At 34.1% G+C, this 72,089-nt stretch overlaps 1 protein-coding gene across 2 annotated transcripts; it reads left to right on the forward strand.

Annotated features, from left to right (window-relative positions):
• Positions 1 to 524: 524 nt before the first annotated feature.
• Positions 525 to 40,231, forward strand: LOC115452074 (LIM domain only protein 3). 2 transcript variants are annotated; one of them, XM_037441410.1, is made up of 7 exons: positions 525 to 911; positions 27,958 to 28,042; positions 35,870 to 36,110; positions 36,583 to 36,708; positions 36,919 to 37,060; positions 38,225 to 38,419; positions 38,729 to 40,231. In XM_037441410.1, exons 2-6 carry the CDS (start codon positions 27,997 to 27,999, stop codon positions 38,387 to 38,389), a joined length of 720 nt encoding a protein of 239 aa, XP_037297307.1. In that variant the 5' UTR covers positions 525 to 911; positions 27,958 to 27,996; the 3' UTR covers positions 38,390 to 38,419; positions 38,729 to 40,231. The 2 variants fall into 2 exon arrangements, with proteins under 2 accessions (XP_037297307.1, XP_037297308.1); XM_037441411.1 differs by having other exon boundaries at positions 526 to 911; positions 35,873 to 36,110.
• The last annotated feature ends 31,858 nt before the right edge of the window (positions 40,232 to 72,089 follow it).

Genomic DNA, 72,089 nt, shown 5'->3' on the forward strand with positions numbered 1-72,089 from the left:
GTAGTTTTTAGTAAATATTTTTATTTCATATTATGTAAACAATAATAAATTTTTATTTTATTCACTACGAAAGGGTTAAAGAAAACTCTTATTTTGATGCAGTTTAGCTTTAGGTAATACCTAGTTGCTTTTGTCAGAAATACTACACAATCTTCCTTTATAGGTGTAGATTAATTTTTATGGTCATTAATCTACAATAACTATTTTTTAATGCCAGATTCTATGTCATAACATCATAAAAGCTATGCATAATAAAGCTGGGATATTAAAATAAAAACTTTCATTATAATAAGCAAATATTTTCGCAAAAAAGTAATAATAATATGCAAATATCTAATACTGAAAGTTTTCCAACAATAAATCTTATTTTTAATCTCTCCTATTCGAAAGCGTAACCTTAATTACACTTAAAAGCTGTTAGAGTATACTTTTTCAATTAGAGTATTAAAGTGTTCCGACCCTGTCATTATATTAGAGTGTTGTTCCATTCGACCCCGGTTTCGGGCGCCCGCCCTCGTCGGCCCGAGTCGCGCCGGCCGCCCGTTGCTCTCATTCCGCTGTTCGTCGTTCGTCGACTCGGCTCACTTCGTCGCGAGCTCCGGCTTCTAACGTACGTGTTGCTTGGCCTCCTGCGAGTTTCAAACTTTACACGAACTGTGAAATGTTCATCGTAGATACGTGTTTCTTTGTCGTGTAATTAGGAACGTGCCGAACAGTAACTATTAATCGCGTTTGCATCAAAGAAGAGGCATCTTAGAATACCCTTTGAGTGACAATTGTTTATTGGAGTGGACAAGTAATAACAGTGCTCCATTATCTTGACTGTGCAATTGTTTGTGGATTTAAAAACAACTTTCTTGGAGATCCATAAATTGATACTACGGTGTCTACAGCTACAGAGAATATATAAGGTAGGTACCAACATATTTTATAATAAAAAAATATAATTAACATTTTTTATTTATCTATCATTAATTCTATTGATTTTTTGCATTGTTAGTAATATTGATAAAATGTATTGTTAAAAAATTTAATTAGAAAAAAATTCATGGTCGCTTTTTTAATTAACAATAATTTTAACATGTCTGACCTAGAACTCGCTACGATTGAAAAGTAATAGATTTGAGTATATAATAAAATATGAATAGCAAAATTTGTTATAGAGTCGAAGTTTTTGTTTGTTTATTTGAACGCGCTAATCTACAGAACCATTGCCTTGATTCTTAAATTTCTATAGACCACTGTTAAGAGGAGCCTGAGAGCTATAGACTATTCTTATCTCGGTAAGTATTTCCCAGCATGTCTAATTATATTTTTAAAAAGTCATATTTAATTCATGCTATAAAAGATGAATTACGAATCTTGGTATTTTAAATTAAGCTCCGATGCCTCTACCAATAAGCTTTAGCTACAATACGCATATTTTTTTATTTTGATATCGCATTGTACTCCAACTTCGTCACCTCATAGAGCTTTTTTAATTCCTATGCATCACAAACACATGTCTACTCGCTAAGACTGCAATAGTATCTGGTATTGGAATTTTCTTCAACATCACACTTAACTTCGATTAAATTGATTACGGCTTTATTTGTGCAATAAATTGTAGGTTTTTTTTAATAACTTATATAGCTAACCATTATAATATTATAGTCCGTTTTTATTTTTATTGTTCTATATATTCTACATTGTATTATATGTTACACATTGTATGTTTCACGTATCATTTATTAAGTGGTTTATGCATGATAAATGTACTCGTATACGCACGTTTTCTTGTACATCGTTATCTGTTTGCCTATTTCCCTTAATGACTGCGCATTATTTTTTATTGCTTTGTGAATTCAGTCCATTTAAAGTTTATCTGGAAGAAAATGCCGATAGCGATAAGACGTCTGACTATTATTAGATAAATTTTCATCTAGTACGCATGTGATTTATTTATTCTTTGATAAATAGCCCCCTATCATGCAGTTACAGACATGAAGTATGTATCTAAAAGGTTCCACAGCGACGCAAAAGTTGAATTGACATGTAAGTTATGATATTTTCATCGTGTAATTATTAGACGGACATATTATTATTTGTAATAGGTTACTACCAAGAATAACGAAAAGTCCACCCAACCATGAATAGTAGGTATAGAGTAAATAATGTTTAGCAATTTATGTAATAACTTAGACAGATGTTAAGACTCAATAAAATCTTAAAATCGAGGGCTATAGTTAGTGTTATCGAGTTTTCCTCAGTTTAAGACCTCGATACGTTGATACTAAAAACACACAAATTTTAATAGAATTCAATAAATTTTAAATATTGTTCTTGTTAGAAAGTAATTAATTTGTGTACAAACTTGCTACATAGAAGAAATATCAATACAATTTAACTAGTAAACATCAATAAAATAAATCATGTTTTCTTAACTGAGCAATGTTTAAGATGTACGTACGATATTCGAAGTTAATTATAAAACTATGAATAATCGAAAACAGCAATCTAAATCAGTGCCGAACACTTAAAAGTTTACAAATTGTTTGAAACAAACGAATCAAAGAGTAAGCGGTAGCTCAGACGAGACAGGAAGACGCCCTTCAGCATACTCGATGCAGGAAACTAGAACCGGGCGGACCCGCACGGATCTATTACCAGGATGTACGGGAATGATCTGTTGCTGTGTCAAGACCGTGCTTTTTGAACGAGTGACTCCCATAATCTGACTGATACCATTCCACCAACTAATCCCTGTATTTGCATTTCCTAACTAATCTAAATAAGACTGATTTATATAGATACATTAAAACGTAAATAAAAAAAAAAACAGTAACAAAAAGTTTTTTTACGTGCTAAATTTTTTATATTTACAATTTTTAATAGATCCTGTTGACCTAGAATCATGAAATTTAGCAAGAAGCTATATCTTACAGCACATGTAAAGAAAAAATATGCATCTACTTTTATATCAAAGTAAAAACGGATTTACTATCACAGTTGTTTCAATAACCGTGTCTAGGGATCAAACGGCAAGTTAAGTTTATACAACCTACAAGTTTGTACGGAACCCCTTGAGGCACGTGTCCAACTCGCATTTGCCCGCTTTTTAATCTCGTAAAACTATTACTTTTACCGTAACCGTGGTTAAATTATAAGGAAACATGGTAATTTTAATGAAGCAATTGAAATTGCGCTGTAATGTAATTTATTTTATGCATAAAATATGTTTCTTAACTGCATAATATACTTTATGCGAGCGGTTAAATTTCGTTTATTAATACCTTACATAATTTTATTAATGCGGATATGGTTATAAAGATCTTTGTATATTCAAATAAGTATTAGAATAAAGTGCTTATCTGCCTAATGGATTTGAGTGCAATAAGCATGCAGACAGACCAAGTCCTTTGTTAGTGTACAAGCTATAATTTATTACGGAGAATGTGAAGTAAGAGAAAGATTTTCAAGCGGGCGAACCCGCGAGCCTTAGTTGGGAATGAAATAAAAATACAATTCAAACTTCCTTTAAAATATGATATGAATTAGTTAACTCAGCATAAGGTCCCGGAATAGAGAACTTAACAGGTCAAATGTAAGGAAAAAAAACTCAAATAAATGTTTTTGGCAACTTGGTCTACAAAAAAATATTTTAATATTCTCATGTAGTTCACACGTAGAAAAGTTTTCGCCTTTACGATTTGTTAATATATGTCGATAACCAAACATATGAATATAGATATTTATTAGTTAGGTATATATAAACTTGATATAATATAGTTGTTTATTTAATGTATTTATACAATAAACAAGAAACAAAATATAGTCGATAACTAGACGTACCAGCTCCAACTGCTATAATTTTAATGGTCAATTATTAAGCATCTGATTTTATGTTAAAACATTCCTTCGCTTTAACAAAGCTCAGCAGCGATTGATATTACCCCATCCTTATGATTATGACGTGTTTTATGTTGAACAGAGCGTTACGTGGCCAGTAATGTTAGCGTGAAAGATGTATGCGGGTATGCGTCTCCACGAACTCGCATACTGATGCGGCTCCGCCCGTCGCTCGTTATTTTCATTATTGTGTCTTAATTAAAGTTGGCCAGGGTCTCTCCGCCATATTATTGCTGCCTCTCATCGACAGTTTCGAAAATAAATGTCTCTTTATTTCGGCGTTAAATGTTTCATTTCGGATTGATTCAATAATTTTTATGTGTCTTGATACGATCTACCTAAATGTTTAATAAAAAAATACGACTCCAAAGCATTCTTCTTTGTTGTTAAAACTCCAAATAGGTGATTATTCTGAGTAGCTCTACTTTTTGTTAATAATTATTATAGAGATATGATGGGAGATTTTAATCGTTACAAGCATGTTAAATTAAATTTTTGCTGATTGTTATTAATTAATTCTTAGTCGAGATGTAACTTTGCAATCGGAAATGAGTTGCTGATTACAAATTTACACAAAAATAATCGTTTATTAATTCATAAGCAACGTATCGTTAAGATAAAATTGTCTATGACTTGTTATTGTATAGGTAATCAGTAACAGGTAGCAGTGAACAAATGTTTTTTGTGATACAAGTACCATTAACTTTAAAGATAATAATATATTATCTACTAATTAGGTAAAATTACTGGTTAAAAATGGTTTGTAGGAATGTAACAATAAGTAGAGTTTATCAACTCGTTGATAACTTAGATAATGAAAAACGGAGCATCTTTATCAATGAAAATGCTTCAATGCGGTTGGTAAGTAGGCATTACATATCTTTCTAGCGCTGTTTCCGTGTCATTATCGGAGATTATTACTAATTAAAATATTAATGATTATAAATAATATTGTTTTAAGTACTTAGATAGCATTAGGATAAATAAAATACGTAAATGTTTTTTTATGTATGATAATAATCCGCACTACACATATAATATCCATTAGTAGAATACAAAAGAACACTTGATTGTACTCATTCATTAAAACGGTAACCGCAATAACAATAATTTTGCTGAATTAGATCTGGTATGAAATGAGAATAATTTAATTATTGATTGTAAATTGATTCTACGAATGCGAATGGTTTTACATTGCGCCCCAATTATAATTGATTTGATTAACAAAGCTGGGTCTATAATTGAAAGTAGGTAGACAGTTTCAGCAAAAGGGAGGGTAAGGTAATTACAAGATCCAATTTAGAATTGCCAAGTCTACACTTTGCTGTTAGTTTCAAACAAAAGCTTAATTAATTAAGTCGAGAACAATTAAGTTCAGTGTCGTAATATTCTCAGCAATTACATGGAATTCGACGTATTTTGTAGTCGACGAGAATTACTGACGAGCCTCGATTGTATCTAAAGCTAATATGATATACATGCCATTAATCATGTCTTTAATGCTAATTGGAATACCCCTTAATTAATTTATCAATTATTGTCTAACAGCATGGTATTTCTTTACTATTTTAAAGCATTATAAATATTGCACTATGCATCTTAAGTACCTTACCATGATGGTATTATATAAAACAATGCTAGAAACTTTCTTGAAACTCTTGGTAATGAGAGAGAGAGTTAATATCGACTATATTATGTTATAATAGCAATTTCCACTGTAATTAAAATAAAACTATCTAAGTTCTTTGCTATTGCATTAGGTGATGCATATCGTTACCACACGACGGTATGGCACCGTAGCGCATAGTTATGAGTCGGCGTTGCGTGCTTGGTGGCGACGTAATTACTTCATCATCACTAACTACACAGCGTCGGGTGACGTCGCGGTGCGACGATACGGCGCGCGGCTCGGCTCGTTTCGGTTGTCAATTTGAATGTATCTAATAAATCAGTGTTGTTGTTATGTGAGTATCGGCACCAGCAGGCAGGTAGGCGCCGCGTATAACGAGACATATTTCCGGACGTATCCTTCCAATTAGCGCGGCGGCGGAGCGGGCGCGGGCGCTGGTCACCTCCCGCCGCTCCGCTGCCGCTCCGCTGCCGCTCCGCTGCCGCTCCGCCGCCGCACCACTGCCGCGCCACCGTGCACCGGTCGTGCTCGTTACGCTCCCGCCTCGTTAGGAGAATTGTTTGTTCGAGTATGTAAAAATGTGTTTATTTGCACGTACGCTCCCGGGTAAAAAATATATGAAAAGACCCTTTTAAGACTTTTAATGATTTCCCGGCAAAGGGAAATTGGGTTAGTTATTTTCCCCGGGGTTACCCCTCGTTAAGTTTTAATAGGGTAGCTAGCTACGACGTAATCAAAAGTACTTATTTACGTTAACGACGTTTACTACACGAACATACTAAGTATGTATGATTTTGCTATCAATGGAATTTCTAGATGTAAGTCAAGGCTGGAAGGAAAATTTCACAGTCTAAAAGCTTAATAAATTATGTAAATTACAGGAAAGTATATACACTTCATGGTACTAAGCAGCTATCTAAATGTTTAATGTTGTAACATATTGAACTGATCGAGAAATCGCGTGATTAAATGTTATCAAATCACAGGTATGGAGTTAACAAGTCGTAGCACAAGCGGAACTTGTACGTTCCCAAGTTACCATATAGGTACATACAACCCCTAATTAATCTCTAATAAAATGACGACACCGCTTGTTTTTGCTACAAACTCTACTCATTAGACCGACGAGGCATGTTGATTACATTCTGCAGCGTTTATTAGCGCAAACCCTCATTAGAGGCTACCATTGTTGTAATTAAACAAGAAGCAACATTAGTACAGACTATTGAGTTCAGCCCGAGCCAAAATCGCCTTTGTGTTCATGCAGCGCAAAACCGTGCTACCGACAATTTGTAATTGGTGATTATATTGTGCGAATTTAATTAATAACTCAATAGATGCTTAGTTGATGAATGTTATAAACATGAGTGTCTGTGATGTGGCGGCATTGTTATTCGCGGCGCAAAAAAGAGGTTTGTTTTGAAGTGCCTTACGCAATTACGAGGTGTAACAGTGTTGGGAAGGTACGGCGCGGCGCGGCGTCGCGATGTCGTCGGTTCGTCGTCGACGAGTGAGTTTAATTGGACAACCCAGAGACGAACCTGAGGCCCGGGGTGCGCTTTGCCGGTACTTCACAATCTCGTACCACTTCTAATTGGCTCGCCTCAACTAACAGGAGCTTCCCTCTAAAATATATACTCATAGTCATTATTTATAATAAGCTCTGAATTTTACGCGTTATTAATTTCTTTACTTTGTATAATATGAACCGTTGTTAAAGTAATACTTGTAAATATTAATAAAAATAAAATGGATTGTTCATTAAATTTCCAGGAATCGTAACATTCATTGGTTCAGATATAAAAAATATATAATTTACCAATGTACTTCCGATTGTCTTTTATGTAACATTCTGATTCTCATATTAGGTGTTTTAATTTATTGATGAACAATAACAAGTCTTATCATTAAGTAAATGACCTAGTCATTAGTGAGTTGATCCAAATACTTAACAGTTTTACGGGTGACCAGTTTTGTTTATAGAGTTGGTATATGTTGACTATCAAGTAAAAAACAAAGTAATTAGGCGAAGTTATATACAAGACAGAATATCTACGCTATTAATTAAATTTATCGACGTCGTTACGTTATCTCATTTTATGTTTAATAAAGATTAAACTATAATTAAATAATAATTTATCAAAAACGGCGTTAATTGGATCAATAAAGAGGAAAAAACTGGTCAAGTGGGACTGGAACTTGCGTTCTCGAGACGACTTACTCGTTTATTTTTTTTTAACAATCTAAAACATAGATTTTTTTTTCTATTTTTATGACGAACTGTATTACTGCCGTACCTAGTTAGTTTATTGACCACTATTATTAACGTACACATCGTATCACAATAAAATATTAAAAAATAATACGAAAAAAGGAATTCTGAATTAATGATTTCCAAATTAATTCTCTCATCATCATCATCAGCTACATAAAGTCCAGCTGTACATAGCCCAAAGATTTCCAGACGGACCTGTCGAAAGCGGTCAATTTTTTATCTTGTGTAGTATATAATTTACACCCTTTAGTAATCCGAAAATGGGTAGGAAAACAAAAACCTTTCGTTTTCGTTTTCGTTTAATGTTTTTGTTATACCTAATAATAACGCTAAGGAGTTTAATGAAAACGCTTTTTCTAACGATTTGACCTTTGCTCTGTCGTTAATGAAGTAGGTAAATATATCAAAATATGTTAAACTTTTGAGACATTGAAGAAAATTTAACATTTTAAATTGTACCTATCTTTTCCCGTTGTGGTTTACAAAGAAACAGGGGCATGGTGAATATTATACTCTTTAGTTCAAATCATTTGAAATATATATTTTTTGGTTAACATATAAAAATCATCCCTAGACATGTATAGTTTCATAAATGCAAACTTAAAAGTAAGGAAAGTTGACGTTTCCTTTAAGCGAGTTGCGAGCTGTGTACTCTGTAGACGCGTGTCGCGGTGTTGGTGAGCGCTCGCTCTCGGCAGCAGAGTCGCAGCGCGGCGGACGCGAGAACACACTTCATCGTCCGGATATGAGCGGCTATTTAATTTCCGTGCTTTCAATGATCGTTTCATGTTCAACTATGTATCCACTTATTAGTGTTTGGGCATAAATTATATTTTACATCAACGTGCAATTTGCGACGGATGAGTTTTGCGGTTTTTCGCAAATTAACGATTAGTAAGCTTTTAGGAAGGCTAATGGCCTATCCAATTCAATATAACTTGCGTGTTAGTTAATTAAAAATATGAAATAATGTTATAAGTATGTGACACATTATTGTGGATTACGTAATAATATAAGCATGACTGTTGTTTTTGTTTTCTAATGATTTTGAATATTCGGTATTAATTAGTACACATTATATTATAGATAAGATTAGTCGTTACAGTACATATTGCAATATAAAATAAGACACGCTTGTGAACAAACATTTCTTTAATGAAATAAACAAATGTCATTGTGTACTTGTTTGATGTGAAAATAATTATTCATTGTCCCGCAAGTTGTACAACATTCAGCAACAATATACGGGATTCTTAAAGCGTGCAGTTAATAGGAAAATCACCACAGTCCATCTTTGCCGATAGCAATCAGCGCGTCACACACTAATACGACTCGCTGTTTGTATATTATTAATTTTGTGAGTGGTTTTCTAGTAGTTTGCATAAATATTTGCGTAGTAGAAAAAACAATGTTATGACGAGAAGTGATATTATAGAATGCTTTAATTAATTAATAAAGCGTATATAAAATACTCTCTTAAATGTAGCCAATTAAGATAGATTTAAGTTCATATATCACGTAATAAATTTACTTTAATAATATCATAAATATATTAAAAAGAATATGAGAACTTTTTTTTCTAAATATAGCTATGTAAAATATGCGTGCAAATAATTTCGGTAGAGCTGGTGAAGGGGAGCTCGTGCACGCTGCTTCGCGGTCTCTGCTCGCTAGCGATAGCACTATGTCATTATAGTTATCGGCCGATCAAGAGACGGGATCCCTCCGCATTGTGAGCAAACACCAGGCTCACCGAATACGGCCAGAATAACCCCTTGAAATGTCATTCACTATTGCCTTTACATTTTTTCTCTATGTAGTGGACACGCATGATTTATTAAATAAATGTAGTCATATAGATTGCCAGAGGCAGCGTTCTATATATTTATGGTAGTAATAACATTACGACTTGTTATTCTCTGTTTTTGCACAACGAAAATTGTAAACCTATAAAAGACTAAATTATACAAGCAAGATTGTTGCAAAATTATACGATAAAAGTAGATTCATATCAACTTAAGGTAGCCTTATGTTTTGAGTGACAAACCAATTTTATTCTCGAATGCCCGTCTCGGCCCGCGCTTCTCCCCTTGGCTTGCGGACCGATCAGACCTTATCCAAATTGGATCTTGAATAATAAAGAATCGGGGCGATTGGATTTTATTCCTTAAATTCAATTAGCACACAAGGGTCGTGTGTGTGACTGTAAACGAAAGATAGAGGCACGTATTCATATTATCCAAACCCTAGTGCTATATCTGTTGAAAGGGAGTATCTACACAAGCGGATTAGGGCATGCAATAAACAATTTTAATCTGATTAGGTTAATATTTTAATGTTACTAGATACACAAAGCCAGTCGTATGTATTCGCGATAGAGCGATGTAAAATCACGTTTTACTGTAGTACTAATAGGCTGGTTTGATTGAGGTGGTATCATTGTCGTAGAAACATGACGGGCTTGCAATGTTCTTACTTTTCGGAAGATGGTAAAAAATACGCAACACCTAATCGCAGTTGCTTTTGACACATCCACAATCAATTTATTTAATTTTCTTTACCATTGCATCTTTATGGACGGTGACTACTTGATATCTTGTGAGTTCACTGTTATTTTTAGGGCCTTCTATTATAAAAAATAGGGTAATTGTCACCTCAGAGTGTAGATATAGACACAATGATTAGCACCGAAGTGTGATATAGAGTTCAGTAACAATGTATACAATGTGTTGTATGTATATATGCATAATACTGGCAGGTTTAAAATTAAAGAGTGTATTTTTTTAAATGGCATATTTAATTTAGGATAAACAACCTCATTTATATTTATAAGCTATTTCTAACATTGTAGAGTAATTATATGTGTCAGATTATACATAAAATTAACACTAATCATTTATAATCTTATTATTATTTAAATACTTTTCAACTGATCAGCATTAAAATTATTATTGCCTTTTTGTAATATAATGGCATAGTTTGATGATAAAATACAATTTCAATATGTTAAAATGTATGTTTAAAGCAACTTTAATAGTAAATTTATGATAATTTGCTACTTAATTAAAACGGACCTAGCCTTGTTTTATTTATATAATACCTACGATATTTTAGTAACCATAATTTTATACAGAATTTTATGTTTTTGATCAATTAGTCCGGCTTAAGTTAAATAGACTCATGAAACTTTACAAAAACTTAAAAAGGTACTTCACCTATCTTTTTTATTAATTAAATTTATACATCCAATAATTCATATGGTCCCATATCAAGATGTGTCACGCGTTTTAGATGTTTTAGCATTACAGAACACACAGCTTGGATACAACTATTTGTCGATAACACATATTTTGTTTTGGTAAGAGAATCGATCTTTTTACATGATAGTAGGCGAATTGCTCATTTCGACTCGGGTCATAGGCAGTGTAAAAACCTAACACTGCCTATGAAAAATAAAGACAGGCTTAAAATTTTGAGCCATGCACTGCTTTAATTAAAGCTTTACGAAATCGCTATGTTAATGTTGTATGCGAACGTATAATTTTGTAAGTCATAAACAGCTATTATGTTATTATTCTGTCACGTTTTATTTAGATGGAGCAAATCTCTGTTCGACCTGAGCGCCGTTAGATTAAATGTGTTAATAAAATAAATTGCGATATTATCGCTGCCGCGTTTGACGTAAACATCGAATTCTACTTAAAGTAATGGAAACGATTTAATGCAGCGGAATCAGGCCAGCCGATAACGACGAGTTTTGTTAGATATTAATTTATTTACAAAATATCAAATTACGAAACTCTTGTATAATTGGATTCTAGATTAAACATAAAATATTCGAGTGACATCGACTAATTTGATAGTCACAATTAATGTATTCAAACATAATCTCACATTTTGTATTCTAAAAATATGGAGATATTAGATTATATTTTTTTCTAATGTAATTTTTTATTTAATGTTTAATACCTATTAAATAATTAGGTGTTTGAATAATACTTATACTTACCCAGATAATGACCACCGTACCTACAAAAGCAGTAAAATCAAATTATTATTCTGCGTTAAACCCCTCCCAGCCGTTTTCAATAAACGATCGCAATCGCATTTTCAATCCACCGCCAAAATGGATCAATCAGAACATTTTTTTTAATGTGTTTACGATTACTTATTTGGATTGATTTATTTCCGGGATCGGGTCGATTCGAAGATAAAGATTGGAATCGTTTATTGAAAACAACATATACTGACCAGGGTAAAAGATTTATCAATAAAATAACTTCCTCCCAAGTGGCTATCAGATTCCGGATATTTCAACGATGTTGCAAGTATTAACCACGAATTCTAATTAGTTAGTAAACATACACGTGCTTATAACAAGCTATGCATCTGCTCTAAACAAATCTTTCTGTAAACACTTATGGAGGTAAAGAGTTACTTAGAAAATACTGATATAAGAATCCTTTACTGCGTAATGGGAAACTATTAATCCTGATCGCGATACTAGTAATTTTTATGAACATCTGCGCAGTCTCATATTTTAAACGCAAATGTATAAAACAATATTTCGTTACGTTGTGTCGGACGTGACTAATAAACTTGAAATGATTTAATAACGTTTCTTAGCACTGGAACACTAATTGAATCCGCATGCCCCTTCAGTACATAATGGGAGGTGGAAACGTTTTATTATAATAATTGACGCCATAATAAAACATATGGCAATCGTTAACAGTGGGAAAATAATAAAAACATTCATCGCGTTGTATCCACTTTATATTTTAATACACATGTGTATGCTGGTTAGAGAAGGCACGACTATTTGCGCAGTATAGCACAGTTATTATGAAAACTTATTATTTTGTTTGCGATGCCTACATAATTGCTTTATGTTGTAATAATTGTTAGTATCGCAGGTACTGTAACGAGTTCTGTAGTTCTATATAAGGCGTGGATGAGTTTGTTCGACTTGGGTGGTATGAGAATACTTTTTACAGAATGCTACTAAACTTAATGTTTCACTTTGTATTTATATAATACTTAAATAGAAAAGAAATGGGCGTTGATGTTGCAATATGTGACCTCTGGAATATTGTTGGTATTTATAGGTATTGGTCATGAAGATGTAGACTGAGGACAAAGCTGCAGGCTGTGATACTTAAAAAGTAATGAAAAATATTAGATAGCTTACTGGGTACCTATATATTAACTATCGAGTGGCATCACGTGTACCGGTTACAGTACCTAATATTAAAAACATCATAATCAATGGTGATAATCATTTCACATGTCAAGAAGTCCGGATGCACAGAATTCATGCACCAAATACAACAGCCGTCAATTTAAATTAGTTACGAACATAATATCCCATTTGATGTATAAAACGAAAGTGTAAAATGCACTGTTTGTACGGCGTATAATAATAATTAATACAGCGCATGTGACACCGACGCGACGTTTTATTGTTTCCGTCATTAAGTTGCCAGTTGCCAGGAGTTCGCGTCGTCGCCACCTGCCGGCTGATATGAACACCCATATTAATGATTTCTCCGCAAAATTGTAATAATTCTTTTCAGTATACGTACATATTAAATCTATATTTCCGGGTTTTGGGTTTTTGGTTGATGCCAGTCAGTATAATATATTATTTTACAGACGTAAATAAGTTGAGGTAATAGTTACATAATATGAAACATCTGTAAATATAGATACAGAATTATCATGTACTATTATAATTATTTAGTGACTTTAATCTGAATCTGTCATTTGATATTCTATCCATTCATTAACGTATCCAGTCCACCGCGGTGCAAACTTGCAGCGGGCTGTACCCTCCGCCCCGACTCTAGTCGTTAGACATTCGTGTTAGTTAATTAAAGTTTACGCTTAAAGGAAAATTTAATTTCCGGACCGGCTTTAAGGGATTACTTGCATTGAAGTCATTGCCGTTAGCGCAACATTTCGATACTCCTTATTTTTTGTTATGAAATGAATAATGCATGTTTAATGTATATAACAATGCGTAGGTGTAGTGGCAAAGAGTAAAATTATCTTAAAATGATGCACATGCAAATTTGTGAAAGAAAATTGTAAGTGCCAATAATAGAGTCGGGTGCTGACGCGCTGGCGAGTGGTGAAGCGTATGCCATGGCGTATAATGTGAGTGTGTATTGCGGAGCGGTAGCGTGTGGCGCAACCTTAAAAGCAATATCCGGCGCCGCGCGCGCCGCCCGGAAATGAACCGGAAACGTCGGTGTATTAAGCCGCAGGTACTAGCCCTTCAATTTATAAATGCTTGCGGCCATATTCCAGCTTTCACGGATCTTATAGTCAAGTTAATCTCAGTTACCACTGTTACCAGACATCATATTAGTTTACTTGAAACGTGCTATATTTATGTGCAATTCAAATACAAAATAATGTAGACTTCATCTTGTCTGCATAATTTAATAAAGTATTGAAGTCTTCAAATATTGATATAACATACTTATTCAGAACATAGGTAAGAGGACAATATCTAAAATTACATTCTCTCGGCCTGAACTAACAGTAAAATGAAATAAAGTCCGCAAACAAAAGTTTGCAAATCCAATATGATTTGGCGCGTCGGTAAACATCGGCAGCATCCCGGTGATATCGCGAACGAATAACATTAAACTTTGTATGGATTGAATGTAGAAAACCAATTTCGGTGCTCGGCGAGTGCGAGCCGATGGGATGAGGGTGTCAGAACGCTTTGACAGCTCTCTGATTGAAAAATACGGAAGCCTGTTTATGGAGCAAGTGAGCTCCCAATTCGTGGGAGTCCCGCCCGGTTCCAACGCGAATTTGAGTTATGTGCTGGTGGCGAGCGGCGGGCGCGCTCCGCGACTCTCGGTCACAAACGCCGCTGATATTCATAACCTCTTAATGACACCAGTATTTCGACCATAAATATAAATTGCATATTAAAATTATATGGTCCACTACAGTTGAACGAGTTGATATAAATAGGTCGCCACTTATAGAACGAAGAGGGAGTTGCCCCTCCGATGTCGTACCTGTATTGGATAGTGTTAAATTGGATAGCTTAGTATAATCGCAGGGATTAGATTATCTGTAATCTGTCTCATACCTTGAATGCTAGTCCGTATATACGTCTACGTTGACGAATTTTATTATTTCGTCTTTTACAGGAATGGATACAATATTCGACGCAGAACAATCGATGATATATTTACATAAAAAATCTTATTAAGTGCTTGTACTTTAACCAATTTTCATATGACTGTCAAAAGCCTACTACGAGGTTATGCTTATTGCCGAAACTGTTTCATTAGCGACACCACAAAATTTTGTATGAACCATTAGCACTTAGTTAAGAAACATTTTCTTATTTGTGTTGGTGGATGCTATAACTGCTGCTGTACGGTGTTTATTTAATGTATACGGTTTATATGGGGTTTAATATAAATTACTTTGCAGACAACATTGACGTCTTCAACACTTATAGCTACATTATCAATAATGACATCAGAATCTTCGATATGAACGATATCGTCATAAGTTATTTGGATATTGTCATCAAAATTATCGATAATGACAATCGGAATTATGGATAAAAAAATCTATTCACGAGGACAGTGATTTTGTTTATCTTTAGCATTTTCTCACTGCTTTTACAACAAACGCAACAGCAAAGCAGTGGCTTCGGCTTTCTGTGAGCCATTTTAACGCACATCAGTCGATTCATATTACAGATAAATGTGACTATAGTGTTGCTCTACATTTCTTGCTTTCGAAATATGTGAGATATTTACTCGTGTGAATTTTCAATATGTTGGAATAACATTATTTATATTGTCAATTTCTACCCGGTTATTATTAAATGGTTCTCCTGTTTATTTGTCAGGTACAAACGGTGTATTTGGAATTCTTATTTTTAAGTTTAAAATAATAGATAGTTTATGATGTGGGATATATATACGTCCTTTAAACAGTTTCATATTCAGACGGATATATCATATATGTAATTTGTCATTAGTTAGATATGGTCAATCAGTATCGAGATAGCTGAATGTCAGTCAAGCCAGAGTGAATGTAAAGTATACTGATGTTTCCGACGGGAAATCGTGACAAAATGTATCGTCGCATATAGCTTATCGGATCCCACTGAGGTGAATTATTCTAGTGTAGGTGTGTAGATATATCCACACACGCGTGTGATACGCGTTGGACACTTTTATCGGCTGATGCATTTACTCATTCATTAATGGGACCGACTTAATGTGAACGTGACCTTAGCTGGACAAAATAGTGAATACATTAAATTCTAATGATGAGAATATTGTAGTAAATTAAGTCTAGATAAGAACGTTTTTCTGATATAAGTTATATCCATAGACTATTAATGTTTATTTTATTTTATTTGTTTACAATAAGACAACATGTATCAACACTTCGAATAATTTTAATAGCGGATATAAGCATGCATGTTTTTATTAAATAAAAATTAATCAAGATGAATACATAAATACTCAATTCTTTTGTGGGCGAATGAATGTGACCTTTGTAATAATATTTTAATTTGCTATAACATGTCGAAAAACTCCAATATACTGCAACTTTGTGCAAGTCATAAAGGTATTTATAATAAATTACAGTATTGTGTGTCGCGTCGTACACGAGTAATGTGTATGCATTTAAATTACGCTCAAATGCGGCATATGTGGCACGGGGAGTGGGTCCGCGACACGGAGAGGGCGCGGCGCGGTGAGTGCGGCGTGAGCCGTGCGCCGGATTACATTTTACATGTTAAACGATATAATTTGAGAAGTACTCAGACGGCATTGTTCCTTTATGCTCTTTATAATAACACCCCGACATATAAATAAACTAGCAAACATATCTATACAAACATTTAACACAAAACCAATGGTGCCAATGAACGTCCATTTTTATTTATTTTCGTTTATGAAAACCAATGTATAATAAAACCCATTCGTGCTTCCAGTTATTACATAACTTAATATGTAAAAATTTAATTAACAAGTAAAAAACATGCAATGATTGAAAATGTTATGCTGTCTCTGATTTCTTTCGAAAGCGATTCACGAACTCCATTTTGCTCAATTGAATCGTGTCTTAATTACAAAACGGGTGAATATTTAATTAAAAACTTTCCGCACGCGAGTAATTCCTTATTCCATGTATACGAAATTGAGTCAGCGTCGATTCCTCTTTTCTGCAAAGCCGCCGACATTCGACAAGGGTTTTTAATTGAACGTTCGACCTATTGTGCTCGTTAAAGCGATTCTGAGTTAATCACCGACTTTTTCGTTCGAAGTAATGGAAGAAAGTAATTATCAATTAACTGTTCGATAATGGATTGCGGCCGCATATCCGCTAGCTTATCTCGACGCGTAACGACCGGATCCCTTGTTTTATCTTTTTCATTATTAATTTTAATTCATCAATCACTCATGTGGTTTCAATCATAGCGTAAAATATTCTGCTCTCCTGGGTACATATTTAACAAATTAGTGATTGAATTGATTATTTTCCTTGAAGTCAAATAGAGTAACTGATTAGGTAATTAGGTAGGTATTAATTTCCATATTTATGTCAATGAATTAAAAATGATGTAGTGTGTGTGAGTGTGTTAGGTAAGATATTATGGGCGTGTGTTGACATGATGGCGGGCCACAATAATTGTGAAAACGAGAAGCACGACGCCCGCCTTCGTGATATTGTGCCGTGAATTAGCATTGTAAATGCAATCACAGGTGTCAACCCGCCACTCGCTCGTCGAATTTATGCGCCTTCCGTTCCGACCATTATGAATGTAACAATTTATTGTCTATAAATAACGATTAACATCCACCTCTTCATGTCTAATGAAGTTATTAAATTATACGGTTATATTGGTGCTTCAGCTGCGAAACAATCCAACATAATTGTCAGAGCGAGACAATAATATTTATTCACCGACACCTGTAACATTTATTGTACTCATGACTGCATTTGCTTATCTACAAAGTACAGCGATTAATTTCCTAACCGACCAGACTTAGCAACGTATCTGTTATTACGTCGTTTGATAAATGATGTATAAAGCGGATTAAACATGTACGTACCTAATTATGGGATTAAAAGCTAACAGTGTCTTACACCGAGGGTCGTTTGTTCGAGCCGACTCGAGCCTGCAGCACCGTATTAAATTTCACTAAAATACTCGCCGCCGACAATCACGAACCTTTATTTATAACACAAAACCTATTTTAGTTAAGTACGACCATAATCGGACTTGTTTGCTTGAGCATTAATGGCAGCAACATGCAAGAACAAACTAAGTCGTACCGACAATATTGTAAAGATAATATAGCACAAACACACTTACGCCTTTCATCCTTAAAGGGGTAGACAGAGGCGCAACTGCTGCACCTACCATGCACCATGGGGCGAGACTATTGCCTCGGCCTCAAATTCCGGACTCCGGGCTGGTCTTGAGCAGAAAAATCCAATATTACTTTGCTCGACCCGGTTATCGAACCCGAGACTTCAGCAAAGCAGTCGTACAGTAATACACAGTCGTACAGTCGAGGTATCGTTAATATTTTGAATATTATGTTGGCTTGTCTAGTACTGAATCTTGTCTTTTAACTTCGACTACAATAGAAAATTTACTAATAAATGATGATTATAATATACAATGTTATTATAATGGATACTCTAAGAACTTATAATTTCAGGGGTCTCCGAAAAATATGTTTACATAATTTAGATTTTGCTAATTGAAGTGAAACAATATAAAAAAAATAATAACAAAAAAGGACAAGTGCGATTTGTGCGATTCTTTTACAGAGGATTAAGTACCAACTAGCATTTTCATTATTAAAATACCATATTTACGATTTTCAGATTTTTTCTAAGGCCAATGTGCAGTACCCTATAGATTTTGATTTCTTTGTGAAATTGCAAAATATGCGATATGAACGCAATTTTTTTTAGAACGCGTTGTCTTACAAGTTTGATCTTTACAGAGCTGAAAGATATCGTACGTTCGAGTTTTCCGTTTGTAAGTTTCAATTTAATATCTCCACGCGAACCTGAGAAAAGACGGAGAAATAGATCGACAGAAAGTCATTTAAAGATGGTCTTTGAGATACGGAACCCTAAAAACCGGCCAAGTGAGAGCTGGTCTCGTACCATTCCGTGTTGGCATGTTACGGAACCCTTCTACCCGAGTCTCACTTGCTTTTAGCCGGTTTTTAAATATTCGGTAGCTTTAAATTAAAAACAGATATTATGTTAGCTTGAGCAAGGTAATATTCCCAATTCAATAAAAACGAGCATGTTGTTGACATTTTTATTCTATCCATTTAATTAATACATTAGCATACGTTACTAAACATTTACGTGTATTGCACCAACAATAGACCTTTCGGTCAACAATAGTGTCATAACTCATACATAGCGTTGTACTACAGCAAATCTGGCTTGCCAGGTTATCTCATGAAATCAATACATTAATGTTTTAAGTAAGGTTCTTGTTGTGGGACACACCATTGCGTACTCGCATAATACCTGTTATTAATTAGAATTCTTATCTGTTCTAAAACTTAATCTATTTATATCCCAGAGCAGTTTAATTGACTTAAACGTTTACAAGTTTACTGAGTCACGAAGAAACTAATTTATCTCATGGTTTTGAGATACTCCTTAGTACTTACCTATTCCTAATATCACGTTAAATAATTCAAATACTTAAGACACGCTACCCACTGTGTGACGTGGGTGTAGCGACTATCGCAATCATAGTGCTGGCCTTACACCACGAATTATTCTGTCATAGATAATAGATATTACAAAAGCTTTTTAGACCCGTAATTTTCAGACCCAATGTAAATATTAAGGTATTTACATTGCACACAAATTTATCTTGGGATGAAATCGAACCCCGGCCACTCGCCCAATATGTCACAGATACGGAGACTCCCAATATTCTAGGTTCCTAAAATTATTACAGTTTTAAACGACTATCGCTTACATTTGTTTATTCTTTGTTTAATCTTAAACGTCTCATTAATAAACACTAGGTTTTGCTCGCGACTTTTTCCGCGTAAAAGTTCTTTCCCAGTATAGATGTCCAATTTTGTAATTAGTTTGCCTTTCATCAAAACATAATTTACAACAGTTTCTGCAATAATTTAAATTTAAGCAACATTCAAACATATTGGGAATACTATCGCATTTATAATATTAATTTATCTCTGCGTCGAACTCGCTTCAAATGAAACATAGAATAATAAGCGAATAATCGCAGATACGATGAAATCGGGCACGCAATGTCGCGAGGCAATAAAGGTAATGTAAGCAAGGTATTTGCCAATATCCTTGTGGAGTGGCCCTCCCAAATATCTTGAGATTGTATTCCCCTACATAAAAATTGTTCCGGAATAGAGATACTACCCGGATAAATATTCAATTTCACTACGGACGAAAAAGATTTGATACCTTTGGTGGGTACCAGGTTTATTGGATGATGGCCTTTGGAATCGTGTGGATAATCATATTCATAGTTTTCCGGCGACATATAGATGAGTTTTTAGATGAAAATAGTTTTGGGCCAACAAAATTGACCTCGACTCAGCGTGTTATAATACAAATTCGATCCGAGAGTTTATTACAATTTTATTCTTTTTTGATGTATTCATATTGTATTTCGAGGAATTATTTACAATGTCGCGGAATGCTTACTAAGTAGAATAACATGGATTCTTGGAGATACCATAATATGACGCCTAATATTCGTTGTGCGTTGCAAAATATGGAATAAGTAATGTTAGAAACGGTACTGCGTGGTAATCATTTTTAATTTATACATTTAATTAAATTATCTTTACATGTATCATATTTTCTTTACATTAATGAAATTCATGCATTGTAAAGTAATGTGTAAAGTATGGAGCGATCAGTCACACGTGATTTGTAGTCGTATCCACTAGCGGCGACCCTCTCGAGGCGAGGATAGCGACATGTAGATGAAAAGGGCAGCTGAATCTAATACAATCGGGGAAAGAGATACTGTCTTCGTCAGGGCTGTCGGAATAGAATATTCGTACTCGTTGCATTTTTTATATCTTAGTACTTATGTTAGTCCTTGTTATAAGAAGTATTGCAGTATTTATTATTTTCTCTTTTTGTAAGATATCTTCCTATCTTTATATTTTTTGTTTCGTGTTTCGTGATGTAGATATTTAAATATTCTTTCATATTTCTGTTTAATAGTGTTTATTGTTGACCAAAAGTTGTAAATTGTATGATGAATTAATAAACAACATGTTATTATATCCAAAGCAAATATTGAATTATGATTCTTATATCTATAATTTACTATTAAAACAAATAGAATATCATTTAAAAAGCTGTTTTAAAAGCTGGAAATATGCCAACGGAATATCTTTCTGACACGCTTCTTTTTCTCATTCTACTGTCACGGGCACCATTCGAAAGTGAATGTATTTTCGAGGCCTCCGACATCGACCCTCTAAATAAAATTAATTTGCAACATTTTATTTTTCAAATATTGTTACACATTTTGACATTAAATCGAAATTAAAGAACATAATACAACAACACGATTAGTGCATGTCAGTTTATTAGCAAGTTGCGGAAGGATTATTTAAAGTCGACACTGCCTACTTATACTAATCGTTAGCAAAAAATCGATGAAAATTTACACTTCGATTTAGTTTATTAATGCAACCTGTAACTGCAATTTTGCAATAAAACCAAAACTGAAGATTCTATTAGTTACTAGAAATTTTCCAACAGTTACATACAAAACTTATATAAATTCAAACAACGAGCAGTTTTATATTTATAACCCATTTCGTATCACACGCTGATAACTACGAGAAAGTAGTTAAAGAGGAATGTAAAGTTTTATTGCGTTCCGTGATACGGCGCTCACAAAGTATCGCATTGTTAGCAACCCTAGGTGTACCGGCGGCGGGACGCGCGGAACGGGGCGGCTGGGTATTGAATGAGATTGCTTCTTACTTCGGCAAATGGATCACGTAGTGGATGAGATGTCACAGTGTTTTAAGATCCCAATTCGATTCACTCGTTACATGTATTATAGTTATCGCTTTTAACTTTAATATTGGTAATGGTCTTGGAAACTTTTTAATTATAGTAGGTATTCTTATTACAAACAAATAGTATTTGGTTATTTTGTTTAGAGTCATTTCATTAGTTATAAATTTTTTTGTGTCAATAATATCAACCCCATGGCCCCGTACCCAGAGATGGTATCACGGTCTCACAGAAAACCATTATGATGTGGCAAAACTGCAGTGGCGTTTCGTACGATTAATGAGATTGGTAAAAGACCCCCATCACCCCCATAATCTCGCGGGCATTTTGCTTCTTCGTGGGTGGGGGCAATTACTTACCATGATCAGATGACTTATTTGCTCGTTTGGCGCATTTTTGCAATAAAAAAAAACAAACGCAATGTATTACTCCCTTAATAAAGCTTACCCGCGGACCCAGTCTTAATGTATCCATTACATAATCAAGTAGAGACATTCGCACTCGGTAATTGGGAAATTCCCGAGCCGGGACACCGCCATAGCCCCTTTGTCAGCAAGCGGGTGCTGAAAAACAATTTCACGCCAAATCTTAGCCAGTGTTTTCCTATTTCCTTTTTATTTATCTTTTAGTCTTTCGTTTTCTCGAGAATCAATTTCACGGATGAGCGTCGCGATGATCTCAGTTCAAAAAGCGCGAAGGTTCAGGCCGGGGACAGTGCGCGGTGCACGCGGCCGCGACCCGCCGGTCCGGCCGGTCCAGTCGCTGTCCGGCGGAGGATCGCTCCGATCTCCCTCGCTCTCTTTACTGTAGCGGCCTACACGAGTGACGCAACGCCGCGTCCCGATAATAAACTTTCTGCTTGGTGCTCCTTGTGATTGGATGGGTTATGCGTGTGCTATCTGCCGCTGCTGCTTGTGATATATCTAACCCAATTTTCTTTTACATCATCTCTTAAACGTTTTAGCTCATTTACAATATTGATACGCCAAAATGTAATCGATAATCAGCAACCTATTGTTGCCGAATTAGAACAAACGCAACAGTATAATAACACACACTGAAACTATAATAGTGCATTTAATAAACTAATCGTAATATTCGATCATTATTAGCTATACATAATGGTTCTTTAGGCTTAAAAATCAATTATCGAGAATTATTCTGTTTGTGTTCTCAAACAATACTTCGTAGTAATATATGGCAAATGTAAATAGTGAACAGCAGTGATTGTTTTGGCGCTCACCCAGAAAGCAAAGTATGTTTTCCTAATATGTAGAGTATGGGTTAACTTCGAATAAATTCAAGCACACTTTTAGTATAATGACACGTCGATACTTATGTAGATTTGTACGATTATGTAACTGTAATTAGCAAAAGTTGTGATCGTATGCTTTTTCATGTTAATGGAGTTCAAGCAAAGCTTAACGGGTTGGTCAAAGTCACGCTCTTCAAAATTGTCAGCCCAGTCACCAGCGTTCTCTCGGAATTGACAATTTTACGGGTGGTTTATTTCCGGACACCCAACTTCCTTGGTCAGGCCCACGCTCCGCTCCCTCGCCGACCTCCTCCCGCGACACCCACACCCACTTCGCTTAGCGCTATTTGTTCACGCAAATATTCTCTTACAATCGAGACAGTTACTACATAAACACAAAGGATTAATTTTTCAAATATTTTTCTAATATGTCTAATTTTTTTTTGTTTATTCAACATATTCTTATACCACTTATTTGTAGCCGATTCACCAAGACACACTTACAAGATAGTATTGATCTACATAAAATTTACATTGTATGTAAGTATCTTAAGCGAAAGCTTCCCACTTAAAAGCTCTACAAATGCACTGAAAGCTCTTTCGCGCACTAATCCCAAACCTTTTAGCTGCAATCAAAAGCCCCGAGCGCTCGACGCGGGCCGGGTCGACGTGATGCTTGTGGAAGCGCCTAGGAATTTAATTTACATTTTTAATTAAGTTAAATTTTGTTCGAAAAGCTTTCACGGAATAAGAGTTTTCTTGATTAGAGTTCAGATCAGCCTGAAGTTTGAGATTGATTAGTGGAGCTTTAATTGCTCTCCGCTGGTGAATAATGAATTCGATCAGCGCTAAGTCGAGGAAAGGGTTTTAATAGATCCTGTTGATGTAACCACTACTTTTCTAATTCGTGCTGCGATTACAAGTTTATATAAACACTTTATTTGTTTATTTTGAACCTTATTTATTTATTAAGGAAAGTAGAGATGTTATTGTTGAGAGCAGTAACTTTATAATCTATCATACTAGATCATAAAGCTTAACTACTAGCGCTTCTGTAGTCTTATGTTGTATAAACTGAAAAATAATAGACATATAGATCTGTATTTTTTGAGAAAATTCTATTAATATAATCTATAGTATCAATTAAAATATTTTTTTAATTAATCGACTTTTTTTACAAACTAATCTTTATGTATTTTATTTCGTGTAAAGTTGAATATGATAACGCATATAATAATGATATTGTATATGTATAATAGGTTTCCTATTATCTATAACTGATTTTTTATTCTATCAAAAATTTACCGAAAATAACAATATTTCGATACAATAATTTAAAATATCATTAATTTCCAATACTATGAAGAAAAAAAAAAGAATTATAAAATAGAAAAATAACAAAATATATTTACATATTTGATGGTAAATATTATAATTACTTAATACAATAATTTGTGCGCGAAGAAGACCAAAATATATTGAAAATGAAAGAGTATGTCCATACTATTCCAATCGTCTGTTTAAACGGACGGCTGGCTGCCACATACCTAATTGATGGCTGAGGTGAATTTACGTAAATGTTACTTAATTGATCGCGTTGATAACCATTCATAATGACAATGTCCCTGATTACCATCATACTTTATCTCGGAGAGTGTTCAAGGAATTTAAAATTAATTTGTATCACAGGTAGGAGAGCCAAACCCACATATTTTTTCACTCTTTCACTTATTACACATTATGAAACTTCGAGATATATGAATGATAAAAAACCGTAATGACCTACAAGCTTTGTATTTAACAGGCTGTTTGCTGGTGGTAAAATATTTATACTTATCCGCTCAGGTATCGACCACAGTACACAAGGTGTAAAATCGCTATATTGGCCCACGTAACTTTGTCACGTTTTGAAATCAGCCTGTATATACAATCAGTTTTAAATAGGCCGGCATAATTGTGTCAACTGGTAACAACAATAGTGATGTATGGTAAAGCAAAGTTATTAAAAACTTAAAAGTTTTATGTAACTGTAACTATAATATTTATAATGAAAAAGTGGTATCTTGCTTTTATTCCAGATAATCCCTTTCAATAAAGTAAATTAGTATCACACAGTGTGACCTTCGGTTACATTGGTGTTATAAAACAGTATTACGGCGGTTGTAAATCGGAAAGGGCACAAAGAAACGGCACTATAGCTGACGTAATAGCGAATAAATAAGAGACTTCCGCAAGGAGTCCTGGCGACTCGCGAGTACAATTTGAGAGCCGGTGACGTACGGTGTGACGGGGAATATTTTATTTGGGATCGCCAAAATCGCCATCTTTTACACTTATCCCACTAGTCTGTTGAATTTTTGACATGCTTAGGGAGGTACTCCATTTTTACGTGGCAGGTTTAGTATAGCTATGCCCTTTAAATCGAATTATAGGGGGTCACTTGTCAGCTTAACCATGCCTGCGGCAATGGCGCTTTTCCCTATGCCTCATGCTTTATAGTTGCTTTATACATAATTGTTTCAAAATATAATATAGAGAGCAAATCAATTATGTAGTGATGCTATCCATATTTTAAAGTGATTTTTCACGGCATGAGTGGTGTTAGTCCCGGGGTGAGAATGCACACGGCAGCCTGTCCGCCCCCACCGATCGGACCGAAACTGGCGCCCAGCAATTCATATTAGATTTGCCCGCTCTCTCATATCCATTCTGAGATGTTCATATTTTATTGAGGCCAATAAAACGGATTCATGAATATGAGAAATGCATAACGAATACCGTATTTATGGATGAAGGCGCGCTCGCTCCGCCGCGGATATGTCGCGGGTAATTTGATAGCCGCCTTTGTAACAGGTGCTGATGGGAATTTCGGTATGGTTAGAAATTTTTTCTCTTGAATTTGATAGTGTAATTGAGTTTTATTATGCATCATGTCGTGCTTAATACGATTACCTGCCTATTTTTTGGGCGATTTATTTAAATCATGTAATGGCAGAGTGGTTTTATCCATTCCTGTTTTATTTCATCCAATTATTAAAAAAAGAACCGGAAACAGGATGGCAATACTTTAGGAAGCAACAAATGACTGAAAATGGACATTGCTCAAATGGGACGCGGTTAGTCCCATGTGACACAACGTCCAATGTGTGCTGCATTAAGTCGCCGAACCCACAAGAAGGGCAACCCGAGTTCTGCTCTCCACGGAAGCGAAAAAATCTTGACAAAACCATCTTATTACTAAAGTATCAGACTGGAGTTTAATTATTGCAGAAAGGCTTTTGTTTATTAGACATGGTTAGCAGCGCAGAGGGTGAATATTATAGAAGAAGATGAAACTAAAGGATACTTACTGGTCTTCCTTACAACGAAACGACGATTTGTGTGATCCGTAATCAAACGTTTACTTCGAGTCTGGGTGCTGCGGTATCGCGTATCTTTATACAGGGTTCATAAATTAGGAACAAGATTCCAGACAATGTTTCTGAATTCGGTGCGGGAATTAGGCCATAAATGAATTGTGTGAATAATTATTAAAATTATTTTTCACACTATTTTCCTAAAAATGATTATCCAATATAAATAGTTAGTTAGGAAAGACTGGTCGTCTTGCCGGTTCCTTTCTAATGGGTTATAAAACATGTTATTTTAATGTGACTAAATTATTGTAACGATTTTTTCAAAGTATTTTACAAACTATAAATGATACTCTCCAATGTTTTGATCACAACAACCACTTCAAGGATTTACTTCTCAGAAATAAGTATGCACTGACTCGTTTGCGATTGACAATACATGCGAAATTCGATTCTGTTGTTTAATTGTAAAGCATAAAATTATATTCGAATAATCAATAACTATATGAAATGCAAAAACGAACCGAAAATCATTGTGAGTAAAGTCGAAATTGAGTTTTCATAGTTACGCATAGTTGGTGCCGTTTGACAGCACTTTGTTGAAGTAAGTCTTGTGTGGAATGGACTTAGGTGAGAATATCGTTTATTCTAATGAGGTTTCTGTTAGCGTATTACTTACTTTTTCACTTTCTGAGAATTACTACTACAATAATATGTATGTCTTTTGTAAGCAATAATAAAATGTCCAAAAACGATATATGTACGATGTGTTTGCTTTTATATATCTATATATATATAAAAATAAATCCCTATTTCCCTTGGTTATGCCATCACGCGTGAACGGCTGGACCGATTTCACTAATTTTTTTTTGTTGTGTTTGTTATTGTCAGGAGAAGGTTCTTATGAAAGTAAAAATCAAAAAAAATTGCGGAAAATTAGCAAATTTAAGAAAACTTAACGAAAATATTAATTTTATATAACTGTCATTTGTTTGAAATAACTGTCAGCGATTGACAGAATGGGCGCTGCAAATTCATAGTTCAGACGGGACAACGTCTGTCGGATCAAGTAGTCCATTTATAAAATCGCTTATTGCTTACCAATTTTATAATAGATCTTCAATATAGATTGATTATTAGAAGCAATTAAATAATTATGTACTTTAATATTGTAACTGTATAGGTAATAGGAGAATTTTTACTCTTTTACCTATATGACTATCAAAACTGTCATTTTAGAAAACCCGTAGTTGCAAAAAAAGTATATGCACCCGTGGACGGAATAACACCCCTTGACTATATATATCATTTGATCTCGTACGTACTGAACTATACATACTCCTGGCGTCACAGAAATGTAGTGTTGCGTTGTAAATTTAAACTAAAAAGATATCATGATTCTCACTGACACCCTTCCTAATTTTAGAAATGCGAAATTAACTGTCACTTGTCTTTAAATTTTATTGTATTGTTACAGGTTTCAACATTGCTGTGATGCGTGAGTGACAAACTCGCCATGATTCGAGATCCACCGGCCATGCATAAACCCGACAACACTATCAGTAAGTACAGTGCTACAGAATATATATCTGCGTACATCAGATGGATAAAACTAATTTGGTCTTAAAAACATACGCAATTTAAAGTTTATTGGTAGCAACTCTATATTATATATTTACCGTCTAAATGCGGTCGGTCATTTTCAGAAATACGAACCTATCGATGATGGCTATCAATTATCCTGCTATATCTACCTACCCGTAATTTTATTACTTATTCATGCCTCTGACTTTTCTAAAAAAAATATGTGTGTATTCTTTGTGAATTATCGCTTGCTTTAACGGTGAAGGAAACCTGCATACCTGAGAAGTTCTCTATAGGAATTTCGAGGATGCGTGAAATCTACCAATCCGCACTAGGCCAGCGTGGTGGACTAAGGCCTAATACCTTCTCAGTTGTAGAGGAGGCCCGTGCCCAGCACTGGGACAGTATATAATACAGGGCTTTTATTATTATTATATTATTATAAGTACACATTGAGATATAGGCAATATAACTCTATATATTAATAATAATATTCTCATCCCAAATACCATTCTTTTTTAAATTCTGTGTCCTAAAAGTTATTTTAATATTATGAAACGTGGCAGCGTGCTGTTATTATATTATAGTTATTACAGATAGAGCTACGTTAAAATTCCACGCACGGCTAAATTAATAGACTAAGGCATTTTAGACATTTTCATAATAATTTGTTTTTAAGGAATGCTTATTATGATTTAAAACTATAAGTACCAATTGAAAGAGTTTTTCTGAGTCGGTACCACGCATTGTATCTTACTGAAGCATGCAACAAAGATATTCAATAAGACTAAGCATTCTATATCTGCCTGCATAACTTTGATGTTTGTAAAATAACTGGTTTTATTATGAGCCTTAAATGTTAATACATGTAGACTTATAAACGCATTGATACTCTATCCGCATCTGAGGCCTGAGCGCTAGTTCGTTAATCAAACTTCAGGGTAGTGCTACAGCCGTTGTTGACTCAGCATTCAATAATATAAAAAATGTAATAAAATTTTATAAATAAAACATCTTATGTAATACACAAGCAGCAGTCCTTTTCTTCTTGCTGACGTCAATTTTGTTATAATATTAGGACAAACAGGTCGCGAATAAAACGCGGGAAGGGTTGTGCCATAAACCGCTCCAGCAGCGTCCGACGCGATATTAAAAAGAGGACGAACGATATTGTTATATCACATTTATGCGAAATGTCCGACACCCAGATCATATTGATAAAAATAAGCGATTTTTTATTGTGCTCTACAATGTTTTTGTCTTACAAGCGCGTTTCTTTCTGTTATTGCTGGAGTGCAATACGAAAATAATATAGCAAATACTTAAATAACATTGAAGTCGATGCTTAATGTAACATGTTTTTGAATATAATCTTTAATTTTATTCCATAAAAAATAACGATCCCGCCACCAATCTTCTTCACACCTCACAAGTCTTATCATAATCAAAATCATATTTTACGTTGTCACGGCTACTGAGTTATTCGATGTTACGGAAAATCCAATATTCTTTACCAGATTAGTTTAGTGATAACCATGAACAAGTGTGGTAAACCAGTTCCCTGTGCTATAATGATTAATTTCCCAAATTTTAATATTATACTAATGTATGAAATTTAATTCCGTCCAGTTGTTATATATAATTCGTTAAAAATAATAAAACAAATTCGCACTACATCAAATGTAGCATGATTAGAACCGGAAAATTGGACAGACAGTACAGGCAGGATGCGCGGCCGGTCGGTGCGAGCAGCGGCTGTGGAGCGGCACAGAGCGCTCGGCGCAGCGAGATGTGCGGCGCGGCGCCCGCGTTCTCGCTGGGCGGCCCTGATAAAATTTATGGCCACTTCCCCTTTAAAACAATATTGAGGGCTCAGTTGGGATTTATGTCTCGCCGCTGCTGCAGCGACTCAATTTATTCTTCAATTTTTCATACAATAACTCACACACGTATTACGAGTGATGGATGAAAAGGACTAACTTTCGGGCTTTAATAAGAGCCTCCAGATGCGAATCTCCAAATTGGTTGAAGTTTATTGCCCACTTATGTCAGGCTTAAGTTACGCCCGGAGCCTTTCTCTGAGAAAATAAATTATGACGCAGATTGTCTCGACTCTGGATAGATTTGATTGTCGTTTGGACAATATATCGTTGAAATTAAAGTAGAAACATGTCACGGATATTTTAATGGTAAATTAAACTACATTGTTAACATATCGTTTGATATAGTCATTCTAGCATGTAGAATGTAGACGTTAGTTTTTAATCAAGCCAGTCACTTATAGTTCCGGATAACTGTTTTACCGTATTACAATAATTATATAATTCTAGCGGAACTGTTTACTGCGGTACCGATAGTTATTGTTGAGCCAATAGATCCATCTGCACATCTTATTGAAGGCACAATACCATAGTTAAGATGTCACACCACATTGGCTTACTATCGAGTTAAGCTAGATTGAGCTGGTTTTTTCATGTTAAGAAAAAATCTTGATTCTTGACTCCACTTAATAGACCATTAATTAAAAGGCCACTTATTTAATAATTAATGATGACTTAAACAGGAATTCAGCGACATTGGCTAATAATTTTCTTCACAAGTATTATATTTTCTTCATTTACTAATGTAATATATATTTATATAATAAGATAGTGTGACCAAATATAACCCGTTTCCTAACATAGGATAGACTTTAAAACTTTATTAAACTAAATTTTTTATATATTTTAAGACTATTAGAGTGCGTCCACAAATGAAATAGCATCTGTGATAGGTTCCAAAGGCACTGACTTGTTGATATTATTTGACATTTTTCCATAGTGCGTTATAACAGTGGTCAAGTTACTACTTCCATGACGTAAACTTTAAACCCTGTATATAAAATTCAATTCGTTTTGGATTGTAATGGTTTTTGGAGACATAAATCTGACCACGAAATAAAAAAATATCGCTGAATAAACATTAAAAAAAATACGAAAAATAGATTAACCTTCCTCCTTTGAAGTCAGTTAAAAAAATACACTTACAGTACGTTCATTTTTCTTTCTATACTAACAATACGCCTAGTCTGTTTAACATAGAATTACAAGTAAATTTTATTGTTTTATTTCATTTTTTACATCTCCACATGATTTTATTGAACTAAAATGTAATAAAATATTTTAATTATCTGAGTTATTTTTGTTTCCTTACAATTTTAATTTTCGATACTTTTATTATAAGATAATATAGTATAAATAACAGCCACCACATAAATGTTTATAATATATTATGCACGTAAAAACCGTTTACAATTTATTTTAGTCGTAGATAAGATACTGGTTGAACCAGACCTACGTTCATCAGCGACATTCCGAAAAAAACAACACAATACACATTGAGCATAAAAACCAAAGGAATAATAATTATAATGAATTGTATTACCTCCACGATAAATCAATTACTTTCATCAAAAGATGGTAATACTAAATATACACATTACGATTAGAATAATTTCTGCCATTAAATAAATTTAACATCTTATTGGTGGAAACTCTTTCCTTAAAAATCATTTACCGCTGACATTAGGCTTAATTCAAAAATTAATTTGAACTTCCACAAGGTTGAGCCGGGAAACGTGGCACCAGCGTAAAAGCAATATCAATTTCATAATTTTAATTAAAAAAACTAACTTCTCTGATGACAAAGTCTCGTACTTTTTTAATAACGGAAATGTTAACGATGGTGGTAATAGGTAGGGAGGATGGGGCGTGTTGTAGGGTGCGTTCCACACCCATAGGTCAGCTGGAATTTTAATAAGGCACCGGTTGCTAGCAACTTTGCACCTTGTAATTTAGCTCTATACGCTGTCTACTAATCAGAGTTACTGCCTCAATATTGTACTCAAGTATTTTGCGCTTTATGGCCTTATTATGATAACGTATGTTTAGCCGTAGGTATGAGATTATTATAATTAAAGGCTACACACAACGTTAACATAATTAAATGCTAACAACAACAGGGAAATGAAACTATACGCAATAGTTTCATTGAATGGTTTCATCGAACAACATTATCACTTTAGTATGGCATGAGTAAAAGATAAGTGTTGTAGGAGGTATTCATAATTTTATTGAATAATGCTATTCAGGGCGCGTGTCCCGCTTGTTATGTTTTTTTTTACATTTAATCACCATTAGTGAAAACCCGCATTTGAGTAAATGTAATTACGGCCCGTATAATGGATATCGCCACTACGCAATCAGCTCTATTGTTTATTGAGTGACCGACATCTAAAACTAAATAATATTCTACTATCAAGAATTCCTGAAGATAAATTGATTATTATTCCACTACATATGAACACCTCGTTAGATGCTCTTGTCTGTTTAGTCATTTTGATGATAAGAGGTTTATTAATGTCGCTCCAAGTTCTTAAACTGGCTTCAGCTGCTGACTCGACGCGCATCCGAATTCCAAAGACCCTGCAGCTGGATGCGGGTAAAATAATTTCTTAGTGAATGTTTACGATTTATTCCTTACATTTGTTAACATTTAATGATAACACGGTGAAATTTAGATATATTGTTTTAGTATATTCCAACTTTTAATGTGCTTTTATTCTCTAAAATAGTGTTGTCGAAAAATTATTTCCTAATGAGTTTCGAAAATACACATTGTACAATTATATCCTTTTCTATAAATACGTATAAGATAATATCATAACTAGATTAATTTACAGACTTTTAATTGCAAATTTTATGAGTAATAGAATAATTTATGATTTTGACATTTTGAAAATGTTAACATATTAATATATCTGCTAATAATTATATTAAAACACATTCTGTCCGTAAATTAAAATATTTAATCCGCTTTTCGTGTAACATACACATAACATTACAAATTCTTTTTACATTTTATTGATAAGTAATAAGTAACTTCAAGTATTAATTCAAAATTCCAATAAATATAGGCATTTCGTTATATTTGCGTAGTTTCATTCCATCTCATAAATAAGGAAAATAGTTGCGAAAACTTTCTAATGTTACGCGTCATAGTTTGTGACCAACTTAGGAAGATGCCTTTAAAATCTCACTCGAGACACAACGATATTAATATTATAATAAAAAAATGCTTTATTTAGGTTCTTTAGCCTCACTTCATATTAAACATCTTAACTTAAACCTTACCTTCTTCCTTCCTTCCTTCCTACCTACCTACTTATTAGGTACTTGCACATACCACCACAACATCTACAAGAAATACATAAGTATCAAACGACATAAGCTATGGATGATACATTAGCGGCGATACTAATATCGATAAATTACCAATGGAAGGAAGAACAATAAACTTCGTGACGCTTCTATCGAAATAAAAATGGAACAAAACTTGATTGATATCGCATACTCAGTACAATGAATAGTCAATGCAGTCGACTATGTTAATTTGAGTAAAGCGAGTTTATTGCAAAAAGCAATGAACCATTATAAATTACACGGAATGAGCGCCGAGTGCTTCGTGATTTTTGCTCATTACAATAACAACTGAGCATTAATTAACTCGGAAGAAATAACTTTAATGGAATTAGACGTTCTATTGTTTTTTTGTTGATGCTTATAAATTCGTCGATCAAAACATTTTTTATATTTTAATAAATATATTTTAATTTATAAAACTGTTATGTTTTTGCTATTACCTACAAATAGCATTTTAGGGTAACAAAAATAATTGTAGATGTAATAAGACTGGGTAACACGTCGCGGTTTACTTGACGAGGTGCGTAAACACAGGGTAATTCATGCCACGCAATCTCTTCACGAGCTTCCTAAACGAAAATGAGCTTCGACGCTAAGAAAGGATTTTATGAACAATAGACACATGATAATAAGGTTACAAAATTATAAGTAAGTTGTATGTAAAATTTAAAAAATATCTAATCCATATCATCTGTCTATGTCCAGAGAATAAAACGGGAAAAAACATCGATAAAAGTTTCACACAGCACTATTGTCACACCTCTTACGTCACAATAAATTACTTTTTATCCATTTCCGAGTTTCTTTTCATTTCGGGGCCTTAATACATCGGCAGTCGACCGGCTGTGTCGACGAAATTATACTGCCGGGGCAGTACAGTAGCCAAGTCTCTATCAAATTCCCGACCCAGCGGTAATAAAACGAAAATAATACGAAACGCCTTCACCCGCCACTGTATATTTATGTACAGTTCGCGTTATTAACTCTACTTTTATTGTTTATAAATTATATTAGTAGAGGTGTGTGTAATACCGAGCAAATAATCATTAACTTTAAGGATTTTGTTTTCACGACCGTACTTTTAGTGTTTACTCGTAGGTACTTACAACAAACAATATAACAATTATTCTAAATAATACTATACATGCAAGAGACGTTAAGTTTACTGCATGGTTTGTTCGTTATTATTGTAGAGCTGAATATGCAAGACAGCTAAAGCTATAACATTTTAATGACCGTACAATCATCGGGATTTATTTCTTAGCAATATACATAGAACATTGTACAGTGCACGCAGTTTTATAAAGACACGTAGTCGTTCCGCAATTACGGCATTAACTACATGCACAACCTGAAATGGACTTAACACGACAGCAACTGCACGCCTCACTGTTGATTCCGGGTGACATTCCTTGGAAAAATACAGATTGAAAACGGGTAAACCTAGTACCTACCAACTTTTTGCGCCGATGGAAATTTAACCTTAAACGCACATAATTTTACTCCTAATAAGAACGACGCGACGTCACCTTGTTTCACATAATATATGCTAAATAAAGAATGTTTGCATCGACAAAAACACATTTATTCATTTGCACACAACTTGGTTTTGAAAATAATGAAAAAATTAAACAATTAGTTGAACATAGTGAAAAAATTAAACAATTATTATAGACCCTTTAATCAATCAACCAATAAGTATACGATACAGCGATTGATATAATTTACACAATGTGTGTTGGTTGGCCGCCCGATCCCTGCAAAGGGATAATACTAATCGTTAATTACGCTTCCTAGGGTCCGTGCGTCATTTATGTTTTATTATCAAAGTACCGACATTAATATGGTTCAATTAAGTTTATTGTCGCCATAGCGGCTTCAATAAACGAGACGTATCGTCGGCGACAGGCGACGATGGGCAAGTGATCGATTTCGATGAGTTATGCCCACCTAGTTACCCCTTCAATTGGATCCTTAATTGGTTTGACGTACGCACAATTATTATTTGAGCCACGAGTCGACAAATTGAAACTGATTGTTTCCTAAATAGGCAATAGCGTGTTCATCACATACGCACTATTATTTCCTAATAATAAAACTCATCCAACATTCCTCCATGTCACATCATATATTCGTATAAGGGTATAAGATTCATCGCTTTGCCTTTTAAAACGAATACTCTATAATATTTTATTGACTGCTATTAATGCACATAATGGCTCCACATGTGCTACAACGTTGCAGTTTTTTTGTTTCTGAGAAAAATAACTTGGTTCGCACATCTTAATGACGTCAGTAAGCAACGGCAACTTGTCAGGCGGCCCGCTTTTACTGGAATTAATTGATGCAATTACACAGTGGAAAACAATCGAGCCTAGCTTAATGCCATAATAAGACGTGTATTATAAACAATTACCCAGTTTTATGTAGCGCAATAGAATGAGCGTTATGTTTTTTAATTTGAAAATTAAAATACAGCATTTTCAATGTTGTTAGAGCTGCTGCCAACTTTAGTGTATCTTTATTTTTCCCGTATGGCGTTTTTAAAGCGTGCATGTTTGTTAGCAGGTCAACAGGATGACAATAAATACAGTCGGGGCAGCAGCGTGGCCGGGAGCACCGGCGGCGCCAGGCTGTGCGCCCAATGCGGGAAAGTTATCACCGAACGATTTCTTCTCAAAGCCATGGAACGGTTCTGGCACGAAGATTGTCTTAAATGTGGTTGCTGCGACTGTCGCCTCGGTGAAGTGGGCTCCAAATTATACTACAAAGCGGATCTTATGCTCTGCAAAAGAGATTATCTTAGGTATGTTCAAGCAAGTTTTTGTACATGGCGTGACTTAAGTTGAATTGACGTCAACATACTTTAATTTACTTCTTTAACAATAACCTACTCAGGGGTGATTTTATATAAGAATGATATTCCAATAAATTAAACAGAAGTAAAATAAATCATTATGCCTGAAGAACAGTGTGTAGGTACGTTGTGGCCTTATGATTTTATATTGTTATTCGTATTTCCTTCTTAAGGTGGTAGCTCAAGGTCCATTTTCATACATTTTGTTTCGGCTTTAATCTGGGTAACTAAACAAGTATTGGCAAGTAAAGAATTTAAATTCACGTCTAATTAGTGATTAGTTCTCGCAGTTGAAAGAAAAATGTATGAAAATGGACCTTGAGGTATCGCCTTAAAAGGTATTATGGCGTGCGTTTAAAACGTGCTTAATGTTTTCTAGTCATAATTATTTTACGTTTATAACTCTGTTATTTTTTAACAGGTTATTTGGTGCCACAGGCAACTGTGTGGCGTGCAACAAAGTAATTCCCGCTTTCGAAATGGTTATGCGAGCCAAGAGTTTCGTTTACCACTTAGAATGCTTTGCCTGTCAACAATGTAATCACAGGTGAGAATTTTTAAGAGTTCAGTGAGCCAACAATTCTTAACGAAAAACCCTTGTTAAGTAAAATGTAACCGGAGATTAGAATATTATGATGGAGTTATTTCGATAGCAATTACCGTTCTTTATAAAGTTGAAATATTTTAAAAAATATTTATTGTTTATTCTAACGAAATATAAAGAAATGTGGTTTTTAAACATTTTTTTTTACTGCAGGTTTTGTGTGGGGGATAGATTTTATCTATGCGACAACAAAATACTATGCGAATATGATTATGAAGAGAGGCTGGTGTTCGCGAGCATGGCGGCCAATCCCAGCGGCCTGGCGCACATCCGCCGGCAAGTCAGTGGCTTACAGGTGAATATTTTATAACTAAATATATCTGAATGTCGAAACTGATTCAATATTTTTTGCCTATATAAAGGAAACTTTTTAAAGTTTACTATTTACAATCTGCTTTAAAATACATTTAAATCTGTTTCGCTTCGCATTTATTTTATAGAAATCATAACGCAATAATTAGTATTATTTCAAACTCACTAGGTTTGAATGTTGAAGCTATTTTGTTTCATTTTTATTATGAAGCCTTTTGTGGTTTTTGCGGTGTAAGAGTACAGCTTAGAAAGTGCAATAAAAATTTCCTCAATTTCTTTTATATTCTTCAACCACTACGTAATCGTGAATTAGTGTTATGACAGTAACAATTCTTTTTAATAATGACAAAAGTAAACTTATTTTAATAGTGCCTATAGCCATTTAAACCAACTTTTACTTAGTATTTTTTAAGTATAATCTAATACAAGTAGGTAATATAAAACATTAAGTTAAGTAAGTAGAAACGAGCCACATTCTTCCATCGGACGCGTCGGAATACAGACCTGACATTCACATTATTATAAGTTTATCGATTTAATACGGGCTCAGTTATTATGTACGCTTGTTTGCAGTTTATAAAACGATTCATTCGATACTGTTCTGCGAGCTCTCACGTTTATAAACGATGAAAAAATACGCGTTAAGTATGTAGGTACCTTACATAAGGAATTTCTTTGAATGTTGCTATTTTGGCACTTGGAAAAGGCGACTATACAGAGTACAAGTAAATAACTCCCACAAGGACACTGTTAGTGGAAGATTGTATTTCCTCTTTATTTTGTTTCTTTTTTGATCATTAATCTTTCTCGTACGAACGCTTGTCGGAATGCGAATGTGGGGGAATCTATTTCATTTTATGACTCGCACGACTAGAGGAAACTCAGTCAACCGCACCATATTTCTAATCGACTTTTTGATTGCAATTACTATCTTAGAATCCAAAAATGTTTCTTCAGACGATTTATATTAGTTTGCTCGAATTTGGCGATTTGAACCACATTTTGTATAAAAAACAATTTTACGGTTTTATAAGACCAATTTATTGCTGTTGTTATCTAAAATTGGCCGACACTGATGTATTTTCAATTAATGTCAGTATGGTAAAAAAAAGTTTTTCATTTAGTAATGAAGTTTATCTTTATATAGTCTCCAAGTGGAGGATACGTCGGTGGAGTAAGTGGTTGCGGTGGAGGGGCCGCAGTCGGTGGAGCCTTGGTGGACAAGGATGGCGGTGGATGCGCGGGTGCAGATGACGCCTCTAGCGGGTACGGCAGCCCGCCCGACCCTGACGTGTGTGACACTGCACGATGACCGATAATGCCCCGCCGACTTCTCGCTTCGGTGAGTTATTTTTGCACATATTCACTCCATCTCGTGCTTATTGAATCTTAATCACATAATTACATAGATTTAAAATTTTGTTAGCCCGAAATGTGTTTTACATATAGTATTAAAACCTACGTATATCAAATTTTCTAAGTACCTACAGTGCAATTCACAAGCTTGATTACGTTTCGTATCTATATTTAAAGTAGGTACGTAGTATTTGACTGGATAAAATTTCCCTCTTTGAATATGGTAGTAAAGGTAGCATATAAATAAACGAATAAATAATCAATACGATCCTTTACTTGGAATTTTGTTTGTCAGGTGAAACCTCACTGAGTGTTGGCGAGACTCAGAGGCATGTTGGGGTCCTGCTCCATCGGCGTACAGCTTCAGCGTTCGGCAGACGTCTCAACTCAACACAAAATAAAATATTTGCGTGATATATTATTCCTCAATTAGGAATACACGCTAGCCATTTCACTTCATCTGCATATGAAATAAAGTCCATAATGCTTAATTTCTTATTTAGTTGATGATAATGGCAAACATCTCACAAGAACTCAACAAAATATCATCCATGGCAGTGTGCGGCGAGAAATCGGCAAGGTGCAAAATTATATTACATATAGTAAAGTCTCTGAATTTATTATAAGCTGCAAACGAGAGTCCATTAGACTAAAAGACAGGCCGTGGATATGTGGCCACTATACAAAATGTCCGGGATGAGACGCGATAACGTTGTTAGAACACGATATTTCCATTATGTATACGATTTGAACACTTGTTTACACGTTAAGATAGCAGCGTAGCGTGGGTAGGGCGCGCGCTCACGCTTCTTCTGTATACTTACTGTACCACGTCTTGCAATTAGCTCATTTTATCAATATATTTTTACAATAAAAAATAATAATCTAATATTTGAATAAGATCACTTCCAGTTTAATTTTAGTGGAACACGGTCGTTTAAGAACTTGGTGTATTTGATATGGTCAAGGAATTTCGCTCGATAATGTTACTGAATAAGGAAAGACTGGTGATGTTTACTTAGTACCATTCGCTTTAATGGACGAATAATGACTGTGGCAAAGTGTTTATATTCCGTTTATCTTCATACAACGATGCAAGTCCAGATTCAAAGTATATTATCGAAAACGATCTCATTGTTATGAAATTGTATGTACATATGTACATCTAGTAACATAGAATATTGTTATCATACAAGGTATGAAAATTTACTGTGCATTAGTTTTCTTTTATTTAATATTAAGGTTATTTTGTTTACCAAAGATAAGTTCGCGTTAAATCGATTATTATATAAGTACGAATCTACAAGATGAGCGATGTTTGTAGATAGATAGTGATATAATTGGTACTTTCAAGTGGTGCAATGGATAGTTAAGTACCTCTATATTAATAATAAATATACCTTCAAATGTCTAATACTTACATTCTAAAACCTATGTTTACAATTCTGCCATAGCTTCGGTGATTGTTCTTCGCGTATGTACCTATATTGTAAAACAGACTTCATTTTTAGTGAGAATGCGCTAATTAAACTTGTTTTCAATGTAAAGAATTGAATTTAGATGCTAAACTTTTCTATAGAATTTTGTGTAAAATAAAGATTTTTACGATAAAGATGGATTTATGTAAAAGTAATAAAACTGTCGTTACTTAGAGTTATATTGGCTAAAAATAAAATACTTCATAAACCATTAACTACAATAGAACCAATAAAACGTTTAGCTTTCGTAAACATCGACAGAATAAATATTTCATTTGACGTTAATGACAATGTAAATAAATATATTTATTTAATGATTACACCAACTTCGTTTTATTTTATAAAAGCACCGTCAAAATCACATCCTATACCTACTATAATGCTCCCCATATTCTGCAATAAGCTATATTCCTTATTTCAAAGGTTTGTGTCCCGTTTTTCTACAAGAACTAAACAATATCTAATTTTATGAACATTTGGGACGTAATCCATTTATGCTTAGCCATTAGGACACCAGAAATAGATTGTATAAGATCCCTTCTGTGCCTAACAGTAAAGGCTTCTGTATTTGGTATATACTTCTAAACAAACACCAATTGAAACCCTTTAGAGATATTGTTTGTAGCTCTTAGACAAAAAATATCTTTAAAGGATTCGACTATGAGGAACCATTCGACTATAAGAAGGAATGTTACCTACTTCATATCTATACCAAATATTACCTAAAGTACTATTTCTGAGGTAGTCCTAAAAATGTGGACAGTTGGTCTTTTTACCAGGTCAGAATGAAGAGTAAAATAAAAGCTTATGGTTAATTATTATTAGTTTTACTCTAATTTAGAATACTAATTACTACGTACATTTTTCAAGTCATGACCACACAGAGAGAAAGAGTTGCCATAAAAAATAACTACTACGAATTAAAATATATAATGTTGCCATATTATATTAAATAGGAAGATTTGGTATGCGATATTGTGACATAAACAAGCTTTGGTCGGTGCCACTCAATTATTACTACCTAAGATTATCACAGTTGTGATTATACAGTGGTACAAAATAAGAGTATGGTATAAAACAGGTGAGATATGTGATGGTTGGCGACCTCCCCTGTAAGTATCTCTTAAATACCATATAAATCAAGAAGGTGCAACCGATAGAAAACAGGAAAAACATTGGGGCGGGGGAGGCGATGTCCTTTAACCACTTTCAAAAGTCTATCACATTATTTGTAAACAGACCACCCTTTTTTTGTCAGTAGTTAAAACTTGCATCACTACCACGTATATAGCTGCATCACTGAGTCATAAAACGTAAAAAAACCTACGACGCGTCACCACACACTCTTTTAAAGATAAGAATGGTTATTGTAAACGGTACTAACAAGAACAGACATTATGAAAGCAACAATATTTTAAATAGTTAAAAATACATTTTCCTTTAAAGAGGGCTCTCCAGAGTAAAAGGTATTGACCATTTCATTCATACATTTAGGTATGGCGCACGAGTTACGGGCGGGAATTTGCAAACGTTTCCGAACAACTATGTTAAAAAATGAATTTTAGGTCGTTTAGAAAATATTAAACTAATAAAATTTTCATTATTAATTTGTCTATAGTATTGATCGCAAATTAACATTATGTATATTTTAGGGATGATGCACAGAATCAATTATTTACAGTGGCATTTTTATTATGAAATTAATGAAATAATATAAGTATATTATTTCATTAATTTCATAAAATGTGGTAAGTACCACATTTTAAAAATTTGATCAATATTTTTTTCATATTTATTATAAATAAAAAAAAATCTTAACACGAAATAAAGGCAACACAGCCGTCAATCTTGTTGCTGACCAAAGGAACATTAAATACTATTTGTGTTACAAAAGAAATTATTAATTGGTAATAAGTCGTTGTCTAATTTGTAATGTTCGTGTGAGAAGATGTCATAGCGTCCTTAGATATTAATAGAAAAATAAGTCATACAGAAAATACGCTAATATGTGCATTAAGAGCGTGCATATCACGATATGGAACAAAAATATGAATTATTTGTCATAGGTGTTATACTATTACACGCCAGGTCAAGTAACCATTATCGTGTGCGCAATAATTTTTGTATGACAATATTTCCAATGTCCGCGCTATATAATCTTAGGACACTTTGTTGCTGACATAAGACGCAGATAGTTCATGTGTCCCGTTTCGGTGGTTTTACCCGACTCGATTTTCAACCATTAATGCAGTTAAGAGTTTAAAAAATACTTTATTACACTCAGGTGAATAGTTTTAAAACTTAATCTTCTGAAATAAGTTTTTTTTTAATAAGATGGAGTGTATAAATATATTATTATAATAGTCACACCGTTGCCTTATTTGCCACAATCATCATAGATTTAATTACACGTTACATTAAAACATCGATAATTTCATAAATCATACTGTTATCTTTACAAATTAAGCATATGCATACTATACATTTTATTACTCTCCCGTGTATAATGACTTCCTCATTAAAAGATAATTAACAGTGGTAAATATTTTATGAGTTCAACAATGTTTAAGTGTTTTTTTTGGAGTCAGGAATTGTCCATAAAATTCTTAACGGCAAGACGCATTAAACGAATGATGTTTAGTTGTTTGCTGCTTAAATAAGAGCTGTAATGTAATTTTAATGGAGCTCACAAAAATGTGTGCGCATTTCGTGTATCAGGCGATGACGGCGTGCCCGCTTTGTAATTACTGACGCCAACTCTCATGTGTTGTGACTGCTACAACTTTCGGAACCCAAATCGAACACATATTGAATTGTACCCTAAACATTCAAGTCTCATGACACACATTTGTCACTATTCAAAAACCTATCAGCGGCGCGTAAATGTTTGATGACAGAAAGAGCAGAATTTGTGTGAGTTATTGAGAGTTACGAGGCGCACAGTTCACCCGTGAAAACTCACTTAAACTTTTTAATTAAATTTCTTATTTTTTTCTTGAACGCCACCAGGAATCTTATCCCGCAAGTTTATTCAAAACGTTGTATTAATTAGTTCGCGTGCTGAAGACTAATGACCGCCGTAATCGACTTCCACGGTGTGGTGCACTCGGCCACGGGGCCACGCAAACTTTTTGAAAGGTAAATGGATGTGCTACAACGGAAAGTTGTTGCAACTTATAACACGCACAAGTAACTACATTCACTACCCACAGATTATTTAAAATACATTGCAAGGGACATTTGCTTGGTTGTTTCCCTATAAAATATTGTACATATGCATATAATCGCATCAATAGTAAGAAAAATAAAGAGCGTTTTTTACTTCAATTTATTCAGTTTTTAAATAATAATGAATATTTTTGTAGTTTTGTATAAAATAACGCACACATTATATATATCTTATTTGTATAGTAATTAGGTACTGTGGATATATAGAGACGGTTAAGATAAATTGGTAGCTCTATCAACACAAGGAGTAAATATCATTAAAAACTGGCATCAACAAAATAGCTATGAGTACTGGCAAATCCCCGCTAACGTGTTTGATTATAACTAAGTGAAGGCAGCCGTCTTTGTTTGCCTTTAATTAACGAAAACACCGCGCCATGGCTGGTCATTAAGCCAACCGATGGATAATTCTAAAGTTCGTGTGCTGAACATTAATTGCTAACTTTAATTATAATTAACACTTAATGAGAAATAAATCATTAAAATTCCTTTTTTAATTTGAAGTACGAGTGTAATTGCGTTTGTATATGAATTTAAGTATGTAATTGTAAAAAATGAGGTTGTCAAAAGCTACACGCAATGATCTTGAGCCCAGAGATAAATACTGCGTTAGGTGTGGAAATAGCTCACATAGTGGTGGAATGTTGTAAGCCAGGAAAGCTAAAGCGGCTACCTTCTTCCACTAAAATGACTACTATGAAAAAACGTATGGACCCGAATAAAATTATAAATAGCACCATAGCATCATAATATTATACAGAGCACATCCCGAAGGATATTTTGCAGGGCGTAGTTGATGCAGCCATTAATTGCCAACGGTGTAATAATGTATACGTTCATTTTGAATTTATTATTAAGGAAAAATTATAAACGTAATATCTATGTATGAAACTGAAGATAGTTTCCAATTAATTCGAAATGATGAATTTATCGGCTGAGATGATTTTGTAAAGCCCGTTTTCAAAAAGGGAGTTTCGCGACTACGTCAAAGATCAAACCAAATAGGTAAACAAAAAGACCAAAGAGATTGTATCCTATGTCAGTGTGAAACAAGATTTAATAAAATAATGTTTGTGGTAGTATCGCCTACTTTTCCGGAAATATTATTGAGTGAAAAATAGACTGTGGAAAGTAAAGTTGTTTAAGATAAGTAATATTTATCGTTTCGTTCTAGTTGGTATATTATTCTAGGAAAAGTCTCACAAATGGGTATCCCCATGATTTGAAGCTAGTACAAGAGTATTCATAAGGCATGTTAAAAGTAAGGAAGTATTTTAAATTCAAAAATTTCCTTTTCGCTGTATATTCTAGTACTAGAATGGTCAAAACTATGTGGCACGACCCACTGATGAGGGAGAATACTGGGTAGGCCCTGGGAAATAGTAAACAAACAACGAGTGGCTAGGGCAACAGCCGGACTGCCACTGTTGAACGAAAAAAATAACTATAATTGTCATCAAAACATCACTCCTTGCACCTATAATTGAAGATTCAAAATTACTTCATGACAGTTAAGAGGTGTACCTATTACAATTTGGAAGTTTTTAGGTGAGTCGTGGGTCAATCACCTTTACGAACCATTGTTCTACTACATACCTAATACTTCATTTTTTTATTTACAATGTCAATTGAATATTGTCTTTAATACGATAAGAATGTCACGCAAAGTTAAAGCTACCTTTTATTTGTCAAGTGTTCATATTACACTGCTAACACATTAAAAGCAAGTAATGTTCGAATGAGTAATTAGCATACCTATTTATTTTAGGAATAGTTACGAGATCTCAATCAAATACATATTGGAAGACCTTCGAGGTAAACTGTACTGTTAAAAAATGTATGGTACATAACATATCTACACAACATACATGTAGCAACCACACTCAATTTTATACACATAATTAGGAATCTGTCAGATGCAAAGAGGTATCTTGAATGTAATAGTGGTAGATACATCTGCTTCCACCTTCTGACTTAAGAAACGTGATGCTATATTACTTATGAAAGGTAATAGAGTATAATACAAGTCATGAAATTACTTTTTGGGCATTACGTTTATTGGTCCTTGCATCTTTTTTCAAGCATCAGTTTTGACGTGTAGATAAATCATAATATTAAATAAATCTCACATTAAATCAAGTGAATGACTTATTTAAATAGAACTTTCACATACAAAATACGAGTATTATAGACATAAACCATTAGCCTTTGAGCAACATATGACGACGACTTAGGTGAGTACATAGGTATCCAATATTGTAAGGCGTAAGAAGTTTCCGTCGAATCATTTAAATAAACGAACTCGCATCATTATGTCAGATCTGAAGATTGAACAAATTGCCAATTAGTGGCGTTTCGGCGTTGGCCTCGGTGTTCAGGCGCCGTCGATTCGACGCGACCTGAGTATCAGATAGTCCGGGAAAGCTCTCCGCTCGTTTCATGTGATTTCACCTGACGTCGATATTTCTTGCCACGTTACCGTCGTTCGTATCCTGACATACTACGACCGAAGATCGCTCTAAACGCGACGACCATTAATGCTTTTAATTTTCTTGAAAGCAGTTCTAAAAGAGTTTTCCGTTCTAAAACTTTCACATGAAAGACGGTGACAAAGGAACAGGGAGACCGTAGAGAGGTTTTATATTCAACATTACGTTACTGGCTTAAAAAAAATATTTATTTATTAGAAATCGATACTTGATCACTATGTGTGTAATAATTTACCGTCTTTATTTTTACTGGTGTATGTAGAAGTGTGTGGAGACCTCATTTCAATCGCATTACGTGAAAACTGACGAGATTGTAATCATAATAGATATGAATTCCAAATCGAATATCTCTCGCATTTTCGTATCGAAAACGCTTATACAATTTCTAAAAAAATATGATGTGTGATTAGATACAAAATGGTACGCGTACGCGTTCATATGCATATGTAACAAGAAAGTATAAAAATATATAAAAAAATACTATTACTTTATTTTTTTTATTTAAAGCAATGTGGATAACATACATATTATGAATCCTTTTCTATCTAATTAAAATTGTAGTGCGAGAACGCTTTTTAATTAAACTGATACATTTTAATTAAGATAACGTCAAAAACTCTAACCGACTTCAAATAACGATATAAATTAAATAATTACCAGAACAAAGTCAAGTTCCATTAACATAAATCCACTGCATTGCTTGTCAGTCCTCGTGCCACCCTCCGAGGAGGCGCCGAGTGGGGGTATCCATGAGCGCTCAGTATTCAGAGTATCGCAAATGTAACTTTTGGTTCTTTTCATGGCTAAAGTATGTTGGCGGCAATCCATAATGGGATTGCCATTATTCTTGCCATTAATTCGCATAGCCCCGGCTTCCGTGCATTAGCGGGCAGCGACGAGGCTGCCAATCGACGAGAAGGGTCGACACGTGAACAATATTACGTCTAATGTAAACGCACTCCGTATCAACATATTATTTAGACATTGCATTTTTTGTTTATTTCATTAAATAGACTGAGGAGAATATTTCATGGTTTGTTAATTACCAGAAATACAAATTCTCCAATCATGTCGACAAATATTTAAACATAATACTCACCTACATATATTAAAATCCAAAGAACTTCATTGCTTGCTTTTATTTTTATATTATGCTGTCTATTATACGTTATTCATTATTTATTCTACATAATGATATTTATTTACCTGTCACTACTTAAATCAAACCCCAACGAACTTGAACTTTGTTAATCTGCAAAACACAAAACAACGCAGACGTCATGAAATTAATTAACATGAAACACGCGTGCTGGAAAATTTCCTGTGCAGATTGCATAAAAATAATCAAATAAATGATATGGACATTACTCAAAGCTCGTTGCATTGCTATCATGCGTGGGAGGGAGATGTAAGCAAAGGGGCTCCTTCTCGCACGCCAGCCGCCCCACACTCCCCCATTCTGAAAGAAAAACTCTCCAAAAACTAATTACAACTTGTAATTGAAATTTTGCGTGTTATATAATCGGATACTTTAGTCAAGAGTAATGTATAAATGCGCCGGGGAGATGAATGGACGGCGGCGTGGGTGGGCCGGACGAGATAGGCGAGCATCCTCAATTTTTGGATTAAGTAACTTTGATACAATAATTCTAAACAACTAACAAGGCATTACAATTTATAACTTTTTAAATAACATTTTATTTAAAATTTTAGATAACGCTTCCATTTGTGAGCAGTAATCTGCGTAATTTGTTTGCAAGCCACTTCGTGTTGCTTTGGCATTTGTTTTAGTGTATCTTTACAGTGATAGCAATATTTATTGCGACTGCTCTGCAACACAATGCATGAAAGAAACAATTCCATCTCTCTAAACAAACGCTTTTAATTAAAACCCCTTCAAAACCGCGCCAACAAAAAACGCTATCACAATAGCCCCAATCTAGAAAGCGATCTAACTGTATAAACATGCGAATAATGTACAATCAAAAGGGCAGCGGATAACTCGAGGGCTATGCAACTAGGGAGAAACACCCTTCGCCTCTCGCCATTTTCGTTGCCCGATTCTTTTCTTTTTTGCAAAGTAAAATTACCTTTACTTTGCCTGCCTACGCTCTTACATTCTTATTTAATGAACAAAGCATGCAAATTACACTTTACAATTATTATAATTCTTAAAAAACATTACTATTTGTTTAAAACTTCAGATTATATTTCCTTATTTATCAAAAAGTTATAAAATAACATTAAAATTTGATTAACACGATAAAAGTAAAATGTTATAAAAAAGAACTTACGAATACGGAATACAAAAAACGAACAAATAAAAATTCTAAACAATTTCAACATGACGTAACTCGATAAAATCACACGTAGTTTTTCGGTCAAGCCATCAGTCGAATAAAGAGAGGGTGGGAGGTGGCGTGTAGTAGTGGGGAAATGGAAAAAGCATTAACGGATATGTCAGTGCCGCATCAACAGAGAGTGCCTGCTTTCTAATGCTGAATAAATACTATCTACCTCTCCACTTAGAGCCGTCAACACTACCAAAGATTAAGTATCGACAACAGCTTGCGGAACGGACGCGACGCTCTTTTGCTAATTAAATACACCGATAATATATAACGATAAATTAAATCAACGTCATATGGAGATATGATATTAAGGTGGTAGCTCAAGGTCCATTTCATACATTTTGTTTCGGCTTTAATCTGGGTAACTAAACAAGTATTGGCAAGTAAAGAATTTAAATTCACGTCTAGTTAGTGATTAGTTCTCGCAGTTGAAGAAAAATGTAAAAATAATTAATAATCATGGATATTTCTGCCTTTAAAATTTCGTCATATTAAATTTTAAAGGCCGAAATATCCATGATTATTAATTATTTTACGTTTTTCTTCAACTAATCACTAACTAGACAATTACTACTGTTTAGTTACCCAGATTAAAGCCGAAACAAAATGTATGAAAATGGACCTTGAGCTACCACCTTAATGTCTTTTACTTTGGACCAAGTGAATTAATACTATACATTAAGGTATATATGTATAGTGTATATCTAAGGTATTTAATAGGATTGATGAATATTATTTCGTATAAATTAATTAGTTTAAAATAAAAAGCCCTTTGTATTCCAAAATAAGTTTACACTTTGAAGCTTAGTATTTTAAATGATTATACTTTTCTGAAAATAATTCATACAGATTGAAATAAATTGATACTTTGTGACGGTGATATAAATGGTTGACACGTCCCAATTCCAATTTGTCGCAGACAGGGATCGGGAATGTTTTAGCTATATCGGCTCTGAGATTAGATGGATATTTTTAAAACATCGCCTCGCCTGGTCCATTAGCAGATTTCATGAGCCACACTACAAGTTTTTCGCGTTAATGCTAAGGTAATAAACTTGATGAACATACATCGAAAATAAAAACGCCGTGTTATACGTCTTAACAGTTCGGATAAAATTATCTTTGTGCATTAGGTTTTACACTAACTCAATGAAGCATTTATAATTATAACAAACAAAACATCTGCAACAAGAATGGATTGTTGTTACTGACTTGGCTTAATTAAACAAGCCGGAGTCGACACTCAATCGCATAATACTGCTAATTAAACGCGGGTTTACAGAGATCCGAAAAAGAGCCACTCAAACACGCTTAGCCGGTATTATTACAGTGTATTCAGGAGGCTCAGCAAACAGGCCCTCGTCGCCGAGGGTGCTACTCTCAAGTTTCGCGTTTAATTAGACAGATAGAGGCGCGGACGGGCCTTATTAGTATTGTCTACGGGGGCCCAATTAACACCCAGGAGGCGCCGTGGGTGGCTCCAAGTTCGTTTTAATAATCAAGGGATACCCTTGCCTTCGTTAGCTGAATAATAGGATCGGGTGGCTTCGATCATTTGCTACACTAAAGTTTATTTTAAAATATTCATTGGTGTTACTGTAATCGGATGCCACAGGTGTGTTTTACCCATCTTCTGTTTGAGTACTCATTAAAATGTTGTTAGCATTTTTTTTATTTGATTCCATCACTGTGGTGAAACGTGTTTTAATTCATTATAAAACAATAAAACTAGAGCCTAAAATCTCGTATCCATAATTAACGAGCAATTTATTGTTGTTTATTCTCCTCGCAGTATTTTAAATCCAGTTAAGTCAATTAATTCCTATAGGTATTAAATACTAGCCTTGCTCCGGAGCGCCGACCGCACTTTTTTGTTTTGGCGGAAGGCATATTTATTCACTCTGAGGGGATGGTTAAAAAATAGTGATATTTCATATTAAAAATCCATAGGCAAAATATATAACAAATGGTCTTATATACCTAATTATAACAATATGATTTTGATGAAGATTCATTAATTAATTAGTAGAAAATAAAGAATGCCAGGAAACTGTATGAGTTGGAGGCGTGTGCCGCATCTCTGGTCATAAAACTCTTATTAAAGCATGAGCAATTCCCGTCATAATGAACGTAGCGCGATTATTCTGTCGATTAATGAAATGGTCAAGCTCGCTCCCATAATTGGAATTATAATTGTCTGAACTTAGTTTCAACTGTTAGTCAGTATATAATTACCGGGAATATAAATTACTATAATGTATAAACTTTAATATCTGTTAATATAATATTTATGATCTGCGCAAACTATCATAATTAATTATAATTATACTGTTTATTTATATAATTTTATTTTTAGAAACATTATAATTAGAATAAATATTTAAATCGTTATTAGACTAAGTAAATCATACTATTTTCAATATTATTGCATTAAAAAATACGTAAATGCGGGATAAAGTTGTTATTATTTAAATTAAACTTCACACACGCTTTTTCTGACAAGTCCGACTGCAATAAAATACCAGTGACTAATCTATATCCTATTAATATTATAAATACGAAAGCTTGTGAGGATGGATGTTTGGATATATGTAAGTTTGTTCCTTTCACGAAAAAACTACTGATAGGATTTGGATGAAACTTTATAATAATATTGGTTATACATCAGAATTCAGAATTTGGTCCTAATATAACGATACATATCAAGTAAGTCGGAAGAGAAATTGATATCTTGGCGTACGCTGCCTAAGCCGTTGGAGTTAGACAAAGATGATTTACCGTAGGATTGATTGTCTTACATAGTTCTAAATATAAGTTCGCGACAGCATATATCTATCTTTTATGTGGAAGCCACTATGACCAAAATCGTGAGCCATAAATATAATTAAATCGGATACTTTTTTCTACAACGCAATGCATATTTTAGAATATGAATCAAACTCTTATCAAAATACATTTATTAACATTTATCGTTAAGTATTTTATCTAGATAAACTTCGTCTTTTTTGTAACCTATGTACATTATAAAACAAAGCACCCCTTTCTTGTCTCTCTATATGTTAATTATATACAGAGACAGAAAAAAAATAACTTTATACATATTGTACTTAAAGTTAAGTAGGGAATTGCAATTCATGATTGAATATATTACTTAATTTAATGGCATTCCACATATTTAAAAATTAAGTAAATTTGTTCCATTGTTCCCTGTTACTTTTCTGTAATATAATTTGTTACATGTAAAGATTGACAGCTTGTATTTTAAATTAACCAAAGTCAACCTTATGCATGTTTATATTATTATATTACAACTGTACAAAGCCAGGAGTCAGCCCGTTAGTATTCTTATAATTTGAAACGAAGTCGCGACCTTAATATGATACAATTAGAAATGCGGACTTTGCAATACGTTAAAATAACTACACACATGCACAGACATACACACACACATACACACATAAATTTGCTCACTTACACTCTTTATCCCAAATAAGTTCAACGGAAGCCCAACTAATGCATTCACTTATAGCCTATTAATTATTACTATTCCACGATGTTATAGGAGGGGAGCCTATCGCTACATCAGGCACAGATTTTGAGCTGATACTTAGCAGAAAAACTCAATATAACTTAACATTATACGGGGCGCAAAAATCGAACCCTAGAATATAACTACGCCATCGTAGTAGACCAAGTTAAAATAACTAAAAACACTAAGATTGTAAACTTAATGAATAATTTATTGAATTTTTGGCACCTTGTAAGCAATCAAGTATCATGAAGCAGCACTTCGACCCAGAAAATTACAGAATAAGATGCAAGCGCATGCGCACGTCCGCCTGCATGACTCGTCACCGCTAATAACTTTTTCTCATAATATTAAGAATCTTACTTCTTATTACCGGACACGTTCTTCCACTCGACGCGAAGATTGTTATACGAGAGAGGGCTCGCCCAACGTTGGCTTCAGTCCGCTCGCCATTAAGTCATTTTAATTAATTCGTACTACATCAGCCTCATCAGAAAGGACACTGTTTTTGTAAAGTTAAAAATAATACTACAATAATTATTAAAGTATCCACGACTTTGTATACATTTACTTCTTACAAACATTCAACCATACAAATATTTACATAACTTGTATATTGTTATTTCATTGTTGAAGAATTTTACGGAACCATAAATTGTGGGAAGTGTTATAGTATGACGGAACTAGCTGACTCTGGCTTCTAGTTTGACGGAATTAGACTGTTCAGTGTTTATATTTACATAAGTAATTAACCGTTTATAAGCCTTTCTTACTCCCCGTGTCGTTACGAATTGACGTCAATAACGGAGTAAAAGATTGCATATTCATTTAGAAGACGAATTTTGGCCCCCGGTTCCACCCGTGTTAATGTTCTTTCGCGAGATAAAAAATAGCGTCAGCGCTTAATGGTAATACTGATGTATTGATTTTTTTTTTTAAGAACAGGAAGTGGTTCAAATTTATACCCTTCAAGTACACAAGAAATTTTATAATATTGTGATTACTTAATAATTTAAATGACTAATTGAATTCACAAAGGTGAAATAATGTTTGGTTAGTTACATAATAAAACTAATGACAACTTATAACTATTTACTAAAAGCAGCAAAGACTAGAAAATAATGTACTCAGATCAGATGGACATATTCACTTAATTTATAGTATTGATGATTATTTCGACTTGTTATTTTGTGTATGACTTGATATTAGTTGTAATCATTAAGATAATGTATAAAATAAATTAAATGAAAGTATACCTATTAGCGATTATAAAATAACTGTTATTTTAAATTGGTTATATACACATTGCCATAATAGTTATTTATCGAAACGGCTACACTGTCCATTACAGAACTTCCAACATTCGGTAGCGGATTTTATGAACGCCATAAGCTTGCCTTTTATCTCAGCAGTGCTTCCTCGGGCAGACCTTCAATCAACTGTTATTATTAAAATTTTGCACACTACATGCAAGCAAAGTCGCGAGTAAAACTGTAGTAATGTGTAAAAATGTGGATAAAACTAATTCAAACATTCCTGGTTTTACTGTTGAGTAGGTAGCATAATAAATAACTATTGGTGCAGAGGTATTTCTTTGAATCCTTATGTAACCTGCATATAAAACAATTATATTACCATAACCGGCACAAGATATTGCATATAAACAACATTCGTATAGGTCTTTAGGAATTTACATACGAAACTCAAAATAGTTTTAGCATCCTAAGAAAGTAACGTGAGAATAAAAAATATTTAGAACTAATGCCATATAATTAGATGCCGGTAGTAAACAAGTATTTAGATTGATCCTACATATATGTATATTCTGTCGCCATTAAATATTTTTTTCCTCAAGCAGTAAAAACTATGGTGAGTTGCTTCTTGTAACTGTAGCTCACATTCTACAAGATTGTCTATACGGAAAATGTTATGCACATGACATTTAATTAGAGAAGGCTGTCAGTTACGTTTTATACCTTGAGACTTATAAGGAATTAATGTAATTGACGCCAGTTTAATGGAGCATTTATACAGGACCGGTGATTACCAGGGCCATAAGAAGTGCAATTCCCCAAGTTGGCGTAGCGTAGAGCCAATTTAATTTACAAAGTTGTCGGTCAAGTCCGGATTAAGCTCCGTTGATCGACTCCGGCCTTTCTTAATAATAACGTATGCGGACATCTGTCACTGATTTATTCAAACAAACGTTTTAACTATTCGCTCAATGGTAAATGCTGGAAATAATAAAAACAGCTTATTTCCCCACGTTTTGTTAACCTGTTTTTTGCTTGTCTGTCTGTTCGGTATAAATTTTGCAAATTTTTAGCATAGTAGGTATTGGGTTAATTAAGTGAATCCAGTATTTATGACTTGTTTTTATGTTATAGTTTTATTATTTAAAGTTTTTTAACGAAGACATACTTAATATACATAATATGGAATTATTTATGTTGTCTTCATATTAATTTTGAATTACTTATTACGAAAACATTTTTAATGTGTATTCTCCTCTTTAAAAGGTCAGCTTCCATTGTTTTATTTTCCAATATCAAGATTTCTTAATGTCTCAGACCATAATTGCGTTCAACCATATGACTAATTAGTAATCCCTCACAGCGTTCTCATTCGCCATCGGACAGGATATTCTCAGTGTCTCGACCAACTTCCGGCACTCGATCCTAATTACAGATAACGTTAGACTCTTCCCGTCCCGTCTCATCTCGTTTGCTTCTCCACAAATGTTAGCTTGGTTACACCGCTTCTGCTATAATTAGCTATTGGTATCTCGAAAAACATCACTAACAAATTATAATTATTTTCTAAATTAGCTTTTACATCGAACACTTCCTCAGTATAAGATAAATATTTATTGGAATTGAAAGTGGAGTTTCCATTCAATATTATGTTGAAATTATACGTATGCAATAAAACATTATTGCCACTCTAGAATGGTCGTATAAAAAGCGGGTAGGTGTAAAAACTTGATAAATAACAGGCCATAATAATGCTTTGTAATATTGTCAACAATGTTTTATTAATGTTGGTGATTTTAAGTCCATTAATAACACATACTAACGTAAAAGTACAAATACAGGTTTTAAACATAAAATAAAACTATACTATACAACTGTCATAAAATCGCCGTCGAAACACGTTGTGGCCGTAACAGCTATTGCATACATATCTACAACTCGTATAATTCCAATCAGTATTCAAATTGATGCAAATCAAAAGATCCGTTTGCACCAGTATGCACTGTGGTTAAATCGTTGTACAATATGTATTGCCATAATTAATCATAGTCTAATAACTTTTTGTACTTTATCGACTATTATTTTGTCTGTTATCATGAATCTTTATAAATCTAACTTAAAAGAAATGACCTGGCATCGTCATGCTATTCCATTTTATATTCATCTAAATCGTGGGCGCAATGATGTAAACAACTTAATAAATAGAGAACCAATTGCAAAACAAACAGATCAATCACTGGCGAATATATAGTGATACGAACAAAATAAATTAATCCCACCGAGCTAGAGACTATTGCGTTTTGTTCTTAATAAGCCAATTGCTGTCACGCAGTACTCCCGTCCGCCTACGCGTGCGCAAACTGATTTCAGAATAGAATCAGACGCAAAGACGCAAACCCACGATTGATTCTAATTAACGATAACATTATTTATTGGAGTTAGCAAACGAACTTAATTGATTTGGCTGCCGACGTCCTTAACTGAAACACGTAATCGACGCTGTGACTCTGGCTTATGGTTTATTAACTATTAATGTTGATCATGACATCGGACCATGTTTATATGCGGAGATTAGCGCTGTTATGTTAATGAATTTCTAATTTTATAGCTTTTAATATTAATACATCTAATTTGCATGTAAAACGCCCATTGAATGGATTCATAATCAAAAGAACTATGACTCTAAAAGCTTGTGAAATAGCGAATATTTGCTGTTTTTATCACCATAAACCGGTATACTATTAAGGCTACGGAACTGATGAAAACATCCTTTAGCGCTACCAATAGTTTATAATATCTTGTGTAAATATTATGTTACACGTTCAATAGTATTGTGTTAGAAGAAAACGAAATTATTATGAAGATCTAGTAAGTGGCTTCATTATAAAAGGATGTATTTAAAAAACAAGGAGGCTGAATATTAAACTTTTTTTCAGTTAAGCGAGAACCTTATCTACTTCAAAAATATAGCTATGACCAATGACATGCGTCATTGATGATTTATTTTTTTTATTATACCGCAAAAGCAACAACATATTCTTGCGACATCGCGTCGCATCGATAGCAAACTTATGATCTTACACCATATGGACCAGAAAAGGCATATTTAAATAAACAATTATTGTCCTAAAGTCCGAATCGAATTCGGGGCTTCGCGGTTCACAACCTACTCTTCACATAGGTACTAAGTCAGTGCAGCAATGAAGGAGATTCGTTACGTACGCATTGTATGTAGAAGCAACAACCGGACGTGGCTGCTCATGTCCGCTGCGAGCGAGACAGCCAACTCTCTAATTAGGACACGTTCCATCTACCCTGTAATCCACCTGACTGTTAATTAATACAGTTGAATAAACAACCACAAGCACGCGGGATGTACATTAACTATTCGGTATAATAGACTTACTCAGTCGGAACTTCTCTGCGAATCGACGCCTAAAGTAACTACACTACGCTAAGCAGCATACCTCATGTTTTCATCGGTAATTACTAGTGAATACGTGATTAATATTAATTCCTAAGACGGTAACACTTAACAAAAAACATTATCTGTTTCTATGCCACAATGCGAGCCTTGAGTAATTAAAATGTCTAATTAGCGGTACATAAATCGCTTCTTTGTCACAGAACTGACTATACTGAGAATCAAATGCCATATTAAGTTTGTTCGTGCGGGTAATTAAAACCGAGCGTTGTAATGAGAGGCCGCCGTGCACACTAATTAGGCACCAGTGCTCCAGAAACTGAATACCTAACTTTCCCAATTAGCAGCTACGTTATGATGCTAACTTCAATTAAAACACAAAAAATATAAACTTGATTAACAGTGCTGCGTGACATTTTGAAAACAATGCAAGATTTGTTCGGCGTTTGCGTGAACCTGCACCGCGCCCCGCGGCCTTTATTTATAATGTACACGAACACTAGCTCATTAAACAAAGCGTACTACATGAAATGATACTTGGTAAAATTAGTTTTCTAAACATTGTTCCTCCATAAATATAATTGCGTTCCACTTATTGCCCATAAAAGCCAGCGAACGTGCGAACGGCCCTGTTGCAAAATTGTACAAAAGGAAAGTAATATTAGGTGGAAGTAGACGCAGTGCTACCCCGGGCGTGTTTCGGTGACTGGGGCGGGCTTTCAGATAAATTATTTATCAACTGTATAGCAATTTTCTTTATGACTCCTCCGACGGAGCACAGCAATTTACTCGTGAAAGAGATGCGTAAACTTGCAAGGACGCCTAAATTGAGAATGGAATCATGAAACCAGTACAGATTTCAATAAACAATCGTAATAGCGACGTTGCAGTTCATAATAAACAATTAGTTCGGAAATGAGAATTCCGTTTGTTTCTTACTAACAAAGCGTGTGAAGCGCAAGCATTGTGTAAAGAATTAAATGGTTTTCTAGTTAATCGAGTATTGTTATAGGACTGTACAAATGTTATTGTGATGGATGATAAGGTGTTTTCTTCTTTTGCTGTAAATCGCTGTTTTAATTCCGTAGAAGGTATTACAGAAAGGATGAGATGTATGTCATTAATGGGTTCCAAATAAGATACGACAGTTTAATAGCGATGTTGGCGAGTTCGCTGTGAGCCTCGCCACGCACGGGCGGTGCGAGCGGCGGCGACGGCGGCGGCTCTTCCAATTTCCGTAATTGTGAGTTCATCAAGGAAATTGACTAGCAGACAACGCAACGCAATCCACTCTTTATTTTATTTATTCACCCCGAGCACCTTTACAACGATTGCTTCGTACAAAAACGCTGCGATGTTATCGTTTCACAATCATGAAATGAGTTCAATTAATAAAATTAAGTAGAATACTAACTAATATTAACTTATAAGTATAACTATTCACGTAATGAAGCCACGGTGACTCCAATTACTCTGTTTTGCTTTAATATTTTTTTAAGTTTAACGATAGAGAAGACATCGTTGAAAATAATTGGTAAAATTCTAAGTATTTCAGAAGATAATACTCACAGTACCCATGGTAATGTTTTATAAATATACTCGGTATATATAAATAATCAATTAATATTTTATACGAATTAACATTTTTGTATCCTGTGTCAGAACCTAAATTATATTTTTTTACAGAACTTGTGTTACTAACAAATGAAAATGAAAACATTTTATTTCAGTACGAAACCTTCGCTGTGCCAGTAACCAACTCGAATTTAACAATTTTATTAATAACTGACTCTACAATAATTATTATTCTTAGATAATGAGTAATAACACAGCAAATACCGAGACTATAAAAGTTTATTCGTTTTTTATTTACTTATATATTTTATTTACTTATATTAATAATTAAGTATAACACAGCCATGTACAGCAATATGAAACGATAACTGAGTAAGTAGGCGCAATTAATTTTGTAATTATACATTTGAATAAGGCATTGATTTTCCGTCTAATTTTATCAAGTTAATGAGAATATATCATAAGTATGCTTATTATTGTTATTAATGTCGCTTTGTAATAATAATTCTTTGAAGATGTGTAATAATAACAGATATATTCCTATACAAGTATTAATCATAAATAACATACACTTGGAATAAAAGTACATTCGATAAATATCGGCAATTGATAATGAGTTAATAGGAAAGCGGAGCAGTAAATAAAAAGCCACGGTGGTCGTGAGGTAATTGACGGGGCGCGGCAATCAAATTAGAGTCCGCGTCGCGGGTAATCGGCTGAAAGCTGTCCGACAGAGAGCTTTTGTGAGTTGACGGGACCGGAGGCCGCCGCGCCGCACCACCGCCGCGCCGCGCCGCCTCCAATAAAGACACGCTACATCTACACTCTTGTTTAATTGAAAAATAAATACCTCAATGTTCTACTTACGCAGTGTAAATTAAATTCTCTAAAAATATTATAATCATTGATTTTATTGTCATTAGTTTGGTAGTTCAAATTCGTCGCATATACTAACTAAACATTATTTATTATTTCCATAAAATACGTGATTTGTATATAAAATACTTTTATAATTAGAAAACGCTGTCACCGGCATGTCGATGAAATGTGGATGGAAACGCAACAACGGCCACAAGTTCTTTGGCTTTTATCATAATTTAAGTTTTCCATTAGCCATAATTGACGCGAACATCGTTCGTCGCTTACGGACGCGAATCACTGCCGCGATTGTTATTTTTGGATAAACAAACATTTCCTATTTTCAGATCTTCTGAACGTTTATACGTCTTAATTGACAATCCTATTAATAATTATAAAGAATTATGGCGTACAGCTTTTATCTTAATGTGGCTTTTAACGGCGCATTTGTGTGCGAACGACCATTTCGGTGTAATTTCCGGTAATGGATAAATATCTACTAGCGAATTAATATTAATTTGTGAATAATTCAATGTGGCTGTATCTACTTGCAATCTTTAAATATCCTCCATGCCTAGAACGACTACATGGACATAACTGTGATAAGGCAATGATCAAATGGAAGATCGATTCTCGAACGTCTTGGTATTTATTGGGGTTATCAGTGCCGCATGCCTTTATCCTCGGATGTGAACTGTGTCCCAGTAAGCCGTGTTTAGCTGTTATCGCGCCGAAGCAACTATAACTACACAATACAAATTATTAAGAGTGCTCGGCATCACGGGAACGCTTTCAGAAGTAATGAATTAGAAAAGTTGCGCAGCACTCACGCGGATTGAGCCGCGCGACTCGGCGTCGGCATCGGCGCGCCGCTCGCTACAATATTACTTTAATTAAATCTATTTGAACAACAAACTTTAATTAAATTTCATCCAGCAGTTAGGCGTCGCGGAGGAATAATCGCGCAATTAGAGCGGCCGTGAGCGTCGCCTTACACGCTCCCAGTTAATTAACTCACTTGGGCCGACCTATCCGACTTACGCCGTTCACTATATAAACAATACACACACACCGAACAAATACGATATTTGTATGCTTTATGAATTGTGATATGTTGTTAGGTAACGGAATTACTGATTACCAGTTGATGTGTCTATCTATACGGGTAAGATAAAAACAAACTATACATATTTTGTATAAAATTTAGTACCAGATATGACCTGTATAATGTAAAATGATTATAGGAAAAAACGTACATATTCAACAATCGGTTAACACCCTGCTCTTTACGTTATTATATAATGTAGTGTAAATATTATAATACGTACTTAACGCGTTTAGCCAATTTCGTATCGTGTGGTATAATGGAGCCGCATCCGTCCGACTTATTCGATTAATACTCGCAGCAACACAATGGGTTGGCGCTTAGCACTATGTAGCGTTTTCATTGTGCAAGTTTAATTGTTTTTACACGCAACATGTGTGCGTGCCTTAGTTCTAATAGCTTTGCGATTTATTACACTATACCTAATGTAATTAAAAAATATATTGTACGTTACAATTCAGCGATAATGAAAATGTTTTTAATTTTAGGTAAGTATAAATTTAAAATAATAGTTCTGTAAAATTAAGTACCTTATTACAATTTGAATATTATTAAAGTAGATACTATAAAGACCTAACAATCATCAGAATAATTTTCCACAGAAGTGAACTGGCACAAATCTCGTCTATAATATCGTGCACAGAGAGAGTTTCTTGCCCGTTCTTCTCTAGTGAGAATTGCTTTACGAATTGGTGGGAGAGGTAATATTGACGGAATATAAATAATGTATAACGACAACAGCAACATGTATTGTATGGCAATAAAAATTTATAATAAATTACCATCTGACATAACAGATACTGGTTCCTTGACATCATTTAAAAACAAAATTAATAAGTGGCTCTTATCAAATTATTTTTATAGCACTAGGGAATACTTTGAACATAAATAAAATTGACATTATTTAAGTTTTACAAATTTAATATATATATAATAAATTCATGACTTCCATTCTGAAAAAATATATTGTAAAATTATAAGAAATATAATGTGAATTACATACTATATAAAACAAAAACGATGTAAAAGTTACTACTTTTTTGAGTACACAGTGTAGTAAAATTGTATTGCACACCGGTACCTATCCCGGTAGAATGTATTAAAACATTTTGTTGCACCTACATTCCGCAAGAAAAAAATTGTATTTGTATTTATAACATTTTACAGGTTCAAATAAATAATTTCATTTCATAAGATTGTTGCTCACAATATTTTTGATACTTGAACCGTGGCTTATAATAAAAAAAGAATAAAAAACATAAATACATTTAGACTATCAGTTGAGACATATAGATAAGAACATTAAAATTTACGACGATTCAACTAATAATCTAGGGTGCATTATTATTAATGTTTATCTAGAAAAATGTTTTCTACTGATCCATTATGCGCACATCGTAACGTATAAATAAAGGCAAAAACTCACAAGATCCATTAAAAGTATTGCCGTGATGAGCTAGCGCTACGTGGATAAGACTGGTGGTTAACATCACATCTTTAAAGCAAACGTAAGTATTTTTTTTATTTACAATTATTAGAACTATATTACTTAAAAAATGTGAATAATAACTGTACCACTGACTAATACGATTTAATATTTTGAACGGTACTTTTAGTTTTTGAAACCTAACCATTGACTGTATTTTTATAGTGAAGTCGAAACAAAAGTATAATTTTACTATCAAAGAACTAAATATCCACATTTTTCACCATGGTAAATTCATTTTACGATACCTTCCCAGTCAGAAGGGTAGGGACGGTTATACCGGAGTCGTAACCGGACTAAACAGCGTGGCGTCGCAAACCCAAGTGCCACGTATGTAACCGCCACGTACGTCCAAATCGTGTTGTACTGTGCCGTCAGGACTATATTCCCCGCATTGGTCGTAGATAGATCTGGATTACCATCGAGACTACCTTAGCGCAGTGTCATTACGGCCTGTTTTGGGCTCAAAGTTCTCCTTATAATGAAGACGCCCTTGCCATCTACAGTAACGTATACGGATTTCGCGCTACCATTTAACGTATTTATAGCTCACTCTCTATGAAATGTCCTAAGGCCAGACCTTTCTGGCTTTACGGCCGCGAGAACCAATTTTGGTGGTCTCAATTCTTCAAAAGACATACACAGACGGGAGTGCATATAATATATTGAGTGAATATTCACATTTATCTGCCGTTTCTAACACGATAGCCTAAAAAACATACAAATTTAATCATGTAAATTTCAATAAACTTCACTAAGTTTAAATAAACCTTACATTATAATATCTACTATTTATTATTAAATAAGAATAAATATTTTACAAGCACAACCTACAAAGTAAAGAATAAAACTCCAGCCACTAATGTCCTAATGTGTGTACGATATTTATTAAGTAATGTCCTCACATTCTATCGTCGTCAAGCACTTCCGTAAGAGAGTGAACACCATAAAGGAAACCAAGTGAGCGCGTTGACCTGACGTTTGCACCAGCCTTTAGTTGGCCCACACTCCAAGCTTAAAGCATCTATATAACTACCACTACGCGCATTTTACATCTGAATTCTGAATTAATTTATAATGGCCCATTAACCAAAAAAATAAATGTCCTGGAATTATAAAACAACAAAAGCACTAATATTTTTTCGTCGTGTATAATAAAAGAAATCCATTACTGATTTTTATTGTTCATTAAATTTCCCACACTATGAACAAAAAGAACGCATATGAAATCGTAAAACTCTTAACATCAGAACGAGTTCAGAAAATTTGCCTGTGTGTGTTCACTTTAATTTGCAATTTATTAGCTATAAAATGATGTGCTGCGTTTTTATGTATTAAGATACAACAAAAATGCGACCATTTTGCTTTTTTGCAAATATTCCGAATTTAAATGTATAACTTTAGTAGAGTCACCAATACAATATCTTCTGCATTGGTTATCCGTAGCCGCGTTCTTTGTCAACCCAGGGGAGACTGATTGAGCAAGGCGCTTTTGTCGTGTTATAATCTTGATATTTGTTTATAATAGGTCGCCTGTACAATATAATAGCACTCTAAGAAATAACTTATGACTTATTGAAAAAAAGGAGCATTCGCTAGTACGAATTTGCAAAAAAAATTAAAACTTCTTTATGAAACCGAAGATGCGTTCTGTATAAAATAATTAGTATGTTACGTAAAGAAAGCGTGTAATTAAATAAATATATCTTGTTCTAAAGTAATGACATCACCCTACTTGTTCCTTGTAATGTGAAACGTATGCTGACCAGTGCAAAATATTGCATTGCACTTATTGCCGTCAGGATGCCGACGTGAAGGCGGCCTAATGAGACACACACAATAGAATCCACTCTCGGAACACAATGTAACTGGAGTCTGGAATAACATTGACGTTGTTTGATTTTTATTATAACCACTGCCGCTGAGCGATGCAATTTCAATCCTTTAATTAACGCTATATTATCTTTTGTAAGGTTTCTTATGCTTGAGGAAAATTATTTGTACCGATTATTGATGATTTCTTTCTGAGTCATTAGAGGTAAACCATAGCCGAAAGTCCCTGAGTAAACTTTTACTTATACGCTGTCTTAAGGTGTATTGTATAGTATAAGACAAAGGTGACATTAATTATAGGTTCCAATATAAATTTGCGTACTTAAATAAACTTATAGTTGTATATAAATCCAATAAATTATAAATATAAAAAAAGTTTTATAATCCACAATCTGTCCAGCATTTTGCCAAGTTATAGGCATATTATTATTTTTGTTAATGTAATAAATAACCCACTGGTGTATAAAGGTCTTTGCAAAGTTCTCTTATAAAACTTGTAACGGTGACTAACTAAAACTTGACTTTGTTCAGGTTGGTGGATCGCCAGTACCTCACCTTTTACCCTTCAGGATCCACCACGTGCAAGAGAAATCAGCTAGTCACGTGCCTCAAAAAATTTATGGAATAACATGAAAATGCTAGAATCCGATGAGTATTCATTTCAATTGTACAATAAAAATAAATCAACGTTGTGCAGTCAATGTGCAATTAATGCATCGCAGAAATACCCCAGTTTTTTGCACACCCTTGACCATCATGGGAATGGCGCAGCAAAAACCGCCAGCGTACGCAATATGCGGGTGCTTCTATAAAATAAACGGTTCCTAATCACTCACAACTGCGACAGACCCACTTCTCGGGCCGTGTCTTTACCGGTAGATTAACGTCTATATAAGTTTTACATATTTAAAAAAAATATATTTTCTTCCAAGGTTATACTAAAAAAGATGTGAAAATGTGTTTGTCTATTTGTTTGCTGATTGCGTTTTGGTGGTCTACCGGCATTGATAAAATTTGAATTCACTCCATAGATGGATATTGAGTATGTTATAATATTTATTTGTATATTTTTAAAGAGCAATTTTTTTACATAATTACTATATTATTACCTCCAAACCGATAACGATGACCTAGACGAATATATTCTTAAGTGAAATACTAATATTTTTTTGTTGCATCTGAAATGGTAAACAACTGGGTAACATTTTTTTCATTGGAAAAAGCAATCTAATCCGTACGAAGATTTTATGTAATTGCTCCCGTTAGATCGTATTAAACTTATGCAAAGATTAGATACCAGTGCTCAGCACTTTCTCGCTTTAAAGTAATCAAATACACTCACAGTGGGTACGTCAAATTGATGTAGTTATTTCAATCTCGTTAGACAGTGTGGCGCGCAAAAAACTGGGAATCTGCAACGCGTGCGACATTCGTGGCTGCGACGGGCGCTCCCAGAGCTGCACGCGGCTTCCAATGAATTTAGATCGCTGGTTGTCGCTGGCAAAAAAATAAAATATCCATCCTGCTTTGCCTTACGAGGAATGTTAACTATTCTTTAAAAGAAATTGTTCTTAATCGTTCTGATAGATGACATTATGCCAACAGGTGCCATTTAGAGTATATTTATTTTATTGTTCATTTCTCATACATATATTGTTTATATTGAATCTTTTAAATCTCGAGAGGCTAGGTTCCGCAGTAGATTTCTTGTGGCTGAAGTTCATATTAATATTGTTTCGTAATCAAGATGCTCTCACATCTGCGTGTCATATGATAACATGAAAATACACTTATACTTACAACTTGTTACGACTACCGATTAGAAGCGTTTTCCTCTAATGAAAAATATACTTTTAATCTGACTAAAAAGGTTTAAGTACTCAAACTTGTCGTCGAGGTACCAAATCCGCACATGCGCTTCACTTTGGTGGCCAAGATTTAATGGAGTGGACACGTGCTTTTCATAATTCTGTTAGTTAACATTTTTGATCCACTTTCGTGGACGCATTCATAGCGAGCATCAACTTTTATACAGAATCAAGGTTTTCCATTATAACCGTTAGGCGCCGAAAAGTTACATTTAAGTTCGAACCCTTGTGATAAATTAATGTAAAATGGACCTTATTTAAAATCATGTAAATTGCATAAGACTCCATATAATCTGTAAATATTAACTTAAATTGTCTGCCATCGCACTTAAGATTGCGTACCAATTAAACGCACTCCAAGAATGGAGAGTAGTCCTTTTTGTAAGTCTCGAGAACGCTTTGTGTACGCCGAACATTTCTGGCGATGGCAAAAATGCCACTGCTTTTAGTATTAGGTATTCATTTCAAACATTTTTATCTTTAAAAATATCTCTGACCCTGGTGATGTCTGTTTCGCTTCATAGGATTAATGGAATAACTGATAAAATACTACCTATTTATTTTAAATATTCAAATTTAGGATTAGGCTATAGCAACAGAGAAATTCCTTTTAAATATGTGTATATTTTAAAAAGAAATTGCGTACCTGTGTGATTTTAAATTACATTTAAAATAGTAATTACATACATGCCTTTTTTATTTATTGGCCCGTAACAAACGGATCTTAGCAGTTAGCAGTTAAGGCATGTTCGTGAGATGGCAGCTTTTTGTTTTTTCACTATATTTTATTCTGAATCCCTTACCCATACTACCACCATGTGGCTTAAATTGTCTTCTTATTCATTTTACACTACCACTTAAGTAACAAAACGTTACATATTATTCGTTTTGCCGTCTTTACTGACTGCTGAATTCACCAAATTTTACTAATTTAATACATAAAAAGACATCAAAGAGCAAAGACATTAAACTATACAGCTAGTTATAGACCGGACATCAGGGCCAAATTTTAGCTCCAAAAGTTATTACCAGTTGGTAATAAGTCGCTGTTTTTTTTTAAATGTCCATGTAACAAGGTGTCATCGTCCTTAGATATTAATACAAAAATAATATATTTAAAAACAAATAATCACAATATGGAAAAAATATGAAGTATTTTACATTGGTGTTTTTCCATTTTCGGTAGATTACTCAATCTACCAAAAAATAGCAAAATACCAACATAAGATAACCATCGCTTGAACGCAATTTTTTTGTATGACAATCTTCCCAATGTTTGCTGTATATAATGTTAGAACTCTTATTTATTTATTTATATGTAATAAGGTACACCAATAGCACTACATATTACATCATTCAATACAAAAAAAGCAATAACTCTTTGTCAAAGGGTAACCTAACCATAAGTACGATACAAGGTGCTCTGTGATAAAAAGCATAATCCATTTGCTGAGAGCACATAGCAACTTAGAAACACAAATACAAAAGGCTCAGTGGTAAGTAGCGTGCATGATTAGCGGCGGACGGGCAGGCGAGGGCGGCTGATTGCCGGCCCAATTGGGCCTTATCCGCCCGCACATGGGAAATATTTTTAATCAACACCTCCATTGAACTTACGAGCGCTCGTACGTGAGCTCTGTACACGGGCCGTATTTGGATCAATAAACTGCTTATTTATTTAACTCTTGCGCTTGAGTTTCATGAAAACGTCTACTGATATTATAATAATTATTACAGGTCTCAGGAAAGCTTCACGAGTCTTAGCAACAACAAAATTTTGTGTTTATCAATTTTAATTACTTCATTATGTAGATACTTGTATTTATAGAATCGGTTTTAGGGTTTCTTAATAAACACACATCTAACTGCGCCACGTCCGCTTATATTTAATTCAGAAAATGTATATAGATTAACAGCGTGATTAATATGTAAGGCGCAGGCCACACAGAAAAGACGTGGAGTGAAGTCATAGCAAGAACGGGGCACCATCGTAATTTTTTAAAACATAAAAAAGACTTGGCACGGGTGTGACGCTGGGCGCCGCGAGAGATGACGGTTTTCAGCTATCCGATTTTGACACGATAACATGTCTTCTTCCGAAGATGAAGATCTGTTAGCACTGGTGTATCTTGTTAATATACAGAGAGTTATTGCAATACTCTGCCCTATTATAATTATAGAGAACTGGATGATTTTCAATTAAACTACAAAATTGAACGTCGTTGAATACATAATCGGCTCGCATTTTCACTTAATATACAATGATCTCCCTTCTCTAAACACGCCACACAGCGACGCGCGAGTGCAAAAAGTAATCACATGTTTAAATTATAATTAACATTTAGCTAAATGACCTCGCGTAGAGTTAATTATCATGTTTCAGATGTGTAGATGATTAACCTGTAACCATTGTGAGAGAAATAAATAAACCTAGTTTCGTTTTATTAGCTGCGTTGCAGCGAGTAAATTATAATATAATAAACCGCGATAAAATCCGAAAAATATTTTTTTCAATAACTAAGTACATAATATACGTAAAATGATGCATTCCTATATCAAAGATTTATAAACTTTTTTATGGTTGAATGCGGCTCTGCGTAAAGTGGAGATAAGGGACGCGGATGGTAGCGCGTCGGTGCTTGATTGGCCCTATGAATGTGAGTAGATTGCATCGGCTCTCTCCGCCCAGGATAGCTCCCGCTTCCGTGGTCAGTCGCCACTAATTACTACATTTGTTATCTTTTATGTATAAAATAAAAGTATCCACGTCTTTGGTTTCTTCATTAATAAGATAAATTCTTTAAATAGGCTTTTAAATTAACAATACATTGTGAATCTATAATAATCTTATAAATATAATAAAATGTTGTATCCAGCATATTTCGTATATCTCCCTACAAAATACCGTAGATGTTACACAATATGTAAATGTTAGTCACGTTTTCAATAACCTACAGTTTTAGCTTCATAATTTAAGCTTGGTTTGATATTAGACTTCATTTTGTTATGAAATTACTTTGCAGCAGAATTTGGCAAGTAAAGGTTGTATTTTTATTATACAGCGTATATATTATATATGTTTTAAAATATTCGTTATACTTCTCAATATTAACTTAATAAATAAAAAAACATAAACTATCTTGAAACACTCTGTACATACTATTATGTTCGTAAAAATAGAAGAAATCATAAAAAATCCAATTATTGCATGATATGTGATTTTTGTTAAATTATTGAAAACGTTATTTTTTATCGGTAAAGTTAAAAGACTTACCCCTATCATCCCTTTAAGCTGGACGGACGCTAATGCCAAATTTAGGACGTTCTTCGGAAAAACGAAAAATGTTGGCAACTTTTAATTAATAGCATTGGTCGCCTAATCAGCAAGGGGTCAGATATTAAGAAGTATCTCCACCTCCGGCCTTAAATGAGAGGAACAGAGATTGGGTAGGAGGGGATGTTTCGTCCTCTGGAAATCTCCCTCAGAAGACGACACGCCACAGAAATACGTCACTTCGGCTTCGATTCCTTGAGACAGGAGTAGTGTTACGAGTCGATGTTGCCGGCCAATTCATGCTTTAGACCTGTCTACAGCGTGGCTCCAACACTTCAAAACTTATTGTTATATTTTTTGCCATGAAATAAATGTTATTTGTTTTTATTTTATTCTTTTTTGTATAATAAAAATCTTTTAAAATTATAAACTACATTCATCATCATCATCTTCTTCTTCAGCTTTTGGAAGTCCACTGCTGAACATAGTACATATTTTTACATCATAAACTACGTAATATATTTTTTTTACAAGACTGCTTATATATTTATCTTAGAAATTTATTGCGCGTTTTTTAATATTTAGTAACTTGACTATTCATGGAGGTTTCTTCTAATATTGTGATAGTTCTCTTTGCTTTTATTAAAATGGGCGATCACTAACTATTAGATGAGATACATGAGATGGACTATACAAAATGTGTTTGACTCCCCCTGAAGCGATAAAGTAAGAAATTCCTCCTGTTTTAGCAAATATTTTTATTGTGATGACTATTCTGTAAACACTAAATCTACATTCGAGAGATGGATTCGTACGTTCGTTTCAAATTTTCGAAATATCCACCCTGGGTCCAGTCAGATCTCTCCAGTAAAATGTAGGTATGTTTGTTAATGGTCACATCGCAGGGGGCAGTCGGCTAAAGTTTGCGCGCCCGCGCCGCACACTGCTCGTATTATTAACGACGTGTATTGTAATCACGTGGCGGGCGATCGCCTCCGCCGAAGGTAGGGCGGTATTAAATTCCGACAGCTACGTGATAAATCGAAATTGGAAAAGTTTAATAATGTTCGGTTGCTCCGAAAGCAATAAAACCGTTTATAAACGGGCACGAGCGAACGAGACGAGCGGCAGGGACGCCCGCCTTCGGGACTTTTAGGGACTCTTAGGTGATTCCGCACGGCCTTACGGCTTCCAAATTGATTTCTCTGGTATCTTGATAAAGTGATAAAACCGTTAGATACACTCCAGAGTGTCGACTATAGAGCAACTAGTTCTTGCAAGTACTTAATTGATTTAATTACTCACGTTTATTGAGGCACGTGACAACCCTGTGCACAGTGTTTGAAGTCTTCAGAATATTTAATTGAAAATCCCGTCATTGTGGTGATGCTTGAAAAATATTATACTTACAAGACATGGTTTCGCTCATGCAGATCAAATAAAGGACCACTGGAGTTATAATTACCGAGTAAACACATGATTTTTATTTGTTTAATATAACTTAACACCACCTTAATAAAGTTATGCAAAAATAAATATTTTCTTTGCATATTTTACGTAACTAAAAACACAATCAATTATTTACACTTATCATAAAATTGTAACGGATCGATCTTTGTACATTAGAGATATTGAAGAAAACCGAATATGGTGGTCTTTATTAGAGCTACAGAAACTAAAACTACAGTTTTTATATTTTTTTTTATCTGTATGCCTGTACACGTATCAAGCATAAACTACTGTATAGAGTTGAATTAAGTTTTCACCAATGTTTTGCTAGCGGTGTAACTTAAAACATAGGCTCCATTTTATCTCGGGAAAATATAAAGCGGGACGTTTACCCGAAAAAACTTCTTCACACGGGCAGAGCCACGAGCAAAAGCTAGTAATAAATACCTTCACAATTTTTTATCGTTATGAAGATAAATAAATTATAAAAGTTGTTGAAGCAACAGTCAGTTTCATAGTAGTGTAGTGTTTCTCGGCAACACGTTAACAGCGTCTGCGCGGATCCTTAGTCTATTTTGTTATATTATTTCCTTTAATATTTGCCCTATAATTATTTGAGCCAGACTTATCAGTGTCCCGTAAGTAGCACCGTAAACTTAAGGGGAAGATAATATATTGAAAGGCATATACAAAACAAAAAATACCGTGATAAATGTGTGACAATTTCCGAGCGAGAGAATTTTTAAATATGTAGATCTAAAAACTGTGTTTCATTTGATTGCTAGAATAGAGTGTAAGTATTGATAATTATTTTCTATTTGAATTGTTGATGATTTTAAATGAATATAAAAATGTACCTACCATGATTGTCTCTGCACCACCCTAAGGTTGGCTGGTAGAGAATGCCTATGGCATTAAGTCCGCCTGTATACATTTGTACATTAAGTGCAATAAATAAATAAATTATAGGCACCTATTACCTACACACTAACATACTCTCCAAAGCACTCAATATATTTCCTGTTAAAGTCTACTTAAACTTTACTTTACTCCAAATTAAAGTAAAGTTGTCAAAAGTCTAGATTATTTGTCACTGAAATAACCGCGAATGACATATTTATTTTTTTAATTTTACCTTTACGTGTACCTCAGAACAATGAGAAACATATACAGAGAAAATAATTTATATCCGCGAATTACAAAACTACCAGTACTTATGTGAAAAAAATCCAGTCCATTATATTCCAATAAGTTTGAGTTCCATTAGATTTTTTTTCGTAATACAGAACAAGCGCCCATATAAATTTTAATTTTATGTCGAACTGCAGATATTTAATTAATAGTTTACAATAGATGTGGAAAAGCAGTATCTCCTAATACAAGTATTGCTATATTAAAAATCAGACGCCAAAACTTATAACTGTATAGATTTAATGAATATTTTATTTTAATTATTTGTTTATTAATCATTACATGAAACAGTTGGCAACCATAACAGCACCAGATATTGTCTTATTTATCACAAATAATAAAGAACTTATAGTACAATGTTTAATGGCAAATTGCATAGATAATGCATTCTTCGACAAAGAGCTTGATTGAACTAACAGTTAACTAGTAGGTTTATCATTATTTGCTCAGCTAATTGAATCATTACGTCGCTTGGTAGAAGCTGAATAATTACTTACTGAGTTAGCCCAGAATAAGTGCGAACAGCTAAGTTTGGTGGAAGCGATAACGAAATTTCAACTATTTTAATAGAAACCATTTTTACGATGGTCTGCTATGAAATATCCTAACTTAGTCATTAATATAATAATATCAATCATTTCTAAGGTGTTATACTTATTTACTTGGTTATGAGTTATTACTTCGGAGCATAACGTGCTTACCGCTACCAGCTTGTCAATAGCAACGTAAACAAAATATATTATAGACCCCTTCATTCACTTATTCTATTTAGTGTAATGATATAATTTGCGTTGTTATAAGTACTGCTGCGACAATTAACACTTTATAATATACGCAATTATCACACACATACTTTTTGCAACACAAAAATTATGTGTGTATTCTTTGTGAATTATTCCTTGCTTTAACGGTGAAGGAAAACATCGTGAAGAAACCTGCACACCTGAGAAGTTCTCTATAGGAATTTTGAGGGTGTGTGAAGTCTTCCAATCCGCTCTAGGCCATCGTGGTGGACTAAAGCCTAATCCCTCTCAGTAGTAGAGTAGGCCCGGGCCCAGCAGTAGGACAGTATGCAATACAAAGCTGATATTATATAATATACGCAATAGGTACTTAAGTGTAAAATTTAGTTGAAAAAGCATAAATAATTTCCGTAGAAATATAACTACTTTCATCATCATGATATATGATATGATATAAGTACTTTAAAGTGCACGGGTAAATATTTGTTAACGTTTTGGTATACGACTAATTATTTACTGTAT

Source organism: Manduca sexta, chromosome 22, assembly GCF_014839805.1.
Source record: "Manduca sexta isolate Smith_Timp_Sample1 chromosome 22, JHU_Msex_v1.0, whole genome shotgun sequence".
Classification (NCBI taxonomy): domain Eukaryota; kingdom Metazoa; phylum Arthropoda; class Insecta; order Lepidoptera; family Sphingidae; genus Manduca; species Manduca sexta.

Excerpts from the sequence above, each read along its gene's own strand:
- LOC115452074 (XM_037441410.1), top strand. The coding sequence starts at position 27,997 with ATGATTCGAGATCCACCGGCCATGCATAAACCCGACAACACTATCA. Across the intron at positions 36,111-36,582 it reads TGCAAAAGAGATTATCTTAG|GTTATTTGGTGCCACAGGCA; the intron begins GTATGTTCAAGC and ends ATTTTTTAACAG. Across the intron at positions 37,061-38,224 it reads GGCAAGTCAGTGGCTTACAG|TCTCCAAGTGGAGGATACGT; the intron begins GTGAATATTTTA and ends ATCTTTATATAG.